Here is a 72,089-nt window from a genome sequence, read left to right as displayed (position 1 = left end):
GCAGAAGTGTAAAGGGAAGTCCCTGATGCAGTGACTCCTGGGAGCAGTTGCATCTGAGGAAACCCAGATCAGTGACTCTTAATCTACCTAGTGGAGAGCAGAGCACTGGAAATTCCAGAAAGAGGCTGAAGTGGAAAAGCAAGAGAGAGGTAGTCTGTGCTTCTCTAACAAAACACATGCATCCACTCAATAATAAAATCTTGTTCAACTTCTGTCCAGCCACACTGTCTAATGGTTTCTTGAAGCAACCTTATAATCAATATGGCAGAGAAACATTAAAACTTCGGGATCATAATCAGTCATTAAAACATTATATTTCTAAATACTGTCCCTCTATACATCGTATTTTGCTTCTCAGGGGAACATAGCCAACAAGTGTGCCAGTATGTTTTCCCCACAGGTTTGAACTGCATGGCTGCTTTCCAGGAGATGTGTAGGTAATTTACAGCTCTCAAACTGTACTATTTAGTGGAGTGTCCAGTTAGTATGTGGGAGTGAAACCTAATCACACAATGGACTTGTTATTTGCTGGCTGTCATTTACAAGAAAGCGAGGAATTGAACTGACATCTGAGTGAGAAAGGATCATGAAAATCCCCCATCTCTGCACGGAAAGCCATCAATAGTTGTCACAGAGGTTAATTTTGTGCTAGTTCGGATCTATTAACTCGAAATCCAGTGTGAACACAATGAGGAAAAAAGGGGTTTTAATCAATGTCTTTGAAGTAGTTTCTAAAGAAAGACTGGAACACCCCTAAAATCCACAGAGTGCCAAAAATAACTCCTCATTTTTGCCCACAGAAATGAGATACAAGGGTTAGGTCTCAGTGGTTAGTTCAGTGTTGCCAAACTCCATGAATACTGAAGTGTTTAGAGAGGCTGTTTTCCCTTTAAACTTCTTCTGACCTTTCATCATCTTCCCCCGCCCAAATTCCATCTCCATCCAAAGCACACATATCACATCCAACTGGAGTGCCTTGGAAAGAAAACGGAGTTGGATTTCTTGGGGGAGCAGGGGAAGAACATTTTGGGGAATCAGTCAGTAAAAAAGAAACTAGATAAACATAGTCTTTACTGTTAAAAAATAGAAATAGAGGACTTATCTGACCACTTTTACTGCCTCTAAACAAATTTTTTCATTCATTTTCCTGTGTTAAATTAAATTAAGATGTATATCTGTAGTGCCTCCATCTGTACAGCAATACAACCATTGAAAGATACTTTTTTTAAAGAAGCAAGTACTAAAACTACCTGTGTTTACCCCAGCTGTGCTTTCGTCCTCTGTCTTTTTTCTTAATTTCTTTTTTTTAGTAAAGAAAGTGAATTATTTAAGGAACTGCCACGTTATATTATCAAAAAACTGGCCAAAAAGTGAGTCATCTTAGATTGGAATAGCTCTGAGTTTCATTTATGATTCATAGGACTGTATTGAATGAGTTGGATGCCTGAACTAAACATTGGGTTTAAATCGAGCACACCAGATCTACATAACCAAAAAGAGAGAGCTAATCATCATCTCAGTGAGCTTGGAAGGGAGCAGTCTTTGAGCAGACACTGGAGTGGAAATTAGAACAGATGTAAATATGTCTCTAGAAAGAAACTCGGTTTGCTGTGATGCTCTACAATTTCTACATGCCTTGGTGCAGAGAGAGCCTCTCCTACTCCCAAAATAAGGAAGAAGGAGCAAGAAGTGATTTGTCACATCAGCTGTCATCTCCTACACATGACCTTGCCTTGGGGAAGAAAGATCACAAGCCAATCCCAAAGACTCAAGGACATGCAAGAGTCAAAATCTTGAAGATCACTCAAAGTTTCTTTTTATGGTAACCACTGTGCACCGCTGGTGGAGGTTCTCCTTTTTGGCCTTGCCTGTGCACATCTAAAGCCTTTGAAGCATATCTGGTTTTGATCTTGGATGATGGAGAGTGGACACTGGATTGGAGCCCTGCTTTTCTGGGTTATCAGGATCCAAGGCGCCTCAAGCTCAGTGGTATCCATTATAGGTGTATGGTTCTAAAGCCATGTTATCTATCTCTGTTTCAGCCCCTCTGATAGTGATACTGATATTGATATTGATACTGATACTGGCTTTTGAAATCCATCCACCTGCCACAACAGGTCATCAACCTGTGCACGCTTTGTGCAGGCATCCTTTTCTCCAGTGGAAGTATCTGGACATCCACTGCAAGCTACCACCTGTACTGAATCTCCTTCCTTACCAGTTCCATCTGGGTGGAAGCAACAGCCTTTTCAGAGGCTGTATAAGTAGACACACTGGTTTTTGCTCTGAGGCGAGTGCCCACCATTATGGCAGAGACCTTAGCACTTAGCACTTACCTAAGCTGTGGGTCTACTCGAAGATTTCAGCACCCTCTCTGCACACCTTGCCTTCACCAACTGCAGCACCACATGCTTCTGATGCACCATGCCCTGTTTTCTGTGCTCCCTAGAGCCATTTAAATCTCCTGTGGATGCTCCTGACAATGCCCCCTCCTTGCCAGATTGGCTTGATAGAGGTTCCAGGTCCTGATGGGGCTCTGGACTGCTGCTTGAGGGTCCCTGAGCACAGGTGATTATGCTGCTGGTAACTCATTCTGACATGCCAGGAGTATGCATGTGGTATTTGGGGTTACCAATGCTCTTTGAAGGTTGCAGGAGAGCGCTACCTTGAGGAATATGTCTCACGAGGACTTGCTGAGCCTAGAGGTTATTGTGATTTGCAGATGATGGATGTTGGCTGTGCAGATCTTGACCATGGCACCTTCATAGCTGCCAAGTTCCTAGTGACAATAGTAGTCAGGTTATCAGCCCTCATTAATCACCAAGTTCTTTCAGAGCTGAGAAATTAGCTTAGTATTGCCAAGGAATATCTGTTAATTACTAATTGTTTGACAATTGCTAGACTATTGGAAAACAAAATTAAATATATTACATCATAAAATCATAGAATGGTTTGGGTTAAAAGGGATGTTAAAGATCATCTAATTCAAACCTGTGCCATGGGCAGGGACACCTTCCACTACACCAGCTTTTCTCAAGCGCCTCCGGGCTGGCCTTGCACACTTTCAGGAATGGGGTATCCACAACTTCTCTGGGCAACAAGTTCCAGTGCCTCAGCACCCTCAGAGTAAGGAACTTCTTTCTAATATCTAATCTAAACCTGTCCTCTTTCAGTTTGGAGCCATTGCCCCTTGTCCTGTCACTACATGCTCTTGTAAATAGTCTCTCTCTTCTTATAGGCTCTCTTCAGGTACTACAAGGCCGCAATTAGGTCACCACAAAGCCTTCTTTTCTCCAGGCTGAACCACTCCAATTCTCTCCACCCGTATTTTGTGCATTTAACAGAGCACTAGTAGGTATTTCTTCAAGTGTTTATTACGCCATACTCTTTTATGGGGTTTTAAAAGTATGGAACGCTTCATGAATTTGCGTGTCATCCTTGCGCAGGGCCATAGTGTTGTCTGTTCTCTTATATGGTTCCGAATCATGGATCGTCTACCGCCACCACCTGCGTCTCCTAGAACGCTTTCATCAACGCTGCCTCCGTACAATCCTAAACATCCACTGGTCAGATTATGTGACCGATACATCTGTTCTAGAACAAGCAGCAGTCACAAGCATTGAGGCCATGTTGCTGAGAACTCAGCTGCACTGGGCAGGGCACGTCTCGAGGATGAAGGACCACCGCCTCCCTAAGATCCTGCTTTACGGTGAACTTGCCTCTGGCTGCCGCATGAGAGGAGCCCCGAAGAGGAGATACAAGGACTCCCTGAAACAACACCTCAGCCTCGACCACATTGATCATCTTAACTGGTCTACTCTGGCCTCAAATCAGGAGGCTTGGAGACACACCATCTATAACGCTACTGTCTCCTTTGAGAACGCACACAGGATCACTCTCGAGGAGAAAAGACAACGCAGAAAGAATCGTATCCTGCTGAATACACCAGCTAAGGAGTCTTTCTGCTGTGCCTTTTGCAATTGGATATGTCTATCTCGTATTGGCCTCATAAGCCACCAGCATGCTTGTAACAAACGTGGATAGAGCCTTCCTAAATCTTCGTTTGCGAAGCCTAGCCATGAAAAAAAAAAGTAGGTATTTCCAGAAGAATATGCAATTTGCTTTTCAGACCATGACCTTAAGGATGTTTCTGCTATGTGCCTTTAGTTTCTTCCTAGTGGATGCTACACAATACTGGGAACAATGACAGACCTGTGCACTGGCTCTAATCAGTGGCTGTTTGAAATATGTTATTTTCTTTGATTTACTTCAAGCATGCTATTTCCCCTTCCCCAATACTTGTTCCTTCTTTATGGTCTTAAACACTACTCAAAGTTGCTGCTGGTTTTTCTTCTAGTGCCTGTTGAACTTCACATAGTTTGTAAGTGACAGTTAAATCTACCTCCACCATGGATTAATCTGGGTTTCAGAGCTTCTCATTTATGGTTTTAGCCTTTGTTCCACTTCTAGTTCCTAGTTATGACAACGAATACAGTTTGCTGCTATTTCTGCACTGCTTGTTTTCCTTTTCGCCTTATTTCAGAGAGCTGCTCAGTGTGTGCTGTTCCAAAGCTTCTGCCATGTTGGCAATTCTTCTTTTCTGGCTGTTAACCTAAAATAGCCTTCACAGAAGATTTCAGCCCTACATAACAGATTTCCCTTAGTGTCCACATAGGTTGCATCTCCTGCATGTGTATGGTTGCATGCACTGCCATATCAGATTTGTGTGTAGACCCCAATGCAGGCTGGGTTAGAAGATGGCCTTTGCACTTTATCCCTCATGTGGTTCATCAGACCAGCTCCATCCTCAGCAATGTCACTGCATTGAAGTGGCCCATCCAAGTACTTGCATGCAGCAGCAGCAACTCTTGACGAGCTAGGATGAAAGCCCTTCCTTGGCTGCCCTGAGGCTTCTTGGTTACAAAATTCACAGTAGAGAGCCAACCAAGAAACAAAAATCCAGGAAAGAAGAGACAAAAAACCAGCAGATTGAAAGAAGAAACACTGTCTTGAGCAAACCATGACTGCAATGGATTTGTGACAACCTTAATGCCGACAATTTGGGAGGGTTGTGTAATCCTTCTGTGCTTATTATTTACTATAAAAATTTGTTGCATTTTTCCAGTGAGGGGCATGACCTGATTTTTGCCAAATTAGAAAGAAAACCAAGGCAATTCATGTATGGTTCCCACTCCCATCTGAAGATGATTCCCTACCATGATATTTTTCAATTGTCCAGTTCTTAAATCATCTTGATTTTTCTCTACCCACTTTCACATGCGTTAAGCAACAAGGTTACCTCTCAAAGTGAGATGTGGTTGGTAGAATACCATCTGGATATTTTTTTCCTACTAATAAACGGAGACTATTGATCTGAGGTCCGTGAGGAACAACAAACATAGTCTCTTGATATTTGCCTACAGAATCATTTGTCATTGCAAAGTTGGACTTTGGAAATTCGTCCTGAGTTAGCCCTGAGACTTGCAAAGAACTTTTAAATTATCATCTTTAGAATCAGTTTATCTGTATTAGACCAAGTCCTGATATGTCCAGAGATATAAAGCTAACTGTTTGTTACTAAATACTGAACATACTAAACATAGTTATAAGTAAGAAACTTTTGTCATTGGTTTATGTGATTCTGAGGAGGACTTTCAATGTCAAGTGTTATATGTCTGCAGATAGACATGGAATGTTTTTTCTATTACTTATTGGTATTCTTACAGCAACAATTAACTCATATTGATAGCATTAACTTAATGTCAAAGAAAATAAAGATCCCCAAACAAAACAAAAAAAATGTATTTTAGGAATATTCACCATAATTTTTAAGTTATATTTTTCACAAACATCTTAAGAAACTAAGATCTAAAAAGTTGACGTTTATATTTTTTCCACCAGTTTGAGTTATATAAAAAAAGACTTAATCAATCTATAATCTAAATACTTTTACTGCCTTTCTATATGTTAGTAAGATGTGCTAAGGATGTTGACTAAAAAACTAAAAAGCAATAATGAAATAATTTAAAATATTTACTGCTTTGTGTTTCTTTCCTTTCATAACCATGTAACTATCTAGTGTAGTTGGACCCAGGAAACCTTAAGTGGAAAGGTACAAATATCAATTCACAATCTGTTTTTACTCTATAATAATAATCCACTGCTAACATTTAGGAAAGTGACTTCTCAAATATTTTCTGAATTTTTTATGTGTGTTTATGATAGCTTAAAGCAGGTTAACAGTCCCTAGGCTACCACTGAGGAGGAGACAGAAGAAGGTAAGCTAAAACGCCTACATTCATCAACTCTTTACAGTGGTGTGTCCTCCAGTGTCCCAGTCAATGATCCCACAGTTTCATGCCATACTTCGTTACAAAACCTAAAGAAATTAATAAAAATTCACTCCGATATTAAGGGGATCTATATTTAAGAATAATCATCAAAGGTTAGTGGATTAAACAGACAGGTCTTACACCTTGTACCTTCTTTTCCCTCTTTCCCTTCTCCTCTCACAGGCACAAACTGTGATTGTACAGCAACAGCTACATCATCTGGAGACTTTGAAAAATCTGAATATCCCACAGGAGCATGTCAGAAAAGACATCCTACAAAACTGGTGAAAAGTGACTTGTATTTCATTAACACTACAAGCTATACTCAGCTGTAGGCTGGGCAAATACTAGTGACTTTTGGACAAGGAAAAATTGTTTTTATGTTTTAAGGGGTGATTATGTTTATAAGGGTAATGGTTGAAAGATGAGCACTACTACTTAGTGGTATGCATACATAAGTGTTTCACGGGATCACAGGAATTTAGCCAGCGATGTGCTGAAGTCTTGTCAATCAGTCATTTTTCTGAGGGTTTACAATTTTCCCAATGAAGAGGACAGCGTGGGTGAATTTATCCAGAATCAGCAGGAGAAAGGGCCTGTTGAATCTGACTCGAGGCGGACGAGGAAAATCACCAGATCTCCAGGTAACCTCCTTCACTGTGACCCCTGTTGCTTCAGTGCCATTCTCATGAACATTCAGCACAGCTTTGTGAATCACCTGCGAGGAACAAAGCAAAAGAGCCTCCAGCTGACAACCCAGCCAGAAGAGAGCAGTCTGCCACCCTCTTCACTCTTGGCAAAGGGAACCCTGCCTGGAGCGAGATCCAGCAGCAGCCTCTGGGAGGGTCATCACCAGTTGCTCCCCTTCCCACTGCAGTGCCAACAGCCATCACTGCATGTGCAGAGAGTAACCCTCAAACTGCGGGCAGCCAAGGAGCAGTCAAGATGACTGATGGCAAGAAACTCTGGAAGGAAAGAAACCTGGTAATTTAGCCTAGACTCAATTTTGTCTTTGGCAGCTTCATGTATTATTGTGAATTTACCCTGTCATCTAGATGAAAAAAATAACTTTTTGAGAACACTAGAAGGAGAGGAATAACAGCCTTTTGCCCTCTGTAGGAGGAATTAGAGGAAATTTTACCAAAGCTAATGTGCTACATTTAGATAATTTTGTTTGGTAGCCAAAAGAACATTTAATTATATGTATGTCTTCTTCCTCGTCCTGGAACCATGCATTTCTTGTACCTCTTGTACGCGTGTTTGGCTCCAGGTTTATGGATGATAGGGCTTGCTTTGCCTCCAGACTGGCAGCTGATGATGATTGAGCGATGCTTCAGAGAGACTGAGATAAGCTTTTCATGGAATATTAACATCAGGTTCCTCAGAACAGACAAATATTGTGGTTGCTTTCACATGCTTACTTACTTTTGAAACCTTCAGTCCAGGCTCCTCAGTAATCCCAGACAGATCAGCTTGGTCAGTGAACAGATCGGTCATGCCCATTTGTTTGACTATCTTTTTCACATCATAGGTACCAGATATAGAAAATTTTGGAATGTGCAGATGTATTTTTCTGTAACAAACAACACAAATGGGGACAAATTGTCATCTAGGTAACAATCCTCAATGCTTCAGTAGATTGACACTTCACATTTGTTTTTCTAACTGTAAACAGTCTTCTCTCAGGGTCCAGATATCATTTACGATCAGGTTAGCTACTTAACGTGGAGGGTTGGAACAGAATGAGGCTATTAACCCCTGCCTCCACAGTGGGGTTCAAGGAGTGAGGGGGAAGACATAGCTGTGCCAACTCAATGACAGACAGAGCTACTACTGCCAAATAGGAGTGTTTTTTCAAAAGATCATATCTAGCTACCCTAAGGCTGTTCAAATATATGACAGGCCTGGGCCACCACAGAAATAGCTGCAGTAATGGTGAATTAGTCTGCTTTTACTTACAATGCCCACAACACACTAACATACAACAGATTCTCTATCATAGTTTCCCAACGCTTGTATGAAACAAGCTTCTGTTAACTTCATCGTGTTGCTAAGTAACTTTTGGTTGAACCAGGAACTTAACCCAAGATGGATCCCAAGTTCAATACCCTATTTTTTCACTAGTCATAGCTCTTTTTCATTTTCCGCTTACTGAACAGTAGAATAACCTGGCCTTTATTGTTTTGTCTTGGTGAGATAAACACTACTAATCTGTGGCGTGGTCACCTCTTACCTTAACAAAGAAATCTTACCTGTCTTGGAGGAACTTTTCCCATTTAGATACAGTCTTTTTCAAGAGAGCATCTTCCACCTGCTTCATCTTCCCTTCGTCAGGCAAAACAAATAATGCCGCAACACCTCCTTTGTAAGATATCTGAACCAGCCAACAGGACAGCTCTTCATCAAAGTAATTTCTGTAGTGACCCTTTCGATACATCATGTCAACTTTTACAGATGTTTTCTGATCCACAAAAAAATCCTCTTGTTTTGTATATAATGTACTGAAGGGTTTCTCCCAATGAGCTTATGACAAAAAGAAAATTTATTCAGTGGAATACAAAGAGAAATGGTCACAGTGAATATAACAGGATCCAGTCCCACAGCCTTCCTTCAATTAGAGCAATTTTTTTTCATGTTACTGCATCCTCAGATGTTATAGCATTGTAATTTTTTTTAAGTGCTTAGAGACAATTACAGACAGATAATACTGAAAGCGCTGTTTTTCACTAGAGCATGAGTCTGTGACCACATTAAAGAATTTACAAAACTCAGGAAAGATATTTGTATTAAAAATTCACTAAACCAGGTGAGGACACATTTTTACTGTCAACAAATATACATGGGTTTATAGCAATACTTTCAAGATACTGAACATGATTTCCTCAATTTAAAATATTTAAACTCCAGTTTCTTTCTCTTAAGTTTTCATTCCCTGCAATAAGCATTAAATATCTAAGCTACAACCTTTGCACCCTTTGATATTTCTTACCTCTAAAGAAGACATAGTTAACGAGAACCATTGCAGTGAGAGGATCAAGATTTTCCACTAGCTTAACAATTTTCCCATTTGTCTTTTCCTCAATATAACTGTTGATCTGATTCTCAGCGCCAACAGAGTTGTTAAAGTCAGAAGAAAAGACTTCAGATTCATAAAAGTGTTTGACGTCATCCAAGAACTTCTGTACTGGTTTTAGAGTCTCTTCTATAAAAAGGGCATTTCCCAGGCTCAGCTGGAACTCGCTGTCTGAACGGTTCAGCATGTGGAGGAGTTGGCAAAAATTGTCATGTATTTCCAGCTCCTGAGTCTTTTTCAGGTTAAAGGCAAGCCCTTCCAGAATCTGTGTCAGTGTCACTGACTTGGCACCGAGTGCCAGCATTGCAAAGGAAGCAGAGATGCTTATGGGTGAAAAGAAAATATTTTGATCCATTGCTTCGGATGCGACCAGCTTGTAAAACGAAAATGCAAAGTCAGTATTGCTGAAAACTAGTTTGACAAACGTTTTGTTCTTAACTGGATAAGCTCCTTCCCACTGAGAACTATGTCCTGGGTAATGTGTCCCTTTAGCATCATCCTGCTTACTGCGGTAGCGAGGGCGCTGATAACACTGGGCAACAGTATACAAGGCAGCCAGCAATAAACACAAGGAGAAGGTGGGCTTCATTTTCCTTTTAGCTGTTTCTGGAAAAGAAATAGACATACAAAATATGGCATGGCAATTAATCTGTTCATGCTTCAGTAAAGTAAAATGACGGTCTCAGAACATACTTTGTTTTCCAAAGTCCCACACACTTATAATTCACATTCCTGATGCATGTCAGTGTGTCCTAGAAAGAATATGACTGCTAATACACTATTTACATAGCCCAGTTCTCTCTCAAAAGAGGTGATTTTAAACTTCTAAAAGTTTATTACATTTAATGTTAGCATATTAACAGTCCTAGGCTAAGACTGATTTTTTTAAAAATTTGCAAATAACTGGAAGCTTATGACATTTTCCCCAGAGTAACTGGTAGGAGTTGGTTTTGTACTCAGTACTGCAGGATGGTTACTGCAGCCCTGTTAGCCTTCCTCAATTCATCAAATAATTAGAAAATGAAATCTGTGTTAAACAAAAATGTGACAAACATAGATCATACTGTCTAGAACGAAAATTTCAGAATACTCTTACAGTTTCTTCAAAGATGAAACACTAGATCAATGTGGTAAGAAATTCTATAGGCATTTGTATTGTTTCCACACCAAATTTTTATTTAATTATGTGAAGTGTCTTTTTCACTATCTGTTCTTTCTGGCCTTTGAAATGTTTCAACTTTTCCATAACAGTTATATCCCCTTCTTTAGATGTACAAAGGTGCCCTTCCCAGGCAACAATGTAACTCCCCAAAATAAAATGTCCAAATAATCCAAGGGAAAACTAGAAGGGTACTTACATTGCTACGAAAAAGATCTTGATGCATCCATCTAGTCTTGTCTGCTCTTTCTTCTCTTCAGTGCCATTGAACAGCATTACGCAGAGCACCCCCATTAATCATTAATTAGTCCAAACAAAAATTGCCAGTGAAGATGCACAACAAGCAGTAATGACATGGATATTTTGGACAATTTGTCCAAACCAAACACATGCCAACAGTGCTGGGTGAGGGGACTACGGACAAGAGGGAACAGAGCAAGAACTGTATCTCCTGTTGCTTCCATGCTTGAGGATTGACAGGAGAAGCCTGCTGTTGTGGGTGTCTGGCAGGAGAGCCACAGCCATACCCTTTTGTGGCTGCAGCTGAAAGCTGTGAAGACCACTCCTTGCCTGGGTCCAGCTGAGCCAGCACAGGTCACAAGGGAGTGCACTGTCCCTGCCAGAGTGTCCACTCCACTTCATCCTGGGAACTGTAACCTCTCCGTCAGGATTTCAAAACAGGGTTTGGATTTAGAAAGCCCTTTTGCCTCACTGTATACCTCAGTCACAACCTTTGACACCTTGTTTAATGGTTTCAGGGCTTTTCTTATGGAGGGCAGACCGGTGATTGGCGAATGGTCTCTAGGTTTCTAACAAGAATAACATGTGACATTCCCAGTCTAGTAAGACATTTACAGTCAATACAGTTTTTTACTCATTGTAGTTGGTCTTCACCTGTGGCTGAGTATTTGGGAAATTGGTGAAGAGTTTTCCCTTGGCTTTTTAGAAAATATACAACAAAACAACCACTGCTAAGAAACAGTATTTTTGGTGGCTCCAGAGACTGACTGCAAAGGGAAACGTGGTCAGTGAATACCTTGTTTCCTTGGGTTAGTATCATATGCAACTGAAATGGACATCAGGAGCACTCAAAACAGGCCAATTCACCTTTCATCCAGAAGGTCTTAAAAAAGACGTGCTGGCATCACTGGATGATATTCAGGGTTGAATATAATATACGGACAAATCACAGAATGTGGACAAATCACAGAAGGAGAAACTAAGGTAGGAAATGAACTTTTTAAACCGATATGTACTCTCCTCCGTTGAGTAGGATGGTTTTGGTGTTCCACTTAGCACTTGTAGTGTCATTCCCATCAGGTAGATGTAATATATGCAATATGCATCCCATTTATTCCACATTACCAGCAATCCAAAATGTTGATGGCCACCATCAGATTTTGAAGTGAGGTTAAGATCCATAATCCAGAAATCACTGAACCATTGCCCAGTAATTATAACTCGATTATGAACTGTCAAAGTAGCTAGCAATGCATGTGGTCACTGGCCTATTATAGCTTACAAAACAGTGAATAAGATTTACAAGATGGAAAACAGGAACTTGAGTATTTCCAGTTTAGCAAGGTCTGCAAACATACCAATAATCCTTAATCTTCATTAACAGAGATCAACTTGTTTATTAGCAGTGAGGCAGAAAGTACATAAATGAAGGGATGGCCTGAAGGATGACTCCTTTTTGACTGGAGAGGCATGCAACACCCCACACTTGCAATGAAATGCTGTAGTATCTCTTCTCTTTAAAGAATAACAAAAGATGTACACAACCTCTGCTGGGAATAAAAGTTCTTTCTACTTTGTTCATTAGTCCTTGTTATTTTCATTGGTTTTTAACCAAAAAGGTATATTTATCAGCCTCAGGGATTCTGGAAGCAGTTCCATTTCAAGATACCTTCTGCTGCTATCTAAAACCACATAAAACAAGAAAAATTTATGTTGTTTGCAATAGCAAAAACATATTTTTTAAGGTCTGTAGCTTTGAGAGCATCATGGAACTATGATTTACAGATTGACTACATCATGGGATAGCAATTCAGTGATGCCATATTGCCCAGCAAATAGCTTGTAAATACATTGAAAGGATTTAATTTTCCAGGTTCCACCTAATTCCTTCCTTATTCTCCAAGACAGACAACACTTATTCTTTTTTGTTTTCTGGGGTTTCTTGCCATTATAGCTTTAAATTTTATTTCATTTTCTTACATAATATTCCACCTGGCTAAGATATTGGGGAGAATAAAAAAAAATTAAAATAAATTAAATTAACTAATTATAAATTACAACATGCCAAGAAGATGGATGGTACCTTCTCAGCAATGTTAAACTGTTGGGTTTTAATACTGATAACTCTTCCAAATGTTCCTAGAATTATGCCAATTAATCATGTCGACAACAAGTTCCATCACACTTAACAGTAAGTTGGGAAGACAAATGTTATCATTCCAAACATTCTTCCCTCTTCTTCTTCCTTCAGATTTACATGCTGAGCACAATGGTATGAAATATATAGCATGAAGTGATATGAAATATGATTTGCAATATTCATTGGATCACTTGGAGTCATCTGTTCCAGCTGTGTCCCCTCCCAACTCCTTGGGCACCCCCAGCCCACTCACTGGCGGGGTGAGGTCAGAAGGAGACAAGGCCTTGGCTCTGTGTAAGTGCTGCTCAGCAAGAACTAGAACATCTCTGTATTATCAACACTGTTTTCAACACAAATCCCAAATATAGTTCCATTCCAGCTGCTATGAAGAAAATTAACTGTATTCCAGACAAAACTTAGAAGATGCTTCTCATTTTCCATTAACTCTAGACTCCAATTTAACTTGCGTTTGTCCATCATGGAACCCAGAAATGCTCATCCTTTTATGAAGGTTTTGCTTCATTTCTTTTCAAGAAATTAATTCCTCATGTAAAATCTTGATAATTTAATTTTAAATATAAAAGTTGAAGTAAAGTGAACACAAGATATATTGTAAACCAAAAGGATTTTATTTTGTGGATGTGGGCTGCTCATGTGTTTGCACTGTTACTTACTGCTGAACCATATGCAGGAGAATGTCATCTGGCAAATGTGCTTATCAAATACAAACTTCAAAAGGAATACAGTGTAATTATGAAGATACTTTGTAAAAGACATAGATACATGTAAATACACACCCACACCCCCACACCCCCCCCCCACCACCTGTAAGTACCCACGGTATTGGAAAAAAATCAACTAGTATGATGTGTTGATCTAACAATATGTGCATAATTCTGGCAGACAGGAAACTTGGGTTGCCCTCTGAGGACAATTCAAGTAGAAGAAGAAACACAGGCCCTAGGAGTTGTTTTTTAGTATGATAACTGATTGCACAAGATGTGGAATTGTTAATAATTCTAGTCATATGAGCAGTGTGTGAATGGTTCTGCTGAAGATAATCATTTAATCATTATCTTTGCTAAATCAGAACCTGTGGCAATAATGATTAATGCTTAGTGATTTGAACTGGAAAAAAAAAAAGGAAGAAATGCTATCTCAAATTAATTGTGGTATTTTGATAACAACAGTAACCTCAAAACATTTTTAACAGATTTGAAGGATTGCAAATTTGCGGATTTTATATGCAATTGTTTTGAACCATTTTTTTACTAAAGGCTAGTAAAATGAGGATTTTTTTTCCATTCTGATATGAAGTAATGTAAAATAGCATATTCTATTCTGATATCAGATTCTCTGAGAGTTAATGTCTCTCAACCTTAGCGTTTACAGTCTAATCAATTTATTTCTTTGACTTACTTTTAATATACTATTTTTTTCCTTTCATTTACACCTGATAGTGATTCTCAGGTGTAAAATATTTTATCACTTAATATCAAACTGGAAAAAAATTCAAATCGCACTTGTTCCTCACACACAGAGAGCCCTTTCTGTGGAGAGTGCCAGTGTAATGGAAGGACATAACACATTGCTTTCTGCAGCCTGTAATAGGGATTTTCTCATTTATCCTTCTGTTGTTATAGGACCACATGTGGATGGTCCAGAGATTTAGACTGTGGCATGATGATTTGCTATTGATTTTCTCTTTTTTCTATCCCAGTAATTTTTAATATTTAATTTGCCTCCTTCCCCACTACTGAGCTGATCTGCATACCTGCTACCCACCGTGACACCAAAACCTCACTTCTGTGTGACAGCAGTCAGTTCAAGTGCAGCATTTCACCAAACCTGCAGCTAAAACTTAACAAGAAAATCAAAGCTCCTACCAACAGAGTAATAACGAGCCAGAAAGCTGCTGTTCTTCCTGGTTTCAAAATGAGATAGAATTTGTCATGTCCATTCCTTTATTTTAACAGGAGATGGTGGCACAGGGCTCCTTTTCCTGTAATCCCCAGAACTCAAGGCTCCATGCTTAACAGTTCTACCTGCAGAAAATGGTGTAGGAGAATCACACTAAGAGCTTGGCTTCTTGCAAGAATCTTACCACTCATAACTGGTATATGGAAATAGCATTTTACTAGCAGAATTTGCCCTATGGACCTTTTTCTCTTGGTGTAAAAGAACCCTTTCTATACAAACAACATTTTGAGTGACAATTTCACCAGAGAATAAAAGTTCTCATTTTGAAATTAAGTTGTCTACCAGAGAAATCCCTTGGCATTACTAAATAAGTTTAAATTGATGCCTTACATTCTTTATTTCTGTGACATAGATGTGGTCAATTGAGCACTAAGAAAATGCCTTCTGTAGATATTTTGGAATTATACTTGAAGTTTTTTGCTTCCAAAGCCAGATAGAAAGAATTAGGTCTAAATTTTGCAAGATGTTATCATTTTCTACTGTTTGATAGATTAATATTGTTGGCCTCAGTGAAGAAGCAGAAGGACAATCAACTAGCCAAGTGAATATATTCAATAAAAGTAAATTTATTATATGATTCCATTGCTCATATCCATTTTCTTAAACAAGTCTTTGACACTGTGAGATTTTAGAATGTAAGATTTTGAGGATTCTGAGAGGTCACTGAGATGGTTTAATGCAGCAATTCTCTTCCCTGTTTCAATGGAGGCAAAAGAAGAGACTGTGTGGTTGCCCTTAGCCTCTGCAGATCATAATCTGGCAGGTCAGCACAATTCCATTTCCATCAATGACTTGCATTAACATGCCTCCACAGGACACTTTGGGATCTAGGCTGTACCTACATGAGCTTTCTCTCATGATTGCTGCACCATCTTTCACAACCTGACAATCTAGAAGTGTACACAAGTATTAGAGCATATTTGCTTCTGTTTGATGCCTCTCTTTGGTCTCTCTTGACACAACTGTGAATGTCAGGGCTATGAAACACAGCACAATGACAGGCATGGGCATGAGGTAGTAATCTCTGCCCAGGGCAACTGAGACAGAAAATGCCTTAGAATTTCACCCACAGGATTTACCCAAGGGACACAGCTCAGACTTGAAAGATAGAGGAACAGAAAATAAATTCTAGTATCTGTCCCTTGAAGATGTAAGTTATGGTGTGGTTTTTCTAATGGTTAGAGAATCTGCATCTGTGAGAAGAGCAAACCTAACAGTATTCATATGCATTAGGAGTTTTCATTACATCTTTCATCTCCTCTGTGCACAGATGTTTTCTCCTGCTCTGAAGTTGCTCCCTGGCTGCAACCAAAGTTCTTATGATGACTAGAACATTTAGGTTGGACTCAATGATCTTGGAGTTCTTTTCCAACCTGATTCTGTGATTGTGTTGTCTTATTCTACATTGTTTTTTCCTTTCAAACATTTTTCTTGATCAAAGCATCTTCCATATAGTCTGTTTTTTCTGCATGAAACATGGTAAACAATATAGTAACTTTTCTCAGTAAGATAGTTGCCCAAGTCAGACAAAGTCTTCTTCAGACCTTCCATATGAGCATCATATTGCTGTTAACAGTTTTCCAACCTCAAAGGATATGTTCTTGTTTAGTTATGTAATAAGAATTTTGTTTCCAGATGGCTTATGGAAAAGAAACTGAATGCAATACACATAAGAGAAACAAAGGCTCATTTGCATAAATAAGATTAAAATTCATCTCTGGGGGTGGGATTGAACTGAAAAGGCACTTTCATCATAGAAATTCTTTTTTTCAAGAAGCCAGCAAAATCATTTACAGCAGCATCAGTGTTTAGCTGACTTTGTGTAAGCAGGATATTGATCATAATCAATGACATCTACGTGGAATAGATGAATGATAATTTTCTTTAAATCTGTTAGTCTGAGGAAAGCACAATTACCAAATTATTTAAAAATGGATTCAGTATTATACCTGGGACTGGGAACTTAATGAAGGATATTTCCAGATCAGTCTTTGCTGGCTAACAGTTTAAAGGCAATGAATGATATTATATATATGCTCAGTTTAAATCTAATGAAAACAGCCCCATGCTGCTTTCATGGGGTAAGAGCAGATGTGCAGTATCCAACAAGGAATGCTGTACGGATGGGTAAGATATGGAGGGTGTGTTACAGGACTAAGAGATACATAGCCCATGGCAGTCTTCATGCTCCTTTCCCTCTTGATAATTTGCACTTGATCTTACTTCCACTGCAGTGCATATTTAGAGATTTCAGTAAAATATCTGCATTTTAGAATGTTCGTGTTTCTCTTGCGCTTTTTCTCTGCTTGGAAATCTTAGTGCCTCTCTGTTTTGGGGGCAAGAATTGACTGCTGGATTACGGATTAACGCTGCTATGAGGGGTGTTTTTGTACCACTAAAAGCTACCAAGACTCATGTCAAAGATAAGCAGCTGGGTTGTGAGGCACTGAGACTGCCTTGTATCAGCCTACGGGTACTCCCAGTTCCCAGAATACACATTCAAAAACCACCCTGCCTGGGAACTATCACCATCATCTGATTCTTAAGAGCTTAGTGATTCTCTGCCTGAAATGAATGTGAGTAAAGAGAAAAAGCCTGCACCTTTTGTTGTGCTGAATCTACTGACACAATCAGAATAGGGTTGACTTACATCTAGGTGAAGTCCTATTTCGTTAAAGTAGTAGCAGCGATCAAGGGCTGAGCAGACGACACAGCTGTGGGGAAAGGACTGCTATGCCCATTCAAGGGTAAGTTCTTCAGATACCAAGACTGAGACTCAAATTGCATAGCCAGGAATAAGAAAAGAAAGTCCAAAGTACTGGTAGCAGCTGAAAAACAGGGCTTATGTGAGCAACTGGTTCTTCTATAACTATTCAAATGCTTTATGCCTTTTGGCATTAAGTCAGCTCCTCTCCTTACTGAGGAAAGGTAAAATGCATTGAACACATACTACATTAGCCCTGCCATCCTACTGCTTCATGTTTTGTAACAACATTCTACTTGGACTCTGTCACAGGGCAAAGCAAACAGAGAATTGCTGACAGAAGCTATCCCATCATCAAGAGTCCCAGTGGACCACAAACAAGGTCAGATAGAACAAACTTACAGTCTCCCACATGGCTCATAGGCTGCCAGGAGAAGTCTGTCCCTCAGGTCTGCTGGGGCACAGCTAGGCTGCCTTTCAGGGACCCCGCCTAACGGATCTGTTTTCATTCACAGACCTTATCAGCTGAGATATGCTCTGTTTAGGTAAGTCTTTTTCCTCAGAGCTTCACATAAGCATGTCAGGTCAGGGCTAAAAGACCCACAGCAGGTTATTTCTCTTGGATGTTTATGGTAGGGGGTCATATACTTCACTGTAAGCTTTATTATCCCCTTCTGCTGACTGTCACTGCAGAAAGTAAAGTGGATTACACTTTTAGGTTATAAAAATGGTCTAGCTCTCTTTCAGGGCTTAGTTTGGATCCTGCTGCCCCATAGGCTGAAAAAATGCATGAGTGAGAATTGTAGGGAAATATTGAAGAATGTTAATAAAATCACCTACATATGAATGAGAGACTCCATAAAATACATGTGTTTGCCACAGACAGAACGAATACACAGTCCATAAATGAAAATTAAACCATTTATGTCTACCACAATCCTTCCTTTCCTTCTCTACCATTAAGAATTCTAGTAGCATGAAAAGGAACTTTCCCTATAACATAAGGACACACAACAGCTACACAGACAATTAATACAAGGTAGACTAAGACAGATTTCTTGGAATGAGGACAAAATACCCTATCTCCCTACAAAAACTTTGCAGAATTGTCCAGTTCCTAAAGAATATCATTAGAACAACACTGAGAGTAACATCAGTGTCAGTCCAGGCTCTATAGATTTCCATACTGTGAACTATAGGCATTTTTCTGGTTTCGGTGTATGTATAACACAAGACTAACTAGTTTCCTGTTCCCTCAATATCCCTCCCTTCAAGAGAGATTTGGTGTGATCCCTCTTCCCACCACAGGTCCCTGCTACAACTCAGGCCAACCTGCTGGTCTGGAGCATGAAGTTGTCAACTGGAGGACAACTGTGGTAATGCCCCAGATCGTGATAGATAACTCCCAAACCAGCATTCAGAGGTGTCTCATTTGATACTTTTGCCAGGAGCAGTCACTTTCCACAGTCCAGTGTGGAAACTCCCAATGCAGCTGTTGTCCTGCTGTTCCTTGCCTGTGCTCTCAAAAGTAAAGCCTGAGAGGCAGATGGCGCATGAAGTTGCTCCATGTGTTATTTCCTAAAGCCTTTGCTCTGTCTTAGCAACCATGGGTTTTTTCTTAACTTCTTTCCCTTTAGCAACAGGCCAAGAACCTGTTTCTCTGCCACTGCACCCTGATAAAAATCTCATTACTCAGATAAAAATCTCCCCATCCTACCTTCTAGTCAGTTCTGGTGCACAGATTTATTGGGATGGGATCTCGTGGGAACTGCTCCCAGCACTTGTTGAGTTTGTATGGCCATCACAGAGCAGGCTGCCTCACACCACAGCAAGTTATCATTGATCTCAACTCTGTAAAAGCTGGTATGCACAGAGGTATGGTCTCTCCCAGTCCGCTGAGTGATGGTATCTCGTCCCAGAAGAAGCAATAGCTCAGGGCTTCCACCGAATTCTTGGAACATGGTGCAAACGGATTCATACACAGCAGCAATCTCCAAGTCTCCCTCAGCCAGAAACATAGTCCTCCATACATGAAACCCATGCTTCAAGCACTGATGGGCCTCAGTAAAGCACCTTTATGTAGGGTGGACCAAGTTTGGGAGAACAGGTCAGAAGGCCAGAGATGTGGGGGGAGAGCTTTGATTAAGGGTTTGCATTGCCTTTGCAGTGCTCAAAGCACATTGCCAGGATCACTGTGGAAATGAGCAAGTACATTCAGAAACATCACCTTCCTAGAGACAGGGACTCAACTCCACTTGCAAAAAATGTATCCAGGATCAATATGCAATGGCATGAGTTAAAGCAGTGCAGTGAGAGAGCTGCTGTCAAAGTCAGCCTCTCCTTGAGGCAGCAGCTGTGTGATATATGTTTTGTTATAGAGTTTAGCCCCAGTACTTCACTGCAGTAAGAGTGGTGATCTACAGACCCACAACAGAAAGGAAGTGTTCATGTATTTCTTGAAAACAGGTTTTACCCAAATAGGCACATAAAAAGAGAATGTAAAGAATCTGAATTTCCATATGAGAAAAGTTTTACTCCTCTAACAGACTTTAAAACATACTTTATAGACATAAAACATATTTTACAGACATCCTGATATGTTAATAAGAATGACTGAGGGCTTCTGTTGATTTTAAAAGCTTTAAAGAATGATAGCAAGAGACTGGAGTAATTCCTTAAGTGATGGATTTAAATTGCAATGCTTAGTTTATTTATCAGCCATAACAATAATTCATGAATGACATTTGTCACAGGACAATTCTTTGACGGTTTATGCTATGCCTAATGTCACTGTCTCAAAGTTTTTTGCTGACCTTGTGGACTGCAAAGAGACACATTGAGAGCTACAGCAGAATAAGTCTATTGTTTCAGGGATTTTTCTCTTTTTTTTTTTGTCAATGATTTCTTAAGAGCTCCTAGGCAAAGAGTTGGAACATATGAGAAAGAACAGGTTGATTGAGGATAAACAGCCTAGGCAGCAAAGAGCAATGTAAAGAAGAAAAGACTCTGTAGGGACCAGCTCAGGTGAATACTGGTCATCATCATGTACTGGAGAAGATGTAGTAGCATTACAAGACTTGTTACCTATTGGGATAAAGGTTTTAGTGAGTAGCAAAACTCCTTAGCAGAGAGAATTCACTTTGAAAAATAACAACATACTTTAAAAAAGTTATCTTTCAAGGAAAATTTGGAAAACATATTAATAACTTCAATTGTGTTTCGACCCTGGCTGGATGCCAAGTGCCCACCAAAGCCACTCTATCACTTCCTTCCTCAATTGGACAGGGGAGAGAAAATATAATGAAAGTTTAATGTGTTGAAATAAGGACAGGGAGAGATTACTGTCAAAGGCAAAACAGACTTGTGTTGGATTCCAAATTTTTGGATATGAGAAAAAGAAAACTACTAGGTTTAAACAAAAGCCTTGGGCTGACAGAGGCTGGGAAAAAACCTCCATTTAGAGTCCAGACAAGGATCTATTGATGTCATGGGTTTGGAATGTCCTGCCCAAGCCCGGAGAAACCATGCCCTGATCTCATCATACCTGTGCAGAAAAACTTTTGTGTTTTATGTCTCCCTTTGTGTTATCTGCTCCCCCCATGTAATCCCCCTAAGATAAGATGGGTTTTCCCCTATGATGTAAGTGCTAAGACCCAAAAGTTGGTAATTTAGGATTTCCCCTTTACCTCATCCCTATAAAGTCCCTAATTGTAATAGTTCTGTCCCCTGATGAATATGTAACCCCCCCATTGGATATGTAGACCCTAAAGCCTTTAAATAAGAACTTGTAAGTCCAATAAAGCATTCCAGCTTCTTGCCTCTGCTGGGATCGTCTTAGCGTTATTGACCTCTGCAGACTTCACTTGGGGAAATTAAATTAATTTATTAGCAATCAAAAACACAGCAGGATAATGAGAAGTAAAACAAATCTTAAAAACACCTTCCCCCTACCCATCCCTCCTGCCCAGGCACTACCTTCTCCCCCACAGCAGTGCAAGGAGACAGGGAACAGGAGTTATGGTCAGTTCATCACATGCTGTTTCTGCTGCTGCTCCCTCCTCAGGTAGTCCTACCCCTGTTCCAGTATGGGGTCCCTCCCATAGGTAATAATCCTCCACAAACTTCTCCAGTGTGAGTCCTTTCCATGGACTACAGTTCTTCATGAATTGCTACAGGATGGGTCCCTTCCATGGGGTGAAGTCCTTCAGGAACAGGCTGTTCCATCCTAGGTCCCCCACAGGGTTACAAGTCTTGCCAGGAAACCTGCTCTAGCATGAGTTCCTCTCTCCATGGATTGACAGATCCTGCCAGGAACCTGCTCCAGTGTGGGTTTCCCATGGATCACAGTCTCCTTTGGACATCCACCTCCTACACAGACTGCAGATGGATCGCTGCATCCCTCCGGGGGTTGCGTAGGCACAGCTGCCTCACCAGGTTTTTCACCATGGGCTGCAGGGGAATCTCTGCTCTGGCACCTGGATCACCTCCTCCCTCTCATTCTGCACTGACCTGGGTGTCTGCAGGGCTGTTTCTTTCACTTATTCTCACTCTGCTCTTCTCTGGCTGCAATTACTTCTGCAAAATAGCTTTTTTTCCCTTCTTAAATATGTTATTACGGAAGCATTACTATCATCTCTGATGGGCTCGGCATTGGCCAGTGCCAGCTCCGTCCTGGAGCCGGCTGGCGTTGGCTCTGTTGGACGTGAGGGAAGCTTCTACCAGCTTCTCAGAGGAGCCACTCCTGTAGCCCCACCCGCTACCAAAACCTTGCCATGCAAACCCAATATAATTACTCAGCTGGGGAAAATGTTACATTTAAAAAGCGTTACTTGATGAGATTTTTTTTATAATTTTTTGCTTATTAATTTGACGAGGAATTCCTCATTTACTTCTGAATATCCCTCAGTCAAAGAGTAGTTAGTAGCACTAACTAGCCCATGAATGCGAACACTGTACCCATTACAACTCGTGCCCAACACCAATATGCCAAATAACTCAGCAATTACTTTTTAGTAGGATCAACAATTTTCCCCATGAAAAGTGTAGTGCCAGTTAGCTTGTCAGAGATCAAAATAAGGAAGGGCTTGTTGAATTTGATGGTAACAGAAGGATACAGAACTCTGGTAGAGATTACAGCAGTGGCTCCTGCAGCTTCAGATCCAGCCTCATCAACTTCCAGCAGGGCCTTGTGAATTGCCTGCAGAGAAAAGAAGAAAACACTGTGGTTTATATATGGGACAGGAAGAAGGAGGTAAAATAAATTCTCTTCTTATGGAATATTTAGGAGAAGAAAGGAGTGATAAATCCAGTGGATGAAACTTTATTTTATGGTAAATCTCCAACAGTCTGAAACAGGAGTGTTTTCTATGTCAGGACCGAAAAAGGAGAGCCAAAAATAAACAGGGACACCCTGTAAGTACATTCTCACTAGTGCTGAGCAGAGAGAAATAATAACAGCTCATGCACAAACTAGTTTATTTTCTTAGATGGTTAGGACTTCCAATAGCAACACTTTCTTTTATTCCAAGGTTAATGAAACACTGCTATTTAAATGCTAATACAGGGCTAGTATTTGGCATCTTTAACATTAAATCATAGCTTAAACTGACATAGCAAAATTCTGCTTCTGCAAACTGGAAATCTCCTGGAAACTTTGAGAATATTAAAAAATTAGGTAATAATCAACACAAAGATCATAATATACTCCTCATTTAGAGTTTCACACAATATTATATAAAATATTATATTCCAGTGCCAAGAAATCATTTAAAGTTGTTCAACTGTTCCATGTACTTAATATCCAGCCTTTTAATAGCAATATTAAAGTGATACAAAAGTGATCCAGAAGATTCTTTCTGTAGAAAAGCAAAATTACTAAGCAAGCCCCTACATTTCGTTGTGAGTTTTACCTATAACTTCAACAATAAAAGGAGGGGAAGAAAGTCTTTAAAAACCCCAGACACAATTGATCGAAACAACCAACCACCACCCCATCACTAGCACTTACTTGTGAAACCTGGAGATTACGGCTGCCACTAATTCCAGACAGATCAGCATTACCTGAGAACACTTCAGTAATGCCCATTTTCTCAAACAGGTTTTTAACATCGTAAGACCCACTAATAGAAAACTTCGGTAACTGCAGATTTAATCTCCTGTTGATCAAAGAAAACAAAACAACAGTGAGGCATTCCAGGCCTGTTTCAGCCAGCAGGATGGATAGTATGCAATTCAGCGACACTTGAAAGAATTCTTTTGATTGCAGACTTGTTTGATGGTAGCATTTGTATTCCTTGAGCAATCTTGGTATCCAGAGAGATGCTTCATCTTCTTGTTTCTACGTTCTCCATTTGATTTTTGTGAAAAGAAACAAATTTCTTCAATGCTACTCATTCATCCCAATGCCACATACATACAGCTAGCAGAGTTTTTTGGCTAGAGAGTTACAGAGAATAAGCAGACTGACTGTGGAAAGCCTAAAATAAGGGAAAAGGAGGAAAAATCTATCATGATAAAATTCATGGTGAAGAAAATGAATTGTGTGGGCACCATGAAAGAGGAGGTACGGTAGTCAAAAGGCAGCCAAGCAAGTCTTGAGGCAATTGTTACAATGCTGTGACCCCTTCTGTCTGGTCAGAGAGCCTGCAGTTTCTTAGCAGTTATGCTCTTCTCTGACTCATTTGGGGAATTGCTTATTTATGAAATCAGGACAGTATATCCAGCAGGCGATGATCCGAACTTAGCACTTCCTTTTAAAAACAGTGAATTGTTCTCAAATATAGTAATCCATCTACCTAGAGTTACCTGGGCATAAGTTTGTTATTCCATTTGCAAAGAGTTTCCTTGGAGAGAGCATCTTCCACTTGCTTCATCTTTCCGTCATCAGGCAGAATGAGCAATGCTCGTGCAGTGCCCTGGTAAGGCAGCTCTATCACCTCACAGAAGAGATCCTGGTCGTAGTAACTGTTAGAGTTACTGTCATGCTGCATCATGTTGACTCTAACAGATGCATTTGTGTTCACAAAAAAATCATCCTCATATGTACGCAAAGGATCAAAAGACTTCTCCCAGGCAGCTAATGGGGGAAAAGATAAGATATTGCACTCAAATGTGATAATCATAAGAAATGGCTCTTCTAAATTAGACCAACTTAAATGTAGGACAATGGAGGGCTATTTATGGGAGAATATGATCACTAAATAATTTCAACCTCCTGCATAACACACAATAAAGCAATTTTAGCTGTGCAGTAAGCCCAGCATAGTAAGTGTAAGTAAGTCCTGTCTTGCTGAAAAACAACAAAAGGCTGATGAGGACCAATTGAGAGTCCTTCTACTGTAGCCATATGTAATGCCTTTTATGCCATTTAAATACAATGACTTAAACATTCAGCCACAGGACCTTCTTCTCATACCTTTCCTATTATGCTATGCCCCTACAAAAGCTGACTGTACACAACCTGGTGAGGAATTCATCAGCAGAATAAAGGGTCTTAACATTTGATCAAGCCTCCAGAGACACAGGCCCTCAAAATGCTCTACCCCAAATTTTCATGCAATGCACCTAGTGGATCTACCATAGAACTGGGGACCCTATGAGAGAGTATCAGTCCACCAAGTTTGACTGGCATGTACAGTCAGCATAGAGATCTTGGAAACATCTTTAGTCATTGTGCTCTCAGACCAGTGCGACTATGTGCAGTGGATTCCTGTCTATGAGAGGTCCACTAGAGAGGGACTTCTCTGTCTACAGCTTTCAGGCAAACTGGGTCATGATTAAGAAATCAGTATTTCTCAACAATCAGATACCCTGCTCTTGGCCAGATCGAATCTCTACTTTGAAGGTTCTGCGCAGTTTAGTTCTTTCCTAAATAGTCACTCTGGTAACGAATCATCAGGACTTCCCTAAAATTTTTATCAAAACCATCTATTGGAATATTATGTTAAATATCTTACCTTTAAAATAAATGTAGTTAATTAGAACTAGTACAGTACTTGGTTCAAGATGACCAACTAATTCAGGAATTTTCCCCTTGGTTTTCTCCTCTATATATTTATTGATTTGCTTCTTAGTTTCTTCTGGTTTATGGAAATCGCTATTAAAAAAATCTGCATCATAAAATTGTTTGATATTTTGTAAAAATGACTCCTGTGGTTCATACCCAGTAGCTGTAAAAATGGCATTCCCTATATTTAATGTGATATTAGCATCAGCACAGTTCAGTATGGATAAAACTTTGTGAAAACTGTCATGTATTTCATGTATGCGAGCCTCAGTCAGATCGTCAAAGCCCAGTCCTCCAAAAATCTGAGACAGGGTGGTTGACTTAGCACCAACAGCCAGCATGGCAAATGCAGTGGAGATGCTCATGGGAGAAAAGAAAACATTTTCATCAGCTTCTTTTGATATAGCCTGCTTGTAAAATCTAAATACAAAATCTGCATAGTTTGAGCCTTGCTTGTCACAGTTATGTGTTAATAAATTTTCTGTTCCATCTTGCAGATTAGTATTGTTGACTTCATGGCAAATATCTTCATGGCGGCAATGGGTTACAGCACAAAGAACAGCAAGGAGTAAACACAGGCACAGGATACACTTCATCTTCTTTTGAAATTATTCTGTCACAAAATAAACAATCATTAAATGAGCAGATGGTAATGATGTGCTTGGTAGTAAGGAATAATAAATAGTTTGTTACCATAAATATTACGTAGTGCAACTGTAAATATCTAATATACACATGATATTTACAGTTCTCATGGGTAAAATGTCAAATTTAATTAATAAATTCAACCAAGTTGTAGATTAAAATGTCAGCATAATAAAACCATCATATTTCATTGTAACTGGCCTGAAAAGGCAATACTTTTCTTCATTATAATATATTGGCTATGAAAACATAGAGCTAAAGTTCACAATACTCTCAATTAACAATTATTTTCCTATAATCATTGTCTCCCATAGGGTACATCTAAACAAACAAGTTACCACGAGAGAAGACAGGGTGTGGGTTTCAAAGACATCAAATACTCCACAGCATCTGCCCAAAAGCAATTTGATAAATGTAAGGAAATGTGAGACATCTTGCTGCTCACTGGAAGTGGGGTAAATTCCCTCACCTCCACCAAGGCAGCAGCACAGAGGCAGACAGCTATCACAGACTATTTGGTGCTTGTTAAATTCACACCTCTGCCTCATGGCCCTGTTTACTTACTCACATGGCCAGTCATTGGCCACAGCTGGTGGTGGAAGAAAGGCATGAACTTCAAGGCAAAATTCAAGGCAAAAGCCTGGAGCATCCTGTGACATGACAGCAGTGCACGCAGAAATGGGCACAAAGACATGTGGGAAGCAGCAGGTTTGCATCAGAAAATGAGGTGCATATTTGGAGTGAAGGAACCTTTCTTTTTTGGTGGCTGCAACAAGTGTTTGTAATTTGTTAAATGATGTTTTGCCCCTCACCAGTGGGTTAACTTGCATGGGATATGGGAAAGACCTGGGTCCAAGAAGAAGAGGACCATTGATCCCATTTGGAAATCAAAAGACATAGATTGATTTCTTTGGAGATGGAAAGTTTCTTTGTTATGCTTGTTCTCCTAATGCTGATGTAATATTCTTCATGTGAGTCCCTGCTCTCCACAAGAGCTGGGACAAGTCTCTGGTTTACTGAATTCAGTTCCCTGTTCTGGAGGCATCTCATATAAACCCTCTTCAGAGCTGTAACAAGCTATCAATGAAAATAAGCTTTTTGTTCTTGTAGCTTCTGCATGAAAATATTTCTAGAACTTTTCTACTGTTATGGCTTCTCTTCTGGTTTCCAGCCAATGCAGCCTATTTGTAGCCTTTTCTTCCAGGAACATGTTTTCCCGTGTTCTGCCATGGTAAAGTTGTCTTGGTCCTACATTCATTCCCAGATGTGAAAGATGATTGTCTTTACTATCTAAACAACATTTAGATGGAGTTTCTGAGGGCAGCCCAAGTTCAAGGATTTTGTTTTATTTTTTTATTGATGATCTTCCTTGTTTTTCTAGCAAACATATACACTAGCTGTGTGTTCTCATATTTGCTTAGATCTGAGTATGCTGAGTGTGCCTGAGAGAAGATAGGGTCCACTGCAGTGACCTGCAGTAAAAAGTGGTAACACTAAATTTGAATTTCCTTAAACCAAAAGATGGAATATGGCTCTAGATGATTCAGCTATTTGCAGCTCTTTTAAGCAGAACTCTTCCCTGTTCTTCACAGCCAAAAAAAACCCCCAAAACCAAAACCCAAACAACCCTTATGTGGAAAAATGAAGTAATAATGTAGTACACAGGGTGTTTAACATCTTGTAGGCTGTTTATCTCTAGGTATTTGAGATATTACACACTCAGGTAAGAAGATAATTTTTATCTGTCCATGTTCACTTCCTGTGTCCATACAGAACTTAGCCTGAATTTCAAAGAATTTCTGAAGCAAAGAGTATGGTTTAGTTTTTTTTCTGCAGCAAGCTTATATTAGGCATGTCTCTGTTATAGCTTCTACTATAACAGATCAGTTAAAAAACTTTTCTTAGTATCAGTGCTCTCTGTAGAAATCTGAAAGAAATGCTTCTACCAGAAGCTGGAAAACACTGAATATTGTCATCAAGTTTTCCTCCCATACTTTTCCCTTTAGAGATGAAATCACATTAATTTCAACATTTTGAGATTAGAAAATTTCACACACAAATATTTTTGTTAACACTTCAAAGCTGAAGAAATTGGAAAGGCTTTACTAAATCTGGCAGTACTTTTCATGCAAATTGGAAATTCAGAAAATAATTCTCTTCCAGACCACATATTAGTTTGTCTATGGGAATAAAAGGGGCAATTAAATTTAAATTGTAGCCTTCCACCCGCCCCCCGTTACACTCACCCCTGTCTAATTAGAAAGCATGGCTTTAGCAATTCAATGATTGTTTTTTAAATTAAGTCACTGAAAGAATTTATAAATTGGACCTGGTTGTTCAGTAAATAGTGGGATTATACTAATTTTGAGTCACTGTGAAGACTGTTTCAACCTAAAAGGTGATTACATCAGTATTCTGTTTTGACAACTACTTAATAAGTCCCCATGACTTCAAAGGTTATTTTAGTTTGATTTCAGGCTAAGCATATTCCCCCAGAACAGCAGGTCCCACTGGTCCCTTACATGTCTGCTTGATTAATCTTCCATTGCAACATCTGCACAGAACCAAATCACAAGCAGACAAATGAAATTAACCTAATATTAAAATTCAACCAACCACAGAAATCATCGTTTGCAAGTCTCCAAGAAAAGTGTGTGTGTAGTACTTACGAAATCAGAAGCCTTGTTGCATTCAGCTGACCATGTTTGTTCCCCACACTGTTACTTATACTAGTACATCATCTTCTGCTTAATTAGTGCTGTTAAACATTAAACAGATCTGATAAAAATTAGAGCCAACCAAAAAAAAGGGGGAAGCAAAGCAAATATTGGTGAAACAGGTTTGCGAGGGTCATCTCTATTATTCAGCCAAAGAAGCTGACAATCTTCAGCCATTTGAAGAGTAGCTGTGACATTCTCTCTGTTGGCTTTGGCCATGCGGAGCAGATGAGGGCAAACATTGTGTAATTAGGACCCTACTGGAAACCAGGAGGTTGTGCCTGGAACCACCGGAAACAGATAGCGAGTCTTGGTGCCAGAAGTCAGACTCTTTGTGCTGTGATGAAGTACACATGGAGCCATGTATCACATCAGCTTGGTGCTCTTCCAAAGTCTATCCAGAGCAAAATCTTCTGCCTGATCCTCAGCCTGTGTATGGATGACAAACTAATTGCCTGTGCTTTCTCTCTCTGTCTGTAGCTGCATACCACTGAGAGGATATGTGACAGACATGTTTCCCTGATGGATTTCCTACTCTGGCTGATGTTGTCCCTTCATCTATCTCAGTACTGCGTGGATCTCAGTTACTGCCTCAGGCAGGTGGCGGGAACACAAGAAGCAAGCTGTTTACTCCCACACGTGCACATACTGCATGTGAGCACTCACTTCTCGTTCTCTTTGCCCTCTCACACACTTCTAAATTGTTTAAATGAAAACAAGTACTGCTTGTTTCTATTAACTTTTTTGAATAGGAATTAAGTGCTGATGAATCAAGCTGACTGATTTTTTCCAGTTAACAACAAAGACCATGATCGAGTGCTGACATGAAGTACGTTTCCCCATTTGGGACGACTCTTTCCTTTGTACTTGTTTACTCACGTGTGTAATTTTGTCATTACAAACATAGATAAACATGGAGACAGAACATAGATAAACCTTGTCTGGACACTCCCCTTCTTTGTTTTCCTCTTTATTTCTTCACTCCGAAACCCCCACCCCCCAACTCCCCTCCCCTTTCCTTTTTACTTGTTCCTTCTAATTCTGCCTGTAAAGGTCACAAACACAGAGATTATGTTACTCATCAAAGCCTAGGTGACTGACAGATCACGGTGGTCAAGGATGAACTGTGTTACAAAATGGTTATAAGCCTCTTGTTTTCTCTTTCATTTGTGATGCCTTGTAATTATTGTTTTGTTCTTAATAATGCTAAGCTAAAATTTAACAAGGCATTTCCCTAGCATTTCATTATAGAAGCAACAATAAGGTGCTACAGCAGCTTGAAACTAAAATGATGAGGACATGCACGCATGCCAGGTGTACCACGCACTGCCACAAGCCATTACAATCCCACCTGTCTACTGACCACAATTTCATCTCTAAAACTATGTCATGAAACCACGTTAACCAGCTTTGTACTGATCATTTATATACTGAACTAGATCTTTCACTCTATTATTTATTTTTAATAGGAATAAAAGTACAGAATACTGAAATAACCAAACAGATGGGTTTTATTCCTTCTGATAATTAAAATCACGACAAAGTCTACATTGCCCAAGTCCATGTTACTGCTGCGCATTTCATGTAGGTCAGTTTCGATACCACACCCCAACTCATATTTTGACATCTTTAGAAGAAATAGACCCATATAATAGTTCATGCATTTGCTAACATCTTGCAAACATCTTCCTGACTATCGGTTTTGTTTTGAACAGACCATTCTGAAACAGGTTTAAAGAGTTCTTAATTAACCAATGACTGTTATATTCGATGGCAACAGAACCACTCAACTTGCCCAGTGTTCAAAGGAAATCAGAGATTTTTTGTCAATTTAGCAACAATAATAGCTGTTCTAGGATTACAGCTCACAGACACACAGGTTACTTCAAATATAAAAAAATCTTTATCCCTTTTATAAGTTACACGAAGATTTGCAAGTGTAAGGTATATAGATCACAAGTATATTAACCTAGCAGCAGTATGAAGGAAATGGAGTATAGAATTAGGAAGAAAATGGACATTACCTTCCCTTTCATTCCCTCACCGATAATTCTGAGTTATGCAGAAATCTTTGGGAAGGATCAGGCAGTCAGAGTGCAGGGAGAATGTTAAGATTGAAGATGTATGCATGTCTGGTGAACTACGGTTTTTCTAGTCTGGATGACATATACAGTGAAGAATAAAGGTGCAATCTGCACACAGTGGTCATGCCATGCTCTCAATACTTATTGAAGAATCTCTTCCACTGTCCTGTCAGAAAGAAAAAATTCAGTGGTTTAGAAAGGGACTGTGAAATGAGGATGAAATATAGTCTATATACAGTGAAAAAAAAACATTCACAAGAAGAAGGAAATTCTGCTCACAGAACTTTTTTTTTCAACTGAATTAGTATCACTCATATGAACTAAGTAGAGAGCAGGGACAAGAATTTTTTAAAAAAATTACTATACCAGTGGCAATCACCGATAGTGAACACTCATCATCATTTTTCAGTTTCAATGCCAGCTGCAAATTCTACAGTAAATGTAGCAGGTGTGTTACATGTATGGTGCACCAATAACTGAATCTCCTACTGCTGCTTCAGTGTGTGCAGGTTGGCAGGCATGACACAAGACCTATAGAAGACTTGAGACCTCCTGTTAAAGGGGCAGGAGAGTAGACAGGTTGCTTTAGCATAAATACCCGTTATGTAGGCCCCAGAATCTTTCAAAAGAAGGCCTGTTTTTCATTATTTCTACATGTAATATCTTTACCATGGACTTTCTTTTCAGACTTGAACGTTTCTGCAATACTAATATTAGTAACGAAAGAGCTTACTGAGATTTAATATCTCAATGATTTCCAGAAGGGGTACTGTGGAGAAAAAAATTTTTATTCTGTTTTATTTTCCTCCTAACCCCCAAAATAGATGAAAAATTACTCTTATTGACTTTAAAGATCTCCAATATATTTTCCATTGCCTAAGTACGTTTCAAGATACTGAAATGATTTCAGGCTGGGATAGACCACCTGATGAGAGAACCGCTGGACTGAAAATTAAGGATAGATGGCTATCTCTGTTGAGCAGCTCAGTTTTGACCTTGGGAACATCACCAATAGGCTTCAGTCTCCTCATCTGTAGAATAAAAATGACACATCAAACTTTGTCATTGAGATTAGATGGCATGAAAATAAAAAGTTACTTTCAATGGCCTTTAGCATCGCTTTAGTTCTTATTGAGGTTAATGAAGACAGGATAAGTTTTTATCAGTTTGATTCCAAGGCATCTCCTTTGGCAACAGTGACACATAATCTGAAAATCTGTGGTCTGCAGATGCAGCTTTATACAGCTTCAAAGTGAAAATGGAAATGTTCCTGAATTGCAAGCTTCCATAAACAGTCCTCTGTACTTTTCAGAAAGCATCTTCTTTCCTGAAATGCTTATTTTGTTCAAGGGGTGGCAGTTACCCAGGTACACTACAGCACGGGGAGAGGTGATTAAGCACACATAAATTGCAAGTATTAATAATCTGTATGCACCATACAACACTGCACAATCCAATCCTTTTACCACAAATTTTTCTTTCATGACTAGAAGATGCAAATACAAGAACTTTGTACAGAGAAATAGAGAAGGATAAGACCATTGTGCTAACTGAAATTTTTTTTTAACCTTTGATTTGACCCAAGCATATGCCAGCAGGGGTTGCTTCACCTGAACCCCTTCATCTACTGCCCATCCAGCATTGTACTTTTAAAATCGTATTATTTACCTATGATAAGGCCTGAATCCTGCTCTGACTGTGTAAGCTAAGAAATGAAGGACGATCAGCCTTAGTGGGTAGGTATAAGCAGCAAAGAAGCTAAGTTTCTACAGAGTGAACCTGTAACTGAGCTGGGAAGGGAAGTAGAAACTCCCAAGTCCCAACCCAATGCTGTGTAACTACTGGCCTGTCCTTTCCTAATAATGTTCTTGCGTTAAAGAAATAAAGAAATTAATCAATTAATTATGGGTTTCCAACAGCAATATAGTACTTAAATTTTTAATAAATATGTGTCTATACAACATGAAAATGTAGTTAACAAGAACCATCCCAATGAGTAATTCAAGACTTAAGCAACTAACATTATTCTGAAAGCCTTCATTAAAAAGTTCTTCCTCACCTTCCCATTTGATCCACTGACCCTGCTATCTGGGACCATCTCATCTGAATTGCTTTCTTTACCTCCTTTGTACTCCTGAGCGATACTTAATCAAGTGTCTACCTTTAATTGTACAGCTGATCAAATAAGGTTGATCAAAGTGGATTGAAGTAAACAATAATGACATTATTCTGTGACTCAGAAGCTCAGCTGCCCAAGCATACCATATGGATTTTGGCTAATGCTCAAAGAAAGGACCCAGAAAGTGGTCTTGCAAGTAAAAGAGTCAGTTTACCTTGTTTATTACACCTTGTCCGTCTCCCTACTCATACAGAACAGCTCTGTTGAAAATGAAAGTACAAACATAGGAATCCACCAGGGAACAAGAGCAGAAGGAAGGCAGGTTTCAATTTTATTTTGAATGGATATAGAGTAGATCAAATTTCACTGCGGTCACTAGTTTTAATTACATTGGGAGAAGATTTAGCTCAACATCACATAACTTTTAAAAATCCTACTCTAGATCAATATTCAGACAAGTTCAACATTTTTCTCTGTAATCAACCATTATACAAAAATCTTAAATCTGTTAGTTTTAACAGAAAATTTTTTGACTTGTAACTATTTCGATACAGATGAAGACTTCCCTACCCCAAACCTGTTGATACTCTGTCTAATGTTGACTCCTACGTACTGTTATCTTCTCTGATATCCTTTTCCTGCCTTTCTTCACATCACCCACAGTCACTTGCAGACCACTATCATCTTGGCACACCATTCCTCTACTCCTGCTTCCTCCATCAGCTTTGAGAGCAATGGCAAATAGAGCCTGTTGAAGAATCATGAAGGAAAGCATTCCCAAAGGAGTCACAGCAAGCCCCTTCAACAAAAGTCAACCTCTGGGGACCAGGGAAAACTCAGATGGTTTTCACTAAATACCCAGGTGTCTTCTTCCATAGAGCAGCAGAGCATTAAGGCACTCCTAAGGCTGGGGTCAGCAAGAATGGGGCTCAGCTGTAGAGAGCAAAAAGGTTAATCAGGTCACAAGAACTTCTAGGTGACAATGTCCTGCTCTCAGGTTCATTGATCAGCCAGTGAGAGTATTTTTTTTTCCCTGATGATGCAATGTTTTTAAATTAATGCCTTTGGTAGAACTTAGGTGGGTGGGGATTATGAAAACCAGTTTGAACTGGTCTCTGGCCTTTGTGAATGCTCCGGCTCTCATACTAATGGTGATTGAATTAATCTCTTAACAAACACGTTTGTTTTTCTAATTCGCCTCCACACACATAATTACTAAAGCTCCAAACCCAACACCCCAGTATTACAGCACAGATGACACTTCACATCCCCTGATCTTCAGAGATCTCTGAACTATTGGGATCCTTCCTGAAATAATTTCTGAAGCACAGGTCTCCTCACCAGAAACAGAATCCTGCAAGTCAGGACTATGTCTAAGAGGATTCGCTGTTTCTAAAGCAGGAAATTTTTTACCAGCTTGTTCTAAATATATTTTCCTTCATGGCTTAATGTAAAAGCAATTATTTTTACTACTGGTCCATAGGCATTCAGTGCTAAGAATGCCTAAATCAAAGCTAAGAAATCCTTAAATCCTTTGAGCTCAAGATCCCTACTTACCTTTGATCGTAGTATGCTTATAACTGAGCCACAACTTCATCATTCTATTACTTACAACAGTGCTTCACAAATGCTCAATATTTTTCTTCATTTGAGAAACTTTCCCAGATTGCACAAATACCCAGATTCTTCCTGTGGCCCTTAATGTTCCCCTTTAAAATCCTTTCTCAGAAAAACTTCTTGGAAGTTATCTGAGAGAGCAAATTCCATGTAAGAAAGCAGAGTCAGAGAAATCAGAAAATTTTCATGAATATGTTTGCTTTGTTAACATTTTGAAAGAGAAATAATGAAAATGTTCCATGTTTATTTTTATTTTATAAGTTGCTATCAAGTGGTCAATTTTCCTATCATTTAACAATAAAATGGAAAAAAATTCAAAACCATTTTCAGGAAATTTGTTGAGATTTTAAGGTCATTTATTGGATGTGAAGATAATACAATTAAGGAACTGTGGACATCATTTAGAGTCTTCTGTAGAAAAAGTCTGACTTGAGAGAAAATAATTGTTTACACAAAAGTTTAGATCAAGCATTCAATTCTTCAAGTCAAGATGGAAAAGACTTCTATATCGTCTGTAGATGATCTGAACAATGAGGAAGTAATTATTTTGCCACTCACAGTTTTATTCTCATTTGCCTTTTTTTGTGGAATAAAAATGGATTTATCATATACTCTAAGGTCATATATATAGGGAAAAAACAGTTTAGAACTGGTATACTGAGAGCTAGTTCATATTAAAAAAATAAATTTTATTCAAAGAAGTTTGGTATGAATCTGATGGGGTAATGAGATATTCCCATTCAAAAAATATACATGTGTTTGATAGAGAAATAAAAGAACAAAACCTAGAAACATTAAATAAGAGATATGATAGATCTTGTTAGAGTCTTTGTGAAGGTATGTTGGTAAATAGCAAGGCATTCGTGTGATTGTAAAAAGTATAATCAATGGTTGTTAAAAGACCAAAACTGCAAATAAGCAGGCAAATGCAAATTCACCTACTTCAATCATTCAAAGAAGTGATAAAAAGACCCTTGTAATCTCTTAAAAAATCCACACTTTTTTTTAGAATGAATGCTCCTAAACTACTGAGTCAGGTAAATTCACTTAGATTTTTAGTTATTTCCTACAGAACCACTGAGCTGATCAACTGTTGCTGTTAATTGAGGAAATAAAAATGCCCTTAAATGCCAGCCCTAAACTGTTGTCTTAGGCACCCTCAGTCACAGGAAAAGGAAACAAACACTTAGGCTTTGGCTCTGAATCGAGTCTATAGATGCACAGTAGTATACATATATAGTATATAAACAAATACCTCATCCTATAAGCCAAATAAAATGGGTACCCTTAGCTTAGATCAAAGACTCATCTAGTTCAGTATCCAGTGCTGCACATTGCACACACAGTATAGACATATCACCGTACACTGAGCACACTGAGTTTCCCTTTCTCTTTTTTCCTTTCATCGTTATCTCACACTGCTTGGTTTAATTTTTCATCAGCACTGAGATGACAGATTCAGTGGCCTACCCAGGATCACTACAAAGTATCTATCCTGAGTGGCAATGACTAACTTGAGACCACCATGCTGAGTATAAACCAAGGGCTTATTTCTTTGTTAAAAAAAAAGGGAAAAGCCAGTTACCGATACCATCCAAGGAGTCTTTCTGCTGTGCCTTTTGCAACTGGACTTGTCTATCTCGCATTGGCCTCTTTAGCCACCAGCGTGCTTGTAGCAAATGTGGGCAGAGTCCTTCCCAAATCTTTGTTCGTGAAGCCTGGCCATGATTTCCTTGGATTCTTTGCCTTATATTTCCTGGCAGTGATTTTCCTCTGACATTTTATCAGCCAGCCAATGTGTACTGTGAAATTATTCCCAATGAAAAAGGTGAAACCACTGGGAAAATGTGTCACCTCACAATTTATTAAAGTCCCACATCATCTTTGACTTCTCTGAATAATGCATGCCTGAACTCATTGCTTATTAAGGGTCTTTCCTCCCCCACTAGCTTACAGGTTTTTTTTAGGTCCTTCCCTGGGGAATATTATGTTTTCAGAAGTATGTGACATATATCAATCAAACCATTATAATACATGGACAGATCAACTCTTTAAAAGAATTCTTTGGCAAAGGATTTTGCCTCCTGCTGGAAAAGACAATAAAAATATTTCTGTAAAGGCATTAGCAATAAGAAGTAGCTAAGAGGAACCTCCATCCTTTACTACATGTGAGAGGGAACATTGTGACAATGGATGAGGAACAGGCTGAGGCACTTTATGCCTTCTCTGCCTCAGTTGTTGATAGTAAGACCAGTTGTTCTCAGGCTACCCAGACCTCTGGGCTGCAAGACAGGGATGGGGAGTGGAACGAAGCCCCCATAACCAAAGGGAAGATAGTCAGCAACCTGCTTTTTAATTTTAATTTTAATGGCCAGTCTTCGCGAGCGAAGATTTGGGAAAGGTCATTGACCCTTCGAGCCTGCGCAGTGGATTTTTTTAGGTGAGACACAGCTTGCGCTGAACTGAGCCCACCCTTTAATCCTGAGGTTCATCTGCCGGGGCCGAGTGAAACTCAGACAGTGGCAGTGAGGTCCTCAGAACGTAGGTTTGTTTAGAGTGACCTTCTCTTAGATGGATTGCCACACAGGGCTAACGAGCTCCATCTGCCCGGGGAATCGAACCCGGGTCGCAGCGGTGAGAGTCCTGCACCCTAACCACTAGACCACCAGAGGCCCCTCAGCAACCTGCTACACCACTTAGAAACACACACGTCTATGAGGCTGGATGGAATCCACCTAAGGATACTGAGGGAGCTGGTGGAAGAGCTCACCAAACTCCTTTCAATCATTTATCAGCAGTTCTGGCTAACCAGGGAGGTTCCAGACAACTGAAGGTTGGCAAATGCAATGCTCATCTGCAGGAAGGGCCAGAAGAAGGATCTGGGACAGTACAAGATAGTGAGCCTGACCTCAGTGCTGGAGAATGTTATGGAGCAGATCAATCCTGCGTGCCGTGACATAGCATGCAACTGGGTGATCAGGCCCAGCCAGCATGGGTTTATGAAAGGCGGATCCTGCTTGACCGACCTGACCTCTTTCTGTGACAAGGTGACCAGCTAAGCGAATGAGGGAATGGCTGTGGATATTGTCTACCTGGACTTTAGTAAAACCTTTGACACTGTCTCCCTAAGCGTCAAGTCAAAACAACTGCGTGCAGTGCTACAGACTTGGGGCAGAGTGGCTGGAAAGATGCCCAGTGGAAAAGAACCTAGATGCTGGTCGACACCCAGGTGAACATGAGTCAGCAGCGTGCCCAGGTGGCCAAGAAGGCCAGTGGCATCCTGGTTTGTATCAGAAATAGTGTGGCCAGCAGGACCAGGGCAGTGATCCTGCCCCTGTACTCGGGACTGGTGAGGCCGCACCTCAAATCCTGTGTTCATTTTTGGGCCCCTCATTACAAGACAGAAATTGAGGAGCTGCAACTTGTCCAGAGAAGGACACTGAAGCTGGCAAAGGGTCTAGAGAGTAAGTCAGATGAGGATAAGCTGAGGGAGCTGGGGTTGTTTAGCCTGGGAAAAAGGAGGCTGAGGGGAGACCTTCTTGCTCTCTACGACTACCTGAAAGGAGGAAAGAGTTTGTAGCAAGATGGGGTCAGTCTCTTTCTGAAAGTAGCAAGCAATAGGACAAGAGGAAATGACCCCAAGTTGCTCCAGGGGAGGTTGAAATTGGATATTAGGAAACATTTCTTCATTGAAAGGGTTGTCAAACACTGCAACAGGCTGCCATGGGAAGCGATGGAGTCACCATCTCTGGCTGTATTTAAAAGATGTGTGGATGTGTCACATAGGAACATGGTTTAGTGGTGTACTTGACAGATCTGGGTTAAGGGTTGGAGTTGACCTTAAAGTCTTTTCCAGCCTAAAATATTCTATGTTTCTATGATGGTCATGTGAGTTCTTCAATATTTTTTCATACTTATTCATGATACATAACTACAAATTCTGCATTTTCCCAAAAAGCGAAGTTGAACTAACTGTTCTGCAACTCACTGCATGTTCACTTACATCTTTTTGAAAAAACTGTCACTTCTTATTACTCTGGTACAGAGACAGTTTAACTGTTGCATCAAAGTGAGATGTGCATCTTTTTGAGACGGCTAAGGTCTCTTGCATGCGTACTAAACAGTCTTGGCAATTTGTTGCTACCTGCTCTTTGATTACTTTTTTTTTCCCCGAAAACTCTTCTATTTTTAGTTCAACTTAGAATAGTGGTTCACACTGCAAAGGAAGCACATGTGCAATGAATTGAGCTTTCCTGTTTTGCCAGTGCCCCCTTTGAGCACTTCTTCTACACTTTGAACATCCACTGGCCCCTCAGGCTCTCTGAAATGATGTCTTTGAAAAAGAATATATTATCATGTGACATGACTTCTGCAAGTTTCTTTTCCTCAAAGTTACCCTTGTCCTTTCTTATTACAGTTTTAGATTTGATGTTGTGGGATTGTTCTTTTTTCAGGGGGGCATTCACTGGTCTGATAATGGCTTCCATTTTGTGAAATTTTTCTTCTTAATTCTAATTTAGTTTTTTTGTGCAACTATGCCTTTTTCTTTTCTTTTTCAAGTTAGAGTTTCTTGGATTTACTTCAAAATGGATTGCTGTACATTTTTACAGGAAAGTAAGCTGCAAGATCTGGTTAAGTCAGAAAATTATTTGTGACCTAGCAAGATCTGCAGTGCCTCTGCATTGATGTAAAATGCAAATAACTGTAAGAACCTCAGTCAAGGTTTGCTATGGATCCAGTGATGTAGGCAAATTTAGTACACTTAATTTTCAGTTTGGGAAACACTACATTTATTTTTTCTTATTGCCTTATTTGAATGCTACAGAGATGAGTTTTTCTTCACTGTGATTTTAATTTGGAAGTGGTTTCCTTTACAGAAAGCTGACAGCTTCTAACACTTTTCTTTTTTCCCTGTCATAATTTATTATAAAGATGTTGTAATCTAGACAGCCTGTATTTTGTTTATGGAATAACAGGAAACACAGTTCAAAACACATGCCAAGACTGATAACATATCTATTACAGAATCACAGAATACACTGGGTTGGGAGGGACCCACAAGGATCATCGAGTCCAACTCCTGGCCCTGCACAGGACCACCCCCATGAATCACAGCATGTGCCCGAGAGTATCATCCAAATGCTTCTGGAACTCTGTCAGGCTTGTTGCTGTGACTACTTCCCTGGGGATCCTGTTCCACTGCCCAACCACCCTCTGGGTGAAGAACCTTTTTCTAACACCCAGCCTTAACCTCCCTTGGCACAAATTCAGGCCGTTCCCTCGGTTTTGTCAAGGGAGTCAAGAGAGAACTATTTAGAAGAGAGATGAGAGACATACAGAAGCTACACACTTGATAGAGTAGAAGCAGCATGCTCTCTATAGGCTTTGAAATAAACATCTCTGCATCAAAGGAATGCCCAACCTTCCCAAAGTCTTCTGCCTAACGGAGATAACCTACTGCCCAGGCTAGAGACAGACGGCTTTTTGAAACTCATTACTGGCATTACTACTACTGTGCTGATCTAATGTATATGAACAGTAAACTAATAACTGGTTGTTGACATCTGTCAAAAAAACCAGCTTGAACCATACTTTAGTCTTCACTCTGAGCTACAAAAGTAAAATAGCAAAATTAGAAACTTTTAAATGTCATGTTTATTCATCGATGTTGTTCTACCATAGTACATTTGTCTGCATATTTCAAGGCTGTACAAAGACTGGTGTTAATGCTTAATACCTATTAACAGACTAACCCATTTTAGTCAATAATTTACCCCTCCTGCAACCAGAGATCAGATACATACCATGAACACGAGCAAAGAAATAAAATAATGATAGATGATGTGAAAACCAGAAGAAAAAACATAGATAAGAAGGTAAACCAGGAGAAAAAAAAAAGCATGTTCATTATGAATGTGACTTTGAGTATTGTGTATCTTAACAGTGAAAACAGCTCTTTATAATATTGTGACTATACTAACCATGAAGCAGATGAGAAAGAGAGTACCAATGTTGTACTACTGGACAGTCTGAGAACAGAAGGGGTTATATCAAGAGACACGGTAAGTGTCACTGATAGGATATAGATGTTACTGGTAGGGTGCTTGATCCTACAAACAATACTGGAACGGCGCTTACTACCATGGGTAATCTCCCAGGTACAGACAGTAATGGTGCAGACACTGGCACCAGAAGGAGATGGCTTGTGTTTCCTGCTGCTTGGGGGCTTCTAGAAGCTAGTTTAGGTGCAGGCGCAGGCTAGAAGTAGTCTTCTGACTGCTCTGAGCTGTATATCTGATTCATGAAAGTTGGCTCCTGGGGAATGAACTGCAGATTAGATCTACCTCTTCTTTTCTTAGACCAAGTTCTTAGAACCTCTAAAGTTTGCCCTGTAATGAGTCTGGACTGTACATTTCACAGAAACAGTGGGCAGGCCAGTATATATCTGCAGGGGGAAAACACACCTTCTTTGAGACCCCTTTGCAGCAGCCAAGCTGGGACAACAGCTGAAAAGCAAGGATGTATTAGACTCACTGGACAACAATGGTACTATGCAAGGTAGTAAGCATTATGCATGTTAAGGTCTATGCTAGTTACAAACTTCGTGTTGGTAGGAGAAGGGACACAACTAATAAAGTGACATAGCTTGTACCCATTTGTCAGTCAACACAAAAAAAAATGTGAGAAGGCAGCCATGAGGGAAGAAGCAAACGTACACAACTCTCTCCACCCACATGCTCTTCAGCTTCCCTGCTAGAAGATGTATCTATGCTATCAGTATCACACAGGCCTACTTTATCCCAGACCTAATGAAAGTTCTGCCTGAATGCAACCTTCTTAAAAAAAAAAAAAGCAAGGCCCAAACAAACAAGCAACTATGACAACTTAAACTGATGAAGAGTCTCATCTACAAAAACCAATGAATAACGTCAGTTAAGAGGCAGAGAGCCCCTCTGCAGCCATGCCATACTCATCAGGTCAAATACTTGATTTAAGAGTGGTGATCACCACATACACAATATGTACATTAACTTAATCTCTTTTCAGAGGGTTCATAATTTTTCCCATGAAAAGTATATTGTTCTCCAAAGTTATGACCACAAGGAATGCCCTGTTGAGTTTAATGGTAACTGGAACGGACATAGGCACTATTTCCATGCCTGTGGCAGCTGCTGCTTCGGTGCCAGTCTCATCCACCTTTATCACAGCCTTATGAATAGCCTGTGAAGAAACAGACATGTACAAGTCAAGGGGGTACAAAAATAGTCACCTAAATAAGAATGTGACCTAAAAGTGCCTGAAGAAGTTATTGGTAAGAAACAAGCATCAGATTGACAGGTGTGAGTCCACTGCATAAGGACAGCAAAGCGGAAAAAGAATCACCAAGCTACATGCAGCATAGCTCTGGTCCCAGGGAGGAAAAGTTTGTTTCCAGTGGAGATACATGTCCCCACTAGTGAAAACATTTGCTTTGTTTCTTTTCTTATTCCCTGCACCCACTCTTGGAGATCTGTACAGCTAGACCAAATGTTAAGAGAGCAAGACCATATTTAATTGTCTATTAAAAGTTCATATAGCTGAAAAAATAACATGCAGACTAGCACAATTGATAGAATTCTGAGAATATGTTTTCTATGTCCTTTCATGTCTTGGAAATAATGGTAGCAAAGGAGAAGGTCCAGAAATGGAGGGCTAGAGCAGAGAAACCTATAAGTTTTATCTTGCAAAGTCAAGACATTGACAGATCCTGGTTTACTAACGTCCTCCTGACGTCATGAGGGCAGTTGTTTTCTTCATATTAGACAATTAAAGCTGCACTGATTGTCAGTTTTAACTCTAGGTTCATTGAAGTATGACCTGTCTGTAGCTTTTACCTTGGCCTGACACTAATGAGGGTCATTGTTCATAGGCTTGAAGCCAAATGTTTATACTAACTGCATTTTCCTTTCCCCTAAACAGTTTAAAAGCAAGCAGTGTTTGTCCTCTCCCCTCCCCTCCATAAAACACAAGTGGTGACACATCCTATAGTCCGTACTTGCCCACAATCAGGCTAAAGAAGACAAATGCAAACAGAAGCAGCAATGTAGTGACTGTAACAGCACACTGCAGGAAGGTAGTGAGGTGTGGATAGACGGCAATTTGGTCATGCCTGTTTTATAAGGTTGCCCCCATGTAGATCGAAACAGCCTTCTAGATTAAAAATTACAGACTTGTAACCTGCTCCAACCCAATTGCACTTACAGTGCATGGACAAAATACTCTGTATACCAACAACTACCTTTTCATGTGAAACCAAGCCTTTTTGCATGAGTTTTGCATCACAAATAGTTGTACAGAAAGTGATGCAAGTATCAGTAACCATAGGCCCATAAAACAAAAAGCGGTATGACTTACCTGGGAAATTCTGTGCTGGGGCTGTCCAGTGATCCCAGAGAGGTCAGCCTTATCAGTGAACAGGTCCATAATGCCCATTTTATATAAGATATTTTTTAGGTCATATGTCCCATAAAGAGTGAATTTCGGAAGATACAAATTTACTGAGCTGCCAGAAAAGAAGTACAAAAGTATAGTGAAACATTTGATCACATATCACAGAATAACATAGACTCAGTAGGGAAACTGATTTTGCTTTCTCCCTCAAGACATTTTGCCTGCAGACTCTTTCAGCCCACAAAGGAGATGTACACTGACACTGATTTGAGGAGAAGAAAAGAAGATTTATGACAATGTTGGAAGGCTGATTGAGAGGATAAGGCTGTAGTTTGCTGGCTCCCAGTCTGCAGTAACCCAACACAAGAGCAGTGAAATTGACCCGGTGATTCAGCACAATACAACTGTACCTCCCTAAGAATCTTCATCTAACATTTTCAGAAGTTGTGATCTTTTGTGGAATCTGCTGGAAACACCTTCATCATTACCCATTACTGAGGATGCAAAGGATTCACCTTGTGAAACAGAGATACCTTTAGGTGTGTCAGACTGAGCACAAAAAAAATCCAACACATGTGAGTTCACTGGTTACTTTTGGAAAAAAACAAAACAAAACAAAACAAAAAAAACCCCATTGGCTGGCCTTGTGTATTTATCATATAAATCAGGACAGAGAAATCAAAAATATACACCAAAGAAGCAGGACAATGATAAATAGTGATAGAATGGATGACAAAGTAAAAAACAAAAGCACATTGACAGAATATAGATAGTCAATAGATAATCATTTTTCTATGTCAAGCCCAATGTTTTAAGTGACTAGTTTGCTGTTTTCCATAAATAACCCAAAGCTCTATACTTCTGACTCGTTTCTTCCTTACTTTTTCCATACAGATCTAACAATTACTTTTCAAGGGTTAAACACAACATTTACAGCCAGAAGCAGCATAATGAGACAGAGGTTAGAAATAGTGCTGACATTAGGTACTGTTTTCTGGTGAGAAACCAGGACAACTCTCCAGGGCTCTAGGTCAGGGAGATGTGGAACACTTAATGAAGCTAGCCAAAGAGCAAGACATCCAGCAGACAAGTGGAAAGGAAAGGGCCCATACCTGAAGTGTTGCACAGCATCTAATGCCAAGTCTGGCTGGTACCCAGAAATGAAAGTGCTACAGGATTGATAACTGATTGCTGATCTCTTAGTTCTCCCTAATTTCAGTCTGTGCTGATTGCTGTCCCAAATGATGATGCAATTATCACTGAATCATCTATCTTACTGTTGTGTAAAGACATTCCTTCACAAGCCCCTACTTTCTTTCAATATGGAGGAAAGAGAAAGCCACAGCAACAGTGCAACCAGGAAGGAAGCCCTGGGATGCACTTTGCAGAAGTGAAAGTGATGCTTTCTCCACAGTTCAGCCATTAAATAGATCTCAGCTGCCTGTACTGGTGAAACTTTGGCACTATCCCCTGTTTGGCAGCCAACAGTAATGAAAAATGCCCCTCACAACACTTCTGCAACTCATATCAGTTTGCAGACACAGAAACAGGGACAAACATAGCTTGCCCACAGCCCTTGAATCATTCTATATACTACTTCAAGCCCATTTATTAAGACCTCCCAGAGACTCTGAATAAGAGCAGAGGCAACCAATTGCTTTGAAAACCAGAGGTAAAAGGAGGAGTTCATGTCATCGGTTTGCAGGAAAGAATGGTCATCATGAAAAATGGGGAGCAGCAGGAAACAAACTTGTTTTCGACAGTGATGCTTTTTTATATTATAAGATAGGAAATATAAATCCCCTCAACTTTATTTAGTGTCTTTCTTGGTAATTTTAAAGGCAATTGTGTTTCTTTGACAAAAATTATACATATGTATCTTGATTCACCACCTTATTTGTCCTATAGTCACGAACTATGTTCCTGCTTCCAGAAGTTTCAAAACTGTTAAGATGCACAGAGAATTAATTTTTTTTTCCTGGTCCTTTTTTTTTTCCAAATTAAAAAAAAAATGTAGATTCTTTTGATGAGATTTAACTGTGAATCAGAGTTAGGAGCATGACACTGGTTTTGGGTTTCTGTGTTAGGATGCAATTTTTCTTTTGAAAAAGGATCATCTAAAATAAGTTTTTCAAATGAGTATGTGTGAAGGTCACTAACTTTGATGCAGCAAATTCATAAGTGAGCACAAGGGCTTGATACTATAAACATGTTTTACCTATGCTTGTAGAACACATTTTGTCCCATGAAAGGCTAGTACCATACAGGACACTAAATGCAAGGAGTATAAAATTATTTTTAGAAAGCAGATAACCTTTCTGCCTTCTAGGCTCAGAGTTACCTTGAAACAAGTGTAGCTTGTTCCAATTTTGCCTTCCTAAGACCTCAGAGAGCCTGAATATAGTGGCTCTGCAACGTGCTTTGCCCTCCTAATTGCCGAATGGAAGTTGTTATTTCAGCATTAACTGTGCAACTATTGTCAATTTTAATAGGTAGAAAAGAAGCAAGAGACAAGAAAAAAGGCTGAAGTGGTAGGAATTTACTTGTAAATAGAAGGCAGAAGATCTCCCCCAAAAGTATGAGTAGAGGTCTAAGTCCAAAAACAGGGGCCTATTGGGAGTTGGATATGGGAAAAAAAATTGCAGAAATGGAAAAAGTTCTAAAGCTGTGAAGGTTTTCAGTGCATGCAGTACTTAATGTAAAAACACAGTGACACCAGAGAGCCAAATTCAGCTTTGGTCAGTGGGAATACTTCTGCAGATAAAACAGAACTAAAAATGGTGTTCTGATTCTGTGTCATAGCTCAGCACATTTGTTTCCTTGCCTACCATCTGAACCAAGAACTTCAGAATTTTACCTTTTTGTGACTAATGACCTCCACCTTGACATATGTTCACAAGACAATCTTTTCTCCAGCTTCCTCATTCTTCCTTTATCAGGCAGAATAAAAAATGCTGAAGCGCCTCCTTTGTAATCCATTTGCACCACAGTGGAAGACAGCTGGTCATCATAGCCATGCTTGAACAGGCCCATTCCAAACATCATCGGGACTTCAACAGCCTTGTTCCCATCCACAAAGAATTTGCCCATTTTAGTGTATTGTGGATCAAAAGGTTTTTCCCATTCAGCTTGAAATAAAAGAGATTGAGTTAGAGGATATTTTGAGGACATGAAACCATAGGACATATCACCACAGGACACATTCTTAGATGACAGAAACTGGTACTGTTGGATCGGCTTCAAAGACAAACCAGTTTGCAACAATCACTTGATCTTACTGAATACTGGGAATAATTTAATAGCAACACACAGTAGGTAGAATGACATGTAAAAAAACTCCCTCAGATTTTACAGTGGGCTGCAATATTCTTCATTTAGATGACACATCAAGGGTTCTAACTTCCACTTTTCCACCATGACAACAGTTTTAAGGAGTCTGTAAAGCCCCCATGCTTTCTCTGAGCTCTGGAGAATATTCTCTCCTTTCCTTATTCCCAGATCAAAGTAGACTTGAAAAGGGTGACATGAGGGATGAATTCTCCAGAGAAATTAAGGAATTTGGTTACTTTCAGAGACAAGGTGTTTATATCTCGCATTAGCTGATAATGTATAGAGTCATGAGGAACTTAATTCTACCAGACTGCTGGGTTAAAAAGCAAAACAACAACAGAAACTTTTTCCACTGCATCCTCACAATATTAAATTTTCCAAGGCTCCTCACTTAGTCATGGTGAAACAAACTCTCTACATCGGAACTCTGAAAGATTTTTATCCTCAGTGGAGAAAAATTTCTAAGCCAAATTCCACGTATCCACATCATTCATTTCAGAGGCTGAGCAGATTTTAAAAAAGGGTGGGAGTTTTTGGAAAGGTTTCTTTGTTGTTTTTATTTTTAAGGAGTGTTGTTGGTCTGCAGTAAATTTTGCCTTCTAGAGTAAAACTAACATTTTATCACATTCATTAGGCAAAACTAAAGCTGTGATGCTTAGTAAAGTACCTGCCATCAATAAAACACTGAAACAGTATGCAACCACTTTTGACTTCTGACTTCTATTGGAACATTGATTATTAGGCAGCTTGTTACAAATGAAATAATTATCTTCTGCTGTTTCCACCATCTGACGTAGCCTGCACTTAGTATTTGGAAAAAGTGAAATGGGAATTTAGGGAATGTCTTGGGCTCTCAAAGTATAGATTGACAACTGGTAATACTCTGAAGAGGGAAAAGTTGCTACTTTTATGTTTCTTCATTAATAGTGACTTCTGTCATCAGGTATATAACAGGCAGGACTTCTACCTTATTATTCTTAAGGGAAAAAATAAAGCAGAATGAATAACAGAAATATGAATGACACAAGTCCTGAAACATTGAAACAACCTTTATCTAGTGCTCAACTCAGGGAAAACACCCACTGCTTTCACAAAGAACTTCGCTTGATTGAAAACTGAGTAGGATGTTAGGACTGCTAACTCTGGAATTCAGGAGAGCAGACTTTGGTCTCTTCAGCAATCTGCTTAGTAGAGTGCCACGGGATAAAGTCATGGAGGGAATAGAGGACCAAGAAAGCTGTATCACCAAACAACTCTATGCAGCACTACTGGCTGGGGGAGGAGTGGCTGGAAAATGGCCCAGAGGAAAAGGGCCTGGGGGTGCTGGTTGACAGCAGCTGAACATGAGCCAGAAGTGTGCCCAGGTGGCCAAGAAGGCTAGTGGTATCCTGGCCTGTATCATCAGTAGAGTGGTCAGCAGGACCAGGACAGTGATTGTTCCCCTGTACTCGGCACTGGTGTGGCTGCACCTCAAATGCTGTGTTCATTTTTGGGCCCCTCTCTATACAAAGGACATCGAGGTGCTGGAGCATGTCCAGAGAAGGACAGTGGAGTTTGTGAACGGTCTAGAGAGTAAGTCAGGTGAGGAACAGCTGAGGGAGCTAAACAGCTGCTTAGCCTGAAGGAGGCTGAGAGGGGACCTTATTGCTCTCTACAACTACCTGGAAGGAGGTTGAAGTGAAGTGAGAGTTGGCCTCTTCTCACAGCCAACTAGCAATAGGACAAGAGGAAACGCCCTCAAGCTGTACCAGAGGAGGTTCGGGTCGGGCAGCAGGAAGAATTTCTTCACTGAAAGGGTTGTCAGAAATTAGAATGTGATGCCCAGAGACATGGTGGAGTCGCCATCCCTGGAGGTGCTCAAGAAATGACTGGATGTGGCACTTAGCACTGTGGTTTAGTTGACATGGTGGCATTTAGTCAAATGTTGGACTCAGTCTTGTAGTTCTTTTCCAACCTTAATGGTTCTGTGATTCTATGATTCTATTAATATTCAAGGATAACCTCCACCAAGCACAGGAGTGATCTCTCTTAACAAAGAGGAAGTCAGGCAAAAGTGCCAGGACTGTGTGGATGAACAAGGAGCTACTGGGTGAAATCAAACACAAACAGGTAGCCTACAGAGGGTGGAAACAAGGACAGGTAACCTGGGAGGTATACAAAGAGATTTTCTGAGTATCCAGGGATTAGATTAAGAAAGTTAAAGGTGTGATAGAATTAAATCTGGCCAAGGACATCAAGGGCAACAAGAAAAGCTTCTATAAGTATGATGATGACAAAAGGAAGACTAGGAAAAATGTGAACCCTCTCCAGAAGGAAAATGGAAGCCTGGTTACCCGTAATGTGGAGAAGGTTGAGGTACTCAATGACATTTTTTGCCTCAGTCTTTACTGGCAAGTGCTGCAGCCACACCAGCCAGGTCACAGAAGGCAAAAGCAGAGACTGAGAGAATGAAGAATTTACCATTATAGGAGAAAATGAGGTTCAAGACCATCTAAGGAACCTGAAGATGCACATGTTCATGGGACCTGATGAAATGCATCTGCAGATCCTGAGGGAACTGGTGGATGAGGTGGCTAAGACACTATCTGTCATATTTGAGAAGTTATGGCAGTCCAGTGAAATTCCCACTGACTGGAAAAGGGAAAAATAGCTCTCATTTTTAAAAAGTGAAAAAAAAAAAAGATTCAGGCAACTACTAGTCTGTCTCACCTCTTTGTGTGGCAAGATCACAGAGCAGATCCTTCTGGAATCTATGCTAAGATAGGTGGAAAATTAGGAGGTGACTAGTGACAGACAACATGACTTCACTAATGGCAAGTTGTGCTAAAGGAAGAATAATTGATGTCATTTAACTGGAGCTGTGCAAAGCGTTTGACACTGTTCCACGTGATATCCTTTTCTCTAAACTGGAGATTTGGATTTGACAGATGGTCCATTTGGTGGATAAGCAATTGCCTGGATGGTTGCATTTGAAGGGTTGTGGTCAATGGCTTGTTCTCCAAGAGATCAGTCACAAATGGCATTCCTCAGGGTTGGATTAGGACCAATGCTGTTCAACATCTTTGTTGGCAACACGAACAGTGGGATTGAGTGCAGCCTCAGTAAGTTTACCAATGACACCAAGATGTGTGATGCAGTTAACATGGTGTAAGGAAGGGATGTCCTCCAGAGGGAAGGTATGCCATGCAAGGGGAGCATGATAGGCTTGAGAGGTGGCCCCATTGGAACCTTATGGTGCTCAACAAGGCTAAGTGCAAGGTCCTGTATGTGGGTTGGGGCAGTCCGAAACACAAATACAGGCGAGGCAGGGAATGGATCGAGTTGAAAGTGGACCTGAGGAGAAGGACTTGGAAGTGTTGGTTGACAAGAAGCTCAGCATGACTCAGTAATGTGCACTTGCAACTCAGAAAGCCAACTGTGTCCTGGGCTACGTCAAAAGGAGTGTGGCCAGCAGGTCAAGAGATGGGATTTTCCCCTCTACTTCAGTCTGGTGAGATGCCACCCAGAGTACTTCTTTAAGCTCTGAGGTGTCCAACATAAGAAGGACATGGACTTGTTGGAGCAAGTCCAGAATAGGGGCCATGAAAATGATCAGACAGCAGGAACATCTCTCCTGTGAAAACAGGCTGAGAGAGTTGGGGTTGTTTAGCCTGGGGGAGAGAAGGCTCAGGGGAGACCTTAAAGCCCCTTCCAGTACCTAAAGGGGGCCTACAGACAGGGAATGACTTTTTACATGGGCAGATAGTGATAGGACACAGGGGACTGACTTTAAACTGAAAGAGAGCAGATTTAGATTTAGATTAGATATAAGGAAGAAATTCTTCACTGTGAGGGTGGTGAGACACAGGAACAGGTTGCCCAAAGAAATTTTGGATGCCCCATCTCTAGAAGTGTTCAGGCCAGGTCTTTGAGCAACCTCGTGTAGTGGAAGGGGGCTACAACCATGGCAGGAGGGTTGGAACTAGATGACCATTAAGGTTCCTTCTAACCCAAACTGTGGCTATCACTTAACACACAGGTTAGACAGAGATGATATTCACTAATACTTTCCTCCTGTTTCAAAGGAACTTTTATTCTTATCCTCACCTCTATCTTAGGGGTCTACCTTCTAGGGATGACACCTTTGTCAAATGCTTCACAGTGTTCAAGTGGAAAAATGAACTTTGAGGTAGTCTTTGTGGTGATCAGCTCGACAAGAGCATGATAAGGGGCTGGTGTAATACAGTGGAGTAATGTGCCCACTGGCTCAGAGACAGAAAAATATTGCCAGGCTTTTGTCCTTAGGGAAGGACTTCTGTACTACAGTACCCCACAAAAAAAAGGGGAAAGAGAGTCACCAGTACTGTGCAAGGGTGGTTGCAATGCACAATGGAAAAGAGTCTAAAAATATGGACTGATTATAGAGCTAACTGGGCTTTAGGTCCTCTCCAGGTTAATTCCAGCCTCTAGAACCTTAACCTACTCTTGATTTCAAGATAAAAAATGTTATATTATTGCTATTAATGCTATTCTTTAATCTATTTTCTTTAAAATCAAAGAGCTAAAACTGAAACTTCACCATACTTGGAGAAGGCAGGAAATCATTTCAGTAATAAAATGAACATCTAATTAAAAAAAAAACCCCACATTTTTAGAACATGTAAAAGTTAACTGTAATACAAAGTTATTTTTAATAAAATTTTCTCAGGCTTTTGTCTCAATTGTGCTACTAAATTTATTGCTTATACTTCGAACACCTTTCAGTAAAAGAAAGGGGGTTTTGCCTGTTTTGAAAGATGTGCCTGTTGCTCAATAAAAGCCTAAGTGAAAACATTATTTGAGCCAAACAAGTATGTTTTCGAGAGAATTAAGAAATATCAGTCATCTATAATTCAATCAGCTCCATTTAACTGTGGCCAAATCTTCAGAGATTAATATAAGGAGCTGAGACACAGATGAAAACCAACAGAAAACCCCCACAAAAATATAGTTCTTAATTACTTGCAGGGGAACCCTCATATTGGAATGTGCAAACATCCAGGTTAACAGTTTTAAAAGAATAGCTTTTCATAGCTTTTCCTTTTAAAAAGAATCTAATTCCTATTATGTCATCTCCATTTCAATTAAAAAGCTTAATGGTAATTTTATCAGATAGATTATAGGATATTATTTTTCTGAGTACAATTGCTTTGTTTTCAGCATATGAGTAAGAGAGAGAAGGTTTGAAAGAAGATGCAATATCTGTTATTAGACCACTGATTGAGCCTTACAGCCTTGATCCTCGTCTTCTCATTAGATCAGCAGTCTGAAAAGCTCTGGGAAGATCTGTTGACTGTATCTAAGCAGACTGCACAAGTTAATTAAGAAAAACAAGCTTATTGTCAATAGGCTTGTATCTGATACTGGTGGGTCCATCTTCACTGGAAAATATTAGAATCTGCAAATCAAAAAAAAAAGGGTGAAACCTATGCCTCTAGACACATCAGGACTACAGACATACGATCGGCAAAGGCATAGTTAGTAAAAAAATAGGGAGAACATGAGTGTGAAACCGAAGTTGTTGACTGTTTAGTTTTGGATACATGAACATACACAGTAACAGCAAAACTATGGAGTAAACATACTTCTATTTGGTAAGATGCTACCTTTTACTTTAACAGCATTTTTTAAATTTAACTCCTAACTTGCTGAACAAAACACCAACTGAAGTCCACAGAACTGGATTTCAAATTAATTCCTATATAGCAAAGCATTTAAGAAAGTGCTTGAATCCCACTAGATTGTATAGGATTAGGAAAGCATCTAATCTTTCCTAACTAGAGGTGCCTTCCTCAGCATATATTTCACTAAATCTTCAGAAGGAAAGAAGTTTATATATTAAAAAATATGGGGAAATTTGCCATACATTTTGCTAGGAATTATCATCAGCGTCAGGCAAAACATAATTTTCAAAAGCTTTGTTTGTAACTAAGTGTGAGGACCAAAGGGAAAACAAGATATGAGTCCATCTGCAAAACCATATTTCAAAAAAAGGTGATGAAGTCCAAGACTGACCTGAGGAAATAAATTATGAAATAGAAGAATATGATATGTGTATCTTACCGTTAAAATAAATATAGCTAATGAGGAGAATTTCAGTAAGTGGATCAAGGTTATTTACAAGATCCTTGATTTTTCCATTGGTTCTTTCTGCTACATATTTGTTGACTTTTTGCTGGGCTTGATCAGCCTTCTTGAAGTTCATAGGATAAGCTTCTCCTTCATAGAAGTTTCTGAGATCACTTAAAAATTTTTCTTGTGGCTTCAGTCGGTCAAGCACAAACAGAACATTTCCCATATTCAACTGTAAGCCCCCATTCTTTCTGTTTACCATTTGCATGAGTTGACGATAACCTTCATGTATGTCATTTTCAGAAATCTCACGTGGGTTAAAGCAAAGGGCCCTAAGAATCTGTGTCAGGGTGTCTGATCTGGCACCCAGAGTCAGCATTGCAAAGGCAGTAGAGATGCTCAAAGGAGAGAAGAAAACATTCCGATTGTTTTCGTAAGAAGAAATCTCTTTGTAGAAACAACATGCAAATCGACAAACACTGTTCCTTACACTTTGCCATGGCATGTTTCGGTTTCCTTGGGCTCTTTGATTTTGGTTTCTTACCCCTTGGTGATTAGGCTCATAGCAATAACTGTTGGAATTAATTCCAACAAGTAAAAGACACAGGAGAAACAACTTCTTCATGTTTCTGTGACTCTGTAATAGAAGAAAATGTACATTTGGCTTACAAATCTTTTCACCTTGTGTTTAGCAACACATCAATTCCTTCACTATAAAAAGTTAGCTTAGTACCAGTGATCCCAAGACATTTGAACTGAGGGGTACCAACTTTCTATTTCAAGGAAGTAGACTGTGGAAAATTACTCAACCTACTGAAGAGGTTATGAAATAATAAAAATCAAAGTTAAAGAGGGATGAGGTAATACCAAAGATGCCCTCATTAGAGTTAGTCTACAATTCCTTTGAAACTGTTTTTTTCCAATGTTCTCTTTTCAATGTGTCTTTAAGTGATTAAGAGCTGTGAGTCAAAAGTAGATCTATAGAGCAGAAAGTAAAAATTTAACAGATGAAAAATCAAAGCAGAATTAAGACACAATATTCCTTCATTGTAAAAGTTAAAATATTATACATTTTTTAATAGGATCCATGTAAACCCGTATGCAGGCACCAAAGAGAAAGTAAATGCACTTGTTAATGAGGAGCTGATGAACATTAACAGTGATTTCATAAAGGTTGAACAACTGAGCACCATTAAAAGAAGCCAATATCCACATAAATAACAAAAGAGAGAAACAGCAATTAGGATGTTATCAAGACCATGGAAATACAGTGCTGTTTATTAAGGAAGGGAAAATGCATATGTACACAGAACAAACAGCAAATGGAAATAACCATGCCTGCAGCATGGAAACCATTCATTCCACATTTGTGGTAATACTTTTACCTCTAGAAATTAATACTGTATCACAAGTGGTTCAATATCTTGTGTCAACAGAGAGAAAGAAGTAAAGATGGGAAATATTTGGAAATCTAGAATATCCACTTGTGGTATGTGATCATTTCACCTACAGAATCTTTTATAAAACAAAGTACTCTTTAGGAGAAAAATACCTTAGGTTTCTGAATTGCACTGAGAAATGCAGACTGCCTTGTAAATTCATTGAATTCCAATCAGCTCCCACCATGGCCCCACATTTGTGTTCTCCACTTTCCAGCATCTTGTTCTCTAAAACCCAGTGAACTAAGAATGCTGCTCTCTGCTTTAATAATATATGCTCTAAATGTCCCTTAATTCACAGTCTTTGAATATCGTGGTCATAGAAATACTACTATCACTAGGAAGGGCCTGAATCCCACGACAAACCACTTTCAGGCAGTGCACTTTTGTATCTAGAACACATTTAAATTTAAGCTCCTTGATTTGTTTGTGACTTTTTCCACCATCACTCTTACTCTAATTCTTTTAGCCACAGTTTCTTTTTTTAGGAGCCTCTAGATGCTTTAGAGAGCAATCCTTAAGTCCACATTTCCATTTCATTTCATGCCTTACATTTGTTACTATCACCAATTTACTTCATTTAAAACACTTAGGAATGTAGTTTTTCTGAGGAGAGTTATGCCATATAAACATGCCTATCTAACAGAGGACTTATTTTTTTTATTTTAAAAAACCAAAATCATAGTAAAGCAGTACAAGAAGCTTTAAACCAAAATACGACAATTTTTCGATTGGCTATTCAAAAACTGTTGTCCTACTGTTACGCAGAAAAAAAAAGCATTACTTACGGTAAAGTCAAAAGTGTCCTGTTGTATTCTCCAGGTCTGCACAGGTCCTTGCTCAGTTGTTTATGCTGCTGCACACAAAGCAGGGTATCCTCTAGTAAAGGTTAAGATCATCTAAGGGCTGTGACTCATGCATTATAATTTTAGAGATTAGTATGATGTCGAAACTAGTTTTACTGGACACTTAACTTTACTGAATGTGTTTCACACGTGGCTTTTTATTATTCATGACTATACAATCACCCTGTTAGATTCAAACCCATTTTCCTTCAACTGAACCCGCTGTTTCTTCATATCAAACATTCATACACTTCTCAGTTGCCCCAATGTATTTTATGAACAAGAGAGTCACAACGTGATTTCTAGTGACTATAGCATTGCTACCACTAAGGCCAAGGACAAGACTTGGTGCACCAGGACAATTCGAATTTTTGTGACCTAGCTTGCTTTGTCTCCTGTATAATCCATGGCTGGTGTTGATTTTCTCCAGTTGAAGCCAGTGATGATTCTAAGAGGTGCAGGGCTTAAAACACTGTTTTGATCTATTAGCAAGTGCTGCTGTATGTGTACCTGACTATCCACTCCCAGACGGGGAATCCACTGGCAGCAAGAGCTGTGATATCAACTCCTGGGCTACTCACATGGCCCTGTGCCCAGGGAAGAAGAATGCAGCTGGGATGCCATTGAATGCAGGTGATCCCAGTTACAAGCATGGCCTGGGGACAGGGGGTGGAAGCCTAGGAACAAGGGTGTTAAATAGAGCAAGTCTTTAGATCAGCTTACTATCTTGTGATCTGGGATGTGGGGAGCAGTCCCCTCTGATCCTGTGCCAAGTTCAGCTGGGTCAAAGCAGACAGCAGACATCCTGTGCTCAAGTGTGCATCCTGGGTGCAGAATGACAGAGGCATTGAAGAAGGGAACTCTGAAGACCACATAGTTCAACCCCATGCTCAAAGCAGGGTCATTTTAAGTCAGTTGCTCAGGACACTGTCCAGCTAGGTTTTGCCTTCCTTGTTTGAGAACATTGACACTGAAACAGGTTTTCTCAGAACTTCATTTATTTTAATTTGTGCTCACTGCCCCTTGTCCTGTCACTGGATTCCACTGAGCACAGGTTATCTCTTACTTTACTCGTCAAAAATCAAGTGTTTATACACACTGTTAAATTTTACACAGGCCTTTTATTATCTGGGCTAAACATTTCCAACTCTCTCAGCCTCTCCTCATATGTCAGATGCTGCAATTCTTCAGTCACCACTGTGGCACTTTACTGAAGTCACTCCAGTATGTCCATGTCCTTGCATTGCGGAGCCCAGCACTGGATGCAGGACTCCTGATCGGTACACTAGGAATGAATAGAGAGGAAGAATCACTTGCCTTGACCTGCTAGCAATGCACTTAATGCAGCTTAAGTACGTGGAGTTACAGAATCATAGAATAATGGAATGATTTTGGTTGGTAGGAACCTTAAAGATCATCAAGTTTCAATCCTACTGCATGGACAGGAACACCTTCCACTAAACCAGGTTACTGAAGGCCCCATCCAACCTGGCCTTGAACACTTCCAGGGATGGGGCATCCACAAGTTGTCTGGGCAACCTGTTTCAGTGTCTGACTACCGTCATAGTGAAGAATTTCTTCCTTATATCTAATCTAAATCTACTCTCTTTCTGTTTAAAGTCTAGATTTATCTCTACATGCCCTTGTAAAAAGTCCCTCTCCTGGTCTCCTGTAGGACCCTTTTAGGAACTAGAAGGCCACAATAAGGTCACCCCAGACCCTTCTTTTCCCCAGGCTGAAAAAATCGAGCTATTCTAAGATGTCTTCATAGGAGAGATGTCCCAGCCCTCTACTCATTTTTGTGGCCCTCTTCTTCACCTTTGTATTTGCTGGGCACCCCAGAGCTGGATGCAACACTCCAGGTGAGATCTCACAAGCGCAGAGTAGAGGGGATGAATCCCCTCTCTGAACCTGCTGGCCCCACTGCTTTTGATGCAGCCCAGGATAAATTGGCTTTCTGGGCTGCAAGTGCACTTTGCTGGCTCATGTCCAGCCTCTCATCCACTGCCTCTTATGCACCAGCATCCGCAAGTCCTTCTCAGCAGGGCTGCTCTCAATCTGTTTATCCCCCAGCCTGGATTGATACCAGGGGTTGCCCTGACCCAGTGCAGCACCTTGCAATTGGCCTTGTTGGACCTCATGAGTTTCCCATGGGCCCACTTCTCAAGCTTATCCTGTTCCTTTTGGATGGCATCTGTGCTTCAGGTGTGGCAACTGCACCACTCATCTTGGTGTCATTGTCTGCATTTCCTGCAAGATCTTACTGCTGGCTCAGAGTCAACTTGGTGTCCACCAGGAGCCTCAGATTCTCAAGCTCAACATCTCACTTTCTAAACCCAGGGTAATATTTTCTCTCATTTTCCCTTCAAAATATAAACATTTTCTGGGAGGGACCAACCCTTACTATACACAAAATAGAGTGCTGTTTCTAAAGACAATTGAAACACTAACCACAACAATAACTCGCCAGCATTTTGTGTGAGGCAAAGATGCAACCAGTGAAAGTCGTTGGTGATTACAACCTACCAAGCAACTCAACAGATTGCAAAAAAACCCCTCTTAAACAAGTTGCTTTTGAGATAAAACTTGAGAAATAGAAGGCTTTGAGACAGGATACCAGACTTGCACATAATACATTCTTCACACATACCACTCATCTGAAGGAATACTTGAGATACTCTTTTCACTGCTTCTTGTACAAATAAGAGCCGAGAATCTCACTTAGAGCTAACTTTTAATAATGGGCTGTAGTTTTCATGGTATATAAAAACTGATTTCTGATGAAGGAAGGAAGCCCAATTAAATACAGACGCCATGCTAATGACAAGGTGAAGGATGAATGACTAAGACAGATTTGAACACACCTAGACCACACCTCAGCACACTTGCAGGAGAAAGCCTGCTGCTGAACATGGAAAAGCCTGCCCTATGATTGGAAAGAAAGCAGAGAAAATCAATTCAGGATCAATTTCTATGAATAAAGTGAATCTCTGGAGACTAATATTAAAGAAAGTCAAAATTTTTCTTTCATGTGTTACCAGTATGAGAGAAAGGAAGGTGAAGGAAATGGTAACAGGTCTAGAAACAGCTGTATAATTTCTGTATTTGATGAAAAATATTAAACAAGCATAAACAATGATTTATATCATAAGCAGAATACTGATTTACAAATAATTCAGCCATTTTGTTCAGTTTTGAAGATTGGGATATTCCAGAGCAATGTTGCATACGTTGAAGATATGATACAGGTAGTGAACAGAAAATTTCCTCACCTACACTGGGGACTTTTCTAAAAGTTCCCACAGCTTTTACACATCTAGCACTGAATTGTTTACAGGTGTTTAAGCCTCAGCTGGAAAAATTTAATGTAAATGCATCTACTTTGAGCAAAGAGGTTGAAAGAGGTTTGTTGATACAAGGTTCCTCTCTTTGCTATATATAGTAACCACTGATGGCACAAGCAGGGAATTCTACAGCACAAACAAGGCCTCAGAGCCTCTCCTTTGCCTGTGCTAAACCACAGATACCAGGTGTGTATATACCTTCAAAGAGATGGAAGAATTTCTTAATTTGTTGCCCCATTGAAACTAAAGCACTTCCTCATAACCATAATTAAAAAGGGAGGCAACAGAGACTGGAAAACAAATTTATATTAAGTTGTTCTCTTCTGGACCTAGCAATACTTTCTCCTGAAAATATGATAGAGGAGAGTGTGCAACCTATGTAAACTGTAAGGTGTGATCCATCTGATTATGGAGCTTCTGTTTCCTTACACTAATTAAAATATGATCTTTTATAAATATTTCAGATCTTAAAGAATTTCTCAAAAATTATTGCATAGTAAGTAGGGCACTGTTAGAGATGACCTATACAGATAGTGTGCACTCCAAGACATCTCTGTTTAGTTATGGGACTTTTCTCAATTCCTTTAATCATAGGAATTCCTGCCAGTAAATTTATTACACTACACAACAAACAGGTTGAAGAATTCACTAAACTATCAAAGACTAGGATAGTTTGGAGTTGTCTAGCATGTCAATGGTTTCTGTTCCCAAAACTATTTGGAACATTCCTCCAACTGAGAGCCTCACCCTGATAGCATTCGTTTGGGCTAGATTCTCACAAGCCTGCAATGTTTGAGTCCAGTGAAATGGACTTGCCTGTTTTAAACTCCGTTAAAAAGAAATTATAGGGAAACAAAAACCAAACAAATGACAAACACCACCTCCTGCCCCCAAAAGGTTGAAACGTTCTCTTCCTTCAATGTCTCTTTTTTTTCCCCCCAAAGATCTTTCTCAAGCTCTCAGTCCTCTCTTTCATCAGTCAATGAAACAATAACCCCTATATGTCCTCAGCATCCTGGTCAATGATTCCCCTAGCTTTCGATCTCCTTTTTCTCCACAGCCAGCAGATTAAAAGTCACATTTCACCTACATTCACTCTTCAAGGACCTGTGCTATACACAAACAAGTAAACACACTTTACTCTTCAACGTTTCCTGGATACACTTAGTGATACCCTACCTGTCACTGGAAAGGCATGGCTGTATGTAGAGAGATGCAACTCTCTTGTAACACAACTACAAGATTTTCTTGAATTAGGTCACTATTAGCAAACCCAGCAGTGTTTTGTCAGAAAACAAAACACTTTCTTTCAGGAGCAAGGCAGAAGTGGCTGTGGCTTGGCAGCTCTTTTCCCTCCTGCCCAGCTTCCCAGCTTTTCTTCCCTGGGGAGGAAGTAGGGAGGGATCCCACACAACTTCTCCAGCCATCTCTTCTGCAGAGGATTCAACAGAGCTGTACAGTATAGAGTCATAGAACGGTTTGGGTTGGAAGGGACCTCAAAGATCATTTAGTCCAATCCCCGTGCTATGGACCTTCCACCACACCGAGTTCCTCAAAGCCCCATCCAGTATGGTCTTGAACACTTCCAGGGATGAGGCATCTGCAATTTCTCTGGGCAATCTGTTCCACTGCCTCACCATTCTCACAACAAAGAACTTTTTCCTAATATCTAATCTAAACCTACTCTCTTTTAGTTTGAGTCCATTATTCCTTGCCCTCTCACTTCATGCTCTTGCTCTGTCTTTCCTGTAGGTTCCCTTCAGGCACTTGAAGGCTGGAATTAGGTCACCCCAAAGCCTTCTCTTCTCCCGTGTGAAGAGTCCCAATTCTCTCAGCCTTTCCTCATATGAAAGGAGCTCCATCCCTCTAATTGTCTTGGTGTCCCTCCTCTGGACTCGCTCCAACAGGCCGATATCCTTCCTGTGCAAGGGACCCAGAGATGAGTACAAAGTTTCCCCTTTTCTGGTCATGTGGGACTTCCCCTGACTGCCATGACTTTTCCAGTATTACCGAAAGTGGCTTGGCAACTACATCAGCCAATTCCCTCAGGAGTCCCTGAGTCCTCTATTCCCTGAGTCCTTTATCCCCTTTTGGCTGTTTTTGCTCTCCTAGCCAGAAGTAAGGGTGCCAGGAAAGGAGGTAAGAGTAAGGAAGAAATGCTGAATAGAATAGGCCTCTTCTGTATAATACCTCTCCTATCAAGTCAGAGACCAAATCTCACTTCCCTGCACACAGCCATCCCCTGAATGTCCTTCCAGTCTTCTCGTGCCCCTTTAAATCCCCCACCCAGTACTACAAGCCCTCCAAGCGCCAACCTCACTCCAGTCACTACCTCCTCAAAAGACCCACCACCAAGTCTCCTTCAGCTCCACTGACATGTTTTGCCCTCACCTTCAGCTCCTCCTTTAGGATCAATGTTACACAAAGTGAAGAGTGAGAGGTGAGGACAAGATATAGGCAGCAGTTTGTTTCAAGAGAGCTGAAGAACCATCACATTGAAGAACTGGTATTGGTTTACTTGTCATTGCTTCTCCTCAAAGCTCATAGAACTATTTCTCCCATGAAATGAGCTCCCACCTCAGCACATCCTTCAGTTAAATATGACTTTCCTGCTAAAAAAAAAAATAAAGCCAAAAACAACTCCTTTCCCTTTTCTCTTTGCAAGAGCTCTGTGAAACACTGTTCCACACTTCATTGGCAATTTTAACAGCTTGCTCTTGTAAATTTTCTTTGATCTGCCTTTGGTGAAATTTTACAACTTTTAAGTTTCTGTCTGCTGAGAAAATTCACATAACACTGTTTTCCTCTTAGTTTCAAACAATCTCACTGTCCCAAAACACTAATGCATTGATAGCAGATACTAAGGTAGGTGGTTTTTCACTTTCAGTCCTTATCACTAGCTCTTGACATTTTAAATAAGCAAAAACGCTACAGAGAAAATCCCCAAAACATACTACAGAGAAAATATTCAAAGTAAGATTCACAGCCAACCACAAAAAGTCTCAGTATTAAACTGATAATTGATAAACCATATATAGACAACTACCCCAAGAATATCTTGATTCCTTTTTCTTACTTCATCTCTCCAGCTTTGATTTCCCTTCTGAATGACTTTCTCAAAATGAACAAAACTAAAGAGTTTTGTGTCCTGCATGAATAGTCAGACTAGCAGCAATTCGAAGTGTAGTACTCTTTGATTACATTAGAAACATATTACTGGGAAAAAAGTGTTTACTCAGTCACTAGATACTAGTACATTTTTCACCAATAAATCTTGAGGCATTTCAGATAGAAGAAATTTCAACATGTTTTTTAAAGAACATGTAAAAAGCAGCTTACTCTGACAGCACAAACAGGAGAAACCAGGGAAAAGGATGGCAGTCATAATAAGAGACTTTTTTTTTTTTTGACAAAATCAAGTTCTGAAAAAATTGGTTAATCATTGAGTGTCAACTATCTAAATACTTTGGAAACAGTTGTAAGAATTTAGTTACCAACTCTTACCATGGGATGGAACCGTGAGAGATTAACTTGAACTGTAGCGTAATACTTTCTGGAACTATTTCTGCTAGACATGCAGAGACACCTCAGAGATTACAGACTGATGAGGGCAAGTAAGAAGCTGTGTCTCACAAAGAAAGAAGTACTGTTCTCCATGTAGGACTGAAACATGAAAGGAAGACTTTTCACTGTGGGAACAAAGGGAAAATAAAACTAAGAAAAGAGCTGTGAGAAAGTAGGGCTGAAATGCAAACTTTCCCACCTGGGGAATTAACCGTAGAGATTGCTATGCTGTGCAGCATCACTTCATGATGCCAGAACTGAAAGGAAGACAACTGAGGCAGTGACATGATGCTGAAGCTGTGCAGGCCTCTAGACTTCAGGCTAATTGTGCTGATGTATCTGTGCTACTACTCAAATGTGACAATTGAGCTGTACACAGCATGTTCCTTGCCATATACTCACATGCCTTATTTGGAACAAACTTGGGTGTCTAGCATGACATCACATTGCACAAACTGTAGACAAACACCAACTCTCTCATCTCCAAAATCTTTCTGAATGGAGTTCAAAACATAGAAAAGCTCAGGGAAAGAGATTTGTGAATGAATTGAGAGTAGCCCTAGGTAGACATTCCAATATTGCCCTAAGGGAGGTTGTGTGGTCCAACACAACCTTAGATATGCATTGAGAATCCAGAGTAGTACCAGAATTGGAGCTCCCATCAGAAAGACATGTCCTGTGTCAGAGTGTCATACTTCACAACTTCACTGCTTTTGATACCTGACCTAGCTCATCCAGATCTCCCTTAGAAATCTCTACAAACACCTGTTTTGCACAGAGTAGACATACTCTGGGAAGCAAGCAAATCTGGCAAGACTAGCTCATGATGCCTCCTATGACAATCAATCCAGGGCAATGCAGATGTTACATTATGAAGAAAAGCAAAAATGTAATTGATTATATAACTTCGGAAGAATTTACGAGGCACAGCAGTTGTATAGCATAGTAAGGTCCTTGTCCTTTCTGACTACTAATTCAAAGGATTTTTTCATAGAAGCACTAGACAATTCTGCACCAGGAGATGAATTACTGATAATTAGAAAATGAAGAGGTCACTGCTCATTGTAAATTGGATCCTGGTGCACAGACCCATGTGATGATTAAAAATCTAAAATCACAACTAAAAACTTTGGGGAGTAGAAATTACACAAGTGAAATTCAGAGTTTGCAGCCACAAACTAGTGCACAGGGAGGAAATGTGTGAACTACAGGTATGGATAAATAAACTGAGAGGGAAAAGCTTGCTCCTTCCTGAAAGCAGGGTCTGTAAAAGTATGTAATACTCCTTGCTCTCCAGTGTCAGGGCAATGAGCTCATTGGAAAGGGAAATGAACAAAACAACTGAGCAAAAACTTGAGCATGGGTCATTGAGAAAGACTCTGTGGAATGTAGATTGTATCTGAGAGGTGACCTCTCAACAGGACATACTGTGGACTCAAAAGAACATACTTCTTAACAAGGCACACTTTTAACTTTGCAAGAAGCAATTTCTTCCCTTTCAGAAGGTTGCAGTTGAAGATTTATTCACACTGGTTGGAAAAATACTGTGGGGGTTTTTCCAAAGTATTATTTTCACTTCTGTGAAATAGCCTTAGGGTGAAATATTACAGCTACACACGCAGTTGTGCTACTGGTCCATTACACCAACTTTGTCAAGAGACATGCGGTTTCCATCTACACTGTTGCAACTATTTGCAGTTGTATTCAGAAAACTGAACTCCATTATATCAACTCTGACAGACTGAAATGTTGAATTCTGATCTGGACTTTGCACTGTTTAGCAACAAGTAAGCAGATGAGCAAAATGGGATTTGTCAGGTGCAGATTTTTAATTTAGCAGAAAACAAACGATCTGAATGCCTTTAACATCTTTAAACCGTAGCCAAGGGAACTTTAGGCCTGCACAGTTCTAAAGAAATTAAATTGTTTATTTGGGATGCTGGGTGAATTCGTCACTTCATGACCATCATGAAAATCACACTTATAAAAGAAATTAATGATCATAATGAGCACATGTTAAATGGTGTATGGAGATCATCATCCAAGGACAGACAAATGTGCTGAGGCAATGTTGACAATAGCAAAGAAAATGAGCTCTAGGACAATAAACAATGGGAATCAATAGTAATGATATTGGAAAGAGGGAACTTCATGTCCAGAAGACAAAGGGCCTCAGAGATTCACTGAACTTGGTTAGGCAGGGGAACTAGTAAACTCATCCTGGGTGGCTGGATCTGTTTGCAGAATCACTGCATAGCTAATATGTCTGAGGTGGGGAAAAAAGGTTTGTAGGTACAATTGTACCTATAATGGTTTAACTCAGTGGACACAGAAAATGTGGGGTGTATCACCAAACAAGTAATGTGAGTTGTAACTGTGGTACTAAATGAGAAGGGAATTGCCTCATCATTGCCATTGTACACACACTAGATGATACATGCTCCAAATGATTCAGCTCAATTATTCCCCAAATGTTTGGGGTTTTTTGGCAACAATCTATGAAAATCTTCAAATATGTGGAAGCAGCGAGATCATAACTGCATTGACAGTGGGTGTAGAAAAGCTGATTGACTTAGGATGTTCTGTAGAGACATGATGGCAGATCAGCAGCACAGTACAGCTGCTGTGCTTACCACTGTACTGCTGGAAAGAGGATTCAGTATCCTTTCTCTGTGCTCCACAAACGGTATGCCCCTTTTCAGATCCTGTATCCATAGGCACCACTGCATCTTGCTGGGCACCTTCCTCTGTCTGCCAGGAATGTGCCTGAGCAGAGCAGCAAGTGAACTCTGATGGAGTGGTGTTTGGGACAAACCCTCTTTCCACAGATAATGTTAACATGTGGGGGTACTGGAAACATGAATTCACTAGGAGAAATTCTGAAGTTTTAGAAGGGGAGAGACATACATTCTAGAGGAAGAAAACAAAAAGAAAATCAAGTAACTTTTTTGTCGGACCATAACGACCAAAACCTACCAGAGACACACATCCCTTCTTCCCCTTCAATCAAGTACAAGCCAGTCATTGAAGGATGTATATATTATAGATTGATGTATATATGTATTTTAAAAGTTGCTTAATAATGGGTTGTGGCATGAAAGGAAAAAAAAAAAGCAATGGTTTCTCAAGAGCTGTTAAGTGAAGACTGCCACAGCTACTAAAGCAGGAGGCACTTTGGCAAGAGCAGAACAGAAAAAAAGATAAAAGAACTCAGATTTTAGACTTTCCTGCTGGTGGCTGCCTCTTCTTGGAGAGGTTCTCATCCAAGCAACCTAATGTCAACAGAAGCCCTCCCTCCTCCCTGATTTCAGCAGGGTCTGGATTGGGTCTCTGCTGCAGCTCCTGCTGCTCTCCACCAGGCTGCCCCACTGTCTGCAGGGCAAACTGTGGAATCACAATCAGTTCATGCAATGGCAAAATGGTGTCAAGACTACAATTTGCCTCAGTTTCTCACTGCCTGGTGCAATCTCAAGACATTATGTCATGATGTCCTGCAAGGCTGTGTCAGCCCACTTTTGCTGCTGAAGGACAAAAACTGAAGTCAGCAGCCAGAACACCAACTGTTACAGGATTTTCAAAGCTTTTCAGGGGAATCCAATTGCAAGTTTCCATCATATATCATAAGCTTTATTTACAGTTTTGCCCATTGCAATAGTTTCCTGAACCTATGGGAATTAGAAGAGGTTACTGCAAGATAAGCAAGGCAGGAAGTTTGTAGGCACCAGATACTCTCTGATAAGCTCCTGTATATATGTCCAAGTCCTGCAGTAAAAATGCATTAATCTACTTTTCTTTCATTTAGGGGCAGGTTACCTTTCATTTATTGCAGGGTAACAGTGGTCACTCAGGTAAATATAAACATGACAATGTCTGGTGAGGTGGTTCTCACACTCCAGTACAGGCAATACAACACAGAAAAAAAGCAGACAGCAGCTCCTCCTTTTGTAGTGAGATCAGTTCCAAGATTACTGGCTTAGTTTTTACAAGCTCCTTGAGAAAATTGACTGTATATTACACATAAAAAGGTATGGCAGTGCTATTCTTCACATCAAGTCATGATTAATACAGATTTCTAAATAACTCCAAATACTAAAAGACACATTTTGTTCTTGTTCTCTGCCAGTTTTAAAGTACTTATCCAATGGGTTTGGAAGCTTAGTGGGATTCCCTTCATAGTTCCTCTAAAAATACCCTTCTAAATTTTGCACTTTTCTAAAAGAAACCCTGGGCTTGCCAAAGTACATATTCTCCAGATAGAGCAACCATTGTCAGATGTCTCTGCAGTTTGGCTCAACAAGATTAACGTTGATGGGAAAGGCATAAGGTAATATTCTCAGAAATGCAATAATGTTTTTGGAGCCTATGTCCCATTTTCAAAAGTAAATGATGTTCTAAGGTTTTTCAAAGGTATTTAGTGTTTGAGGTATTTCGGTATTTGAGTTTTCATCAGCTCACATGCAGACTTGTAACCAATTTGAGCACTTTAGAAGCAAAGGGCAGTCTTTTTTATATTCATAAACATTTTCAAAACCCCAGTCCTTGAAAACCGCCGTTCCAATGCTTTAAAAAAATTGGATTCACAAATATGAAAATATTTTAATTGTGATTTTTCTGTATTTTTTCAGAAGTAAAGGATAACAAAAAAAAAAGAGAAGGAAATCTAAATCTACAAATACAGTTCAATAATTAGATACCCACAGATCACAGGGTTTAATAACTAAGTGATAGTTACAGATATTTCAGCACTAACAACTACAAGTATGGATTTAATTGGATTTCTTTTACTATATTGTATAATTTCCGCTCTCCCGTTTGATGAACCAAACATTATTGGACAAGTGTTATAAACGTATGTTAAATGAAAACAAAGTGAAACCATTGAAAAGGTGAGTGGCAGCAACTTAGAGTGAATAACAGAAAAACAAGGTAAAAGGTAGAAGGAGAGAAGACAAATAGAAAACAATGGGCTTTTGAAAAGTAAGTTAAATATGTTAGCCACTTCATACAGTTTTATATCTATACAAAATGACATAAAACTCATCATAATCCTGTTATTTTCTTTTTAAAAATCTATTGCAGAACTTGCAAAAGGAGAGAAAAAGATCATCCTCTGTTTTAGAGGCAGAAGTTTTTCCAAATCTCTCATTAATGCAGGAAGCATAATATTATCTACGTTATTTGTCTTCTTACAATAACTGAATAAATCAATGTCTCTAACTTGTGTAGAAAAATATTCAGTAAAAAGTCAATATAAAATACTATTTGGCTAAAATCTCTTCCTAAAATACTCCTGGTAGACATTTCACCTCACAAATAAGTTTCATAATAACAAATACACAACACTATACACAAATACAAATATGCTTTTCCTCTTACTAAGACGATACTGAGTACTGGGTTGCAAAGTAATACCCTTCTAAGCTCCCTTTCTCTTTGTGTACAACCTTTTGCTATAGCAAATGCATACCACACAAACAAGTTGCTGAGAGATAATACACATTGTGAAATTAAAGTACTTAGCAGCAACTTCTCTTGGATGCCCATGTAATCTTACTCCCATTGAGTATAATGTAGTTTGCACCTCAACGGATGTGTGGCAAAGACCTTACATGTGCCATAAAAGAAGCCATTGGGTGGAGTAGGTTACATGCTGTAAATCCACACCCTGACTTGCCTCATGGTACTTTGTTCATGAGGGTGTCCCTTGGGTTGCCTGGAGATGGATATGCTTTCCCTCTTTAAAGAAAACAAGGAAACTGTACCTTATGAAATACAAAATTAAATGTTTATAGAAAGTGGAAGACACTTCACTTGCAAATAACTGAAAAGTTAAATGTGAAAATTTAGCTCTAGGCAGACAGTTACTTATAACTCACTTATAACAATATATTCTCTTCCTTTTTTTGTGAAATTGAAAACCAATTTTAATTTCTTCTAATAAAAATCCACAGTCAGATTTTCAGAAGTAAACGTTTTATTTCGAAATGGTTGTGGACTCAAAAGTTACTTTTATGAAAACAGCCTGACATATATGATGTCCATGACACTGACTCCCCATAAAATGAAACAAAATTATACCCTGAATGACCAAGGACTAACTTTGGTAGTAAACCCAGCTTATGATACTGGCACTCTGTTAACTAGACAAACTATAAAATTTTTCATTCTTCTTATGGTTTATACACATATTTATCACATAAATGAGTCAAAGACTCATACTGAGAGGGTATTTTTCATTTGCTTGGGATTTGGGGAATTGTTTATGTTTTTTTACTAAACTCCATGGTTCTAAAAAAGGCTCTGTTTTCCAAACATAGTTTTATTTGTAAGTGAAAGATTACCAAATTAACACTGTTAATGTTAACACAGCATAGATGTTCATGCATCCGTGTTGAACTTACCTGCAGCCATATTTTGTTGATACACACAGCTTAAGTTATATTTGGTTCATACTTAGTTATAAAAACATATCAGAATAAAAGATCAAAATCCAGTGGCCAACTTTTTGACATGTGACCCTTTAGATAGCTTTTACCCTTGGGACAGCAACTACCTCATCTCAGTAAGTGCTGGAGGAATCATCTTAAATTTTAAAGCGTATTTTTAGGTAGAAATAAGAGTAGAATCACAGAAAGAAACCACTTTAAATGGTTTTGGACTACTGCGCTACTATGTTTTACCTACTCTTCTTACACAATAGATATATATATCTCAGATCAAAGACATACCCTGTAGAGTATTACACCAATTAGTAGGTAACAGGAGGAGGAAGTCAGAGGGAAAAAAAAAGTAAGAGGGAGCAGAGAGACATTAGCAGAAAAGTAAAAGAGTGTTTATTTGAATGCCTGAATCTTCCAACCCACATGGTTTTAAACTGGCTGACTAACTACATCACTACCTTCACTTGCTAACTTGAATTTTTTTTCATGCAAATTAGTTTTGTATGTTCCAAGAACTCTCTCATTTTGTGTTGGAATTTTGTGGCTTGAAAAGTGAACAAATGTCCAGCCATTCAGGAAACTTCATGATACAACAAGGTAGAGCACAATAACCACTTTGAACTACATGGAGATCTGCAGTATGGAAGGCCAAAGAGAACAATGCCTGCCGTGACCTCAACAATCATCCACTTTGTGTCAGTGCAAGGGCATAAAGCAACAAGCACAGAGCCAAGTTCAAGATCTACAGTTAGACAGGCAATCCCTACATATAGGGCTTGGCTCTAACTCCCTCCCAATGCCAGAGTGATAGACACACCCACGTCAACGAGTAGAGAGAGATTTACTTAAGTGAGGCATGCAGGGCCAGTACAGCAGGATAGAACACAGTGCCATACAAAATACACCCCGCCATACAGAACTCTGTAACTATTTGAAGAAGTTCCTATTAACCTCTTGCTTCATCCTCAGTACCACCCTGAAGGAATGTGTTTATGGCAGAAGTTAACAGGCCTGCCTACACCCTTGTCATGGGGGAAGGCACAACCCAAAGAGCATGAAAAGAGGTCAAGCCACAAGATAAAGCCCACAACAGAAACAAATGGCTAAAATACATGCCAATGCCAACTTCAAAGGAGTTAAAGCAATGTAAGGCACAAACAACATGAGGCCCAAAGATAACATCTGATGTAGCAAATGCCCATAACTTGACTGTTGGCATTATGGTGACAGAAGTACACCGTATGCTTCTTAACATGCAAAGGACTGCACAATTCTCACTGATTACTCCAGTGACAACTCCAGATCAATAGGACTTGGGTGAAGACTGATATATACCTGGACAGCTGGAAAGCAGTGCTTCCTCTTCCTGTGTGCTCTAACCTCCACCTGCTTTTATAGCATGATTTGTCTTGATCTCCATCATATACTTCCTCATCACTTCCCTTTTACAGTGTGTAACTTCTCACTCTCCCTCAGATTATTCCCTCACTTGAGCTTCCTTTGACCACTCCCATTATAAAAGCATACCACTTGAGCCAACTTACTCCATCTTCTTTTCAATCTGGAGCTCTTTGAACACAACCTTTATTGTTTCTACCTGGGGCTTCTCTCCTTGTGTGGTTCTTTCTTTTTGCAACTGAAGCTGTTTTTACCAGAATATTTAATAATTCTTCTGTAGCCCAAGAGGTACATCAGTAACCTGTGATTTATGAGAAAGGAAGGAAGGAGTCTGTGTACAACATATACATTCTAGTTGATGTTACACAGTTGTTATAAAACTCTTGAATCATAGAAGACCTCATTATATGGGGAATCCACCATTTGTTTACAAAGGCTTCATCACATCTTTCCCAAACAAAGCACAATAATGGGTTGTTATAACTTTAATGATAACCTGTTCAAAGAGCTCTGGCACAATTAGTTGGATGAAGTCTAAAGAAATCAGCTGAATAACTACTCTGCATGAAATGCAGAGCAGAACAAAGGAAACCAGGCCTTGAAGGAAGGAAATCAGATTCAGAGGCTGGATAGAGTGACATTTGTAATGAACAGGAAGCTTGGGCAGGAATGATGTGTTCTACATAGCCGCAGGAACTTAGACCAAAATTAATACAAACTAAACAAAATATAAGGAACAGGGCATCCAAAGGCTTGAGGGCAAAAGGCAATCTTGTTCTTCTTGGATTTCTAGGACTTCCTCTAGTTTGTTTCTGACCTCCTTATTTATTCCTTCAATACATCCCTCAAAGACAACATCCTGCAATGAAGTCTAGTTGAACATCTGGTTTTAGGCTACCGACTGAACTGACATCTGAAGTCACAAACACTTGGTCCTTCACAAAACAAATCCTTGAGGAATCTAGTCAATGCATCACGCTTCCACTTTAAAATCTTCAGTTAAACTTATGCAATACAGGTAATCTCCATAGTACATTAGCCTGTTGAACTCCAAGGTTCGACATCTACAATGTCTTCCAGATGACTCAGTGTTCTAAAATCTTTTCCTACAGCATGTTTAAGTAAATTTGTTTTGGACAATTGCTCTCTTAAGAAACCAGTTCTCCTTCAGAGGGTTTCTTTCATTGTACATAACGTCTGTTGATATTAACTCTGTCTAACCATCCTCTGTTATTCTGTTTGTGTCATTACCTTTAAGAATTTCAGCCCCATAGGAATCCAGGGACATCACAAGAAGAATATGATCACCACTAAGATGAAAATAGAGCTTTTAATCTCAGTTATAGGGAGTTCATGATGTAACCCTTATCTTAAAGAACTTGTCTGGGACCTTATATAATCACTCCTTCAATTTCTGATGGGGATTTTAGAGAATATTGGCTTTGGTCTCTTTCTCATCTGTCCCTCATTCTGGAGTATTTCATCCACAAGCAAAGGCAGCTACGCTATTACTGAATCTCATGTCTGCCCCTTTTAGCTAAGCTGAAATGTTAGCCTGTCTCTCTGTCATCTCTTCATTGCCTAGTGTCCACATTGAGTTCAGTACAGCAAGGTAAAAACTCTTAAATATTCCTCAAAAGGAATTTTCACTACTGCCTACTATGCTTGTATCAGAGAGGGTGCAGCTTTAGTTGGAAATGTCTGCACAGCCATGAGGACTTGACACTACTGGGAGACAGGGAAGAGCACACCACATCAGCTAAAACTAGCAGAGAGTTTAAAACTGGAAACTCCCAGGAAACTCCCAGGAAACATGTGTCTGGATTCATAACCTACTTCTTTTCCTCACATCTCCTTAACTAGACACAACCAGTCTAGTTCAAGGCCTGCAGATTTTTTTTTATGTAACCTGCCTACATACTTACACTGTTGTCCATGCACACAAAAAATTTACCCAAGTATACTACCAAGCCCTTTCCTGTTCCTGACAAATGTACTTCTTCAAGGGTTTTTTAAAAATATCACACTGCCCTTCCCCACACATCTCTTAACTCTCTCATCCTTTTAATTGTATCAAATATAAACTCTTTATCTTCTTTTCAGAGTCTTGTCTAGTCTTTCTACTCCTTAAATCTCTCATTCAGTGCCTAAGGACAACTCTTGCCCTATTATTCCCACATTACACCTTCAAAAAAGCACTTTAATGTATTCTCCCATCTTGACACCAATGTTTTGAGAAAGTTCCCTGTAATTATTGACATAACCATTTAGCCATAAAGAAAATAAAAATGATTCTATAAATAAATTAGCAATGGAGGGCTAAGGAGAACCTCCATTCTTTATCAGATGTGGGGGAAAACAGGAACAAGGAAAAGGCTGAGGCACTCAGTGCTT

General features: G+C 39.7%; 3 protein-coding genes across 4 annotated transcripts; all 3 read right to left on the bottom strand.

Moving 5' to 3' along the window:
- Window positions 1-5,660: 5,660 nt before the first annotated feature.
- On the bottom strand, window positions 5,661-10,911 carry LOC108504609 (alpha-1-antitrypsin-like). The gene is made up of 5 exons (XM_017829818.1): window positions 10,764-10,911; window positions 9,322-10,011; window positions 8,585-8,855; window positions 7,758-7,905; window positions 5,661-7,050 (listed from the first exon to the last, which is right to left on the bottom strand). The coding sequence occupies exons 2-5, from the start codon at window positions 9,992-9,994 to the stop codon at window positions 6,844-6,846; spliced, it is 1,299 nt and encodes a 432-aa protein (XP_017685307.1). The 5' UTR covers window positions 9,995-10,011; window positions 10,764-10,911; the 3' UTR covers window positions 5,661-6,843.
- An 11,563-nt stretch (window positions 10,912-22,474) lies between these two features.
- On the bottom strand, window positions 22,475-29,076 carry LOC108504610 (serine protease inhibitor 2.1-like). 2 transcript variants are annotated; one of them, XM_017829819.1, is made up of 5 exons: window positions 28,948-29,076; window positions 25,584-26,246; window positions 24,433-24,703; window positions 23,636-23,783; window positions 22,475-22,825 (listed from the first exon to the last, which is right to left on the bottom strand). In XM_017829819.1, the coding sequence occupies exons 2-5, from the start codon at window positions 26,227-26,229 to the stop codon at window positions 22,631-22,633; spliced, it is 1,260 nt and encodes a 419-aa protein (XP_017685308.1). In that variant the 5' UTR covers window positions 26,230-26,246; window positions 28,948-29,076; the 3' UTR covers window positions 22,475-22,630. The 2 variants fall into 2 exon arrangements, with proteins under 2 accessions (XP_017685308.1, XP_017685309.1); XM_017829820.1 differs by lacking the exon at window positions 28,948-29,076 and adding an exon at window positions 26,843-27,491.
- Window positions 29,077-41,776: 12,700 nt separating this feature from the next.
- LOC108504593 (serpin A3-4-like) lies at window positions 41,777-55,837 on the bottom strand. Its single transcript, XM_017829793.1, has 5 exons — window positions 55,673-55,837; window positions 52,657-53,302; window positions 46,103-46,373; window positions 43,210-43,357; window positions 41,777-42,036 (listed from the first exon to the last, which is right to left on the bottom strand). The coding sequence occupies exons 1-5, from the start codon at window positions 55,835-55,837 to the stop codon at window positions 41,848-41,850; spliced, it is 1,419 nt and encodes a 472-aa protein (XP_017685282.1). The 3' UTR covers window positions 41,777-41,847.
- Window positions 55,838-72,089: the final 16,252 nt, after the last annotated feature.

Source organism: Lepidothrix coronata, unplaced genomic scaffold (assembly GCF_001604755.1).
Source record: "Lepidothrix coronata isolate B3197 unplaced genomic scaffold, Lepidothrix_coronata-1.0 Scaffold169, whole genome shotgun sequence".
Classification (NCBI taxonomy): Eukaryota; Metazoa; Chordata; class Aves; order Passeriformes; family Pipridae; genus Lepidothrix; species Lepidothrix coronata.
This window is presented reverse-complemented; position numbering and strand designations above follow the sequence as displayed.

Bases quoted from the DNA above. Each gene is read 5' to 3' on its own strand.
- LOC108504610 (XM_017829819.1), bottom strand. From the start codon at position 26,229: ATGAAGTGTATCCTGTGCCTGTGTTTACTCCTTGCTGTTCTTTGTGCT. The intron at 24,704-25,583 runs GTAAGATATTTA...TTCCCCCATTAG, and splicing joins TAACTACATTTATTTTAAAG to CTGCCTGGGAGAAGTCTTTT. The intron at 23,784-24,432 runs GTAACTCTAGGT...TTTGATCAACAG, and splicing joins AATAACAAACTTATGCCCAG to GAGATTAAATCTGCAGTTAC.
- LOC108504593 (XM_017829793.1), bottom strand. From the start codon at position 55,837: ATGGGGTTGAACTATGTGGTCTTCAGAGTTCCCTTCTTCAATGCCTCT. The intron at 46,374-52,656 runs GTAAGATACACA...TTTTATTTCAAG, and splicing joins TAGCTATATTTATTTTAACG to CTGAATGGGAAAAACCTTTT. The intron at 43,358-46,102 runs GTAAAATTCTGA...CTTTTCTGGCAG, and splicing joins AGGTCATTAGTCACAAAAAG to CTCAGTAAATTTGTATCTTC.
- LOC108504609 (XM_017829818.1), bottom strand. From the start codon at position 9,994: ATGAAGCCCACCTTCTCCTTGTGTTTATTGCTGGCTGCCTTGTATACT. The intron at 7,906-8,584 runs GTAAGATTTCTT...TGTTTGTTACAG, and splicing joins GAAAAGTTCCTCCAAGACAG to AAAAATACATCTGCACATTC. The intron at 7,051-7,757 runs GTAAGTAAGCAT...TGTTCCTCGCAG, and splicing joins CTGGACTGAAGGTTTCAAAA to GTGATTCACAAAGCTGTGCT.